The sequence below is a fragment of the Dermacentor andersoni genome, chromosome 1, assembly GCF_023375885.2.
Source record: "Dermacentor andersoni chromosome 1, qqDerAnde1_hic_scaffold, whole genome shotgun sequence".
Classification (NCBI taxonomy): domain Eukaryota; kingdom Metazoa; phylum Arthropoda; class Arachnida; order Ixodida; family Ixodidae; genus Dermacentor; species Dermacentor andersoni.
The window spans coordinates 272,467,199-272,539,287 of NC_092814.1; the positions used below are offsets into that span (position 1 = coordinate 272,467,199).

General features: G+C 44.1%; 3 protein-coding genes across 3 annotated transcripts; all 3 read right to left on the reverse strand.

Annotated features, from left to right (window-relative positions):
- Positions 1–1,477: 1,477 nt before the first annotated feature.
- On the reverse strand, positions 1,478–5,110 carry LOC140213519 (uncharacterized). The gene is made up of 3 exons (XM_072284775.1): positions 4,891–5,110; positions 2,903–3,359; positions 1,478–1,777 (listed from the first exon to the last, which is right to left on the reverse strand). The coding sequence occupies exons 1-2, from the start codon at positions 4,900–4,902 to the stop codon at positions 2,913–2,915; spliced, it is 459 nt and encodes a 152-aa protein (XP_072140876.1). The 5' UTR covers positions 4,903–5,110; the 3' UTR covers positions 1,478–1,777; positions 2,903–2,912.
- An 18,364-nt stretch (positions 5,111–23,474) lies between these two features.
- Positions 23,475–33,314, reverse strand: LOC126547877 (uncharacterized). The gene is made up of 4 exons (XM_050195903.2): positions 33,209–33,314; positions 31,055–31,314; positions 29,626–29,850; positions 23,475–23,897 (listed from the first exon to the last, which is right to left on the reverse strand). Exons 1-3 carry the CDS (start codon positions 33,218–33,220, stop codon positions 29,640–29,642), a joined length of 483 nt encoding a protein of 160 aa, XP_050051860.1. The 5' UTR covers positions 33,221–33,314; the 3' UTR covers positions 23,475–23,897; positions 29,626–29,639.
- Positions 33,315–45,465: 12,151 nt separating this feature from the next.
- On the reverse strand, positions 45,466–49,063 carry LOC126547879 (uncharacterized). The gene is made up of 3 exons (XM_050195905.2): positions 48,956–49,063; positions 46,243–46,648; positions 45,466–45,604 (listed from the first exon to the last, which is right to left on the reverse strand). Exons 1-2 carry the CDS (start codon positions 48,965–48,967, stop codon positions 46,271–46,273), a joined length of 390 nt encoding a protein of 129 aa, XP_050051862.1. The 5' UTR covers positions 48,968–49,063; the 3' UTR covers positions 45,466–45,604; positions 46,243–46,270.
- Between the last annotated feature and the right edge of the window lie 23,026 nt (positions 49,064–72,089).

Consider the following 72,089-nt stretch of genomic DNA (forward strand, 5'->3'; position numbering starts at 1 on the left):
GAACGCTTTGTTTACCTTTGCACACCTTGGCTTCAATGACTGTTCATATTCAGCAGCTTCTTTATCCGACTCGCACATCAATTAAAACCAATTTGCCAAGGTTGAAGTTTTCGCACAGTGAACTAGGTATCGGTTGTAAATTTCGCAAGGCCTGTTTTCAGAAACATTAAAATCAAGAATTACTAGCCATGACGAACAAGCTCTCCAGTACGTACGCACTCTACTGCAAATATGAGTGTTTTTTTTTAACGAACCTTTCGTTTCGAACTGTGGCTGCTGCTAGCTGGGATCGAACATGGGTCTCCCACCACAGCGGCTCGATGTTCTTACCATTAAGCTATACAACAGCAAGTATACTTCTACTGAGCCAATGCCGACTAGCTTTCCAAGAAAATAGCCGCGTGTCGCGTTGAGGAGCGCGGGTGCGTGAGAGCACATGCACGGCGTGCCAGTTTCCTTTATACCAAAGACGCAGGAATGAAATGGCCAAATTTAGAGCCAGTTGGTTAAACGCTTCACACAAATGCGCAGATGTGCGTTGAATGCACATAACTTTATTTCTCTATCTGTCCTGTTTATATCCCGGGATGTGAAAACATTTCCAGCAAACAACAACTCCAACCGCCATATCTAGGTGTTTCTATTAATTAAACGATGTTTTTTTTTATTCCTCGAATGTAATGACCTCTAGGGCCTTAGGGTACCTAAATAAATAAATGAATATCTCGCTTACTTTACTGACGTAAACAACCGCTAAAGCTCCGACGTGGCTCAGTGGTTAGGGGGTCAATACCCGCCGCGAAGGTGGTGGTGGTGGTAGAAACATTTTATTCAAGGATTTCCGATTCGAAAAGCGTGTGCATCGAGACTTGGGCGCGTACATTACCAGTTGGTCTAAAGGTCTAAGGCCTCCACCACACGGCGCCTCGCAGAGCCCTTGTGTTCTTCGGGACTTGTAAACTCCCACAAATCAAAGAAGCACTGCGAAAATTTCTGAAATACGACCGTGACAGAAATACTTAGACATGTAAATAAAAAAGATTTTCATTATCAGATTTAGTTGTTCAAGTACAATTTTATACTGCAGCGACTTCCTACGATGAACGGTAGTTACGTTGGGGTGCTTACATTCGTTTATAATGCGCCGTGTTAATGCGGTAACCATTACCTATACATGCAGGACGCGCAAAACGGACGGAGAACGCAAGGAAAAGACGACATTAGCGCTGCCTCTATTCTTGGATTCGCATCAACGAGCTTGATTATGGCGTTTGTTACATTACATATGCCGTCGGGACACTCAGTATGAATTACTTGTGGATACCAACTTGCAACTACGTACATGCGAGGCTACAATGAAACAATGGAACATAGCTGTAATATTGTAAATATAGTAAGCCTACTAACAATACCTCGAAAATCTGCAAGATAGTCGAAGATCGTTGCACAAGAGAAAGCACTCCGGAAACTCCGTTGATTGCGTAAATAAATAGTTCTTTTTATTGAATTGATTCATGACATCTTTGTATGGGGGCCGGGACAAGATACAGTTGTCGTACTGAAGGCCTCAGAAGGTGCCTCGTTAATGCCCATGAATGCTTTTTTTTTTCTTTTCAGTCGTGATTCATGTTGTTCTACGTGTCATTCGATGATCTGCCCAGCAGAATGGCTGATATTTCCTTCTGTACCAATTAAGGACATTCCGTTGCATTTTGGCCGGAATGTCCATAAACAGGCGAGAGTGAAGTGATGAAAGCAGAGAGCGATCGTGTGAGTTCTGAAAAGGAAGAAGAGATGCAATACGGTTAGTAATGAACAAATCGGAATGCCTGCTGGCCGTAAAATGTTGTTACCTATAATAACGGTTGCAAAATTGAGAATGAATGAATGCTTCGACGTTACTAACGAGCATTGAAATATTATTTTCTACTGCAATGCCGCAGAACGTACCCCAGACGCGGTGGATAAAACTTCCCTGCTGAATTACATTAATTATTTTCGTGTTTTTAGTACACAAAAAGGTAGTATTTTATTTAGATTAGGAAACAAGAACAAAGCATACCACCCTGGCATTCAGTTCTCTCTTTTTTGCATAGTATATATGGTATATCAATGGAAGGTACCTGAAGTTGTCAAGAAGACATAGTGTCAATATTTTTGCAATCATATATGAGACGCAGTATTGGCAATGCCGGCATTAAATTAGCACAGCCCAGTTTAACGTATGCGCATTACTGGTCACACGCTGATGAGAATATATTTTCAGCTTATTTCATTCAAGTGAACAGCATCAGCACAATTAAAGCAGAACAAACGCTGTAAGTAGTAATGCGATATGTATCTTTGCTGAAATTTATCTCGAGCTTGTACAGAGAAATGCACTGTCGTGAGATGCGTAATGCTCAGAGTAGGTGTTTGCTACTCTGGGAAATAAAATGTGCTTACATGAGTTTGTTTGGCGCCCGTCATTCCAGAACGTTCTCTGAGCACGGTCGCCAGTGTAGGTGCGATTATAAACGCTTTCAAATCAAGATCCGTTTTCCGAGAGAGCTGCATAGTTCTACACATTGCTGCATCCAGTTTGCAAAATAAACTATGAGCAGTGATAGAATCATAGTTTACTCTTTAGTTACGCTTCGGAGTCTGTCTGAACTTTCATTCGCAGAGCTCGGGGATATCGCTTACGCTCTACCGTTACCGCATTGCCGATCTGTCAGCTTCGTGCGTGCTAGCTAACCCACTCATGCTTCTTGCGTGCCACCATTGCTCGGCTTGCATGCCACGTGTGAAGCTGGGAAGTGGCAGAGGCCGGAGTGGCAACTATAGGGTGGTAAGTAGCCTTGAAGCTAAAATAATTATCTGCACTTCACTAAAACAAATGAGCCGCAACTTTCATTCACACCTTTGGTTTACTAGCCGAGGTAGCCTGCCTGGTATCCCAAACCGTAGCTATTGGCCCCAGCTCCATGGGCCTGGTTGTTGTAGGCGTTTCCGAAGCTGCCCTGCCCGTAGCGGCGGTTGGCGCCGGCGTTCTGGGCCACACCGAAGGCCTCGCGATCTCCGTAGGTCTGCACGTTGCCGTAGTCGCGGCGGTTGGTGCCTCCGTAATTGTAGTCAAAGCCACCCTGCCCATGAGTGTTTCCGTAGCCACCCAGGCCAAAGCTTCCACCGCGGTTGAAGCCAGAACCGTAGGCCCCAACGCCATATCCCGGGTAGAAGCCCGTGCGTCCCTCAACAGGCTTCTGGCCTTCAGGGGCGGGCTTGGCCTCTTCAGCAGGAACCTCAGCGGGTGGAGCAACTTCCTCGGCCGGGGCAGCCAGGGCTAGACCCAGGAGGGCCAAGAGGGCAGCGAAGGGCAGCTAAAAGACCAAGAGCATCAATTGTGAAATATACCTTCAATGAAAATCGTTTGCGTGGCTTCGAATTTGAACTGGAGTATCGGAAAATATATATCTCTGTTAGATCTTCACAACTAAGAAAGCGCCTGCCGCGGTAAATCAGTGGCTGGCGTTGAGCTGCTAAGCTCGCGGTCGCGGGTTCGACCGCAGCCGCAGCGCCGTTTTGCGATGGAGGCTGAATGAATAAACGCTTGTGTACATTGCATTAATTGGATGCACGTTAAACAACCCCAATTGGTGAAAATAATGCGGGATCTCTCTCCATGGTGTGCCCATTATTCAGATCGGGGTTTAGGCACATAAAACCTCAAACTTTAATTAATTCACAGCTACGACAGGGTCAAAGTACTTTGTTATGACTCGGCTGACAAGTGACAACTCCGAGGTCTTCTGCAGTATGATAGGTGTCTGCACGTTGGTAAAAATTGATGCCATTTGAGGCTCTAAATTGAAAACTAAAGGAACTCAAAAAATCCCACAATAAACGGGAATGTAGCTCTCCCATGACTCAATATTATACCTCGTAGTACGCAGCCGGACGCGAGCTTCTGCAGGAAGCACGCTGAACACTCTGTACCCAAGTTAAGAGGCTAGTCAGAGAAGAGTCCTTACCATCAGGACGACAAGTTTCGTAATGACGACAAAAATTCAGTTCAGCAGTGAAATTTCGACGAAGGCTTCTGTCAAGGCGACAGGTCGCGCCATTTTGAGAAAAGCCCACATCGTTCACGCAAACGGTAATTGTGCGACTTACACACATTCATATTCAAGTAATTTTAAGAATATTGCACTTGTTTAACTTTTAGTCTAGGAGACATTTATTCAGATTATTTTTTTTTCGTGTTTTAAAGATGAGTCATTCTATTAAGCGTTTCAAGTTCATCTCCTTAAGGTCTTGGGCGCGGCTTCCGCTATGTCACACATTTGCTAAAGGATATTCTTTACGCGTGGCATTAAAAAAATCCATCAAAATAAAGGTCTTTGTTCTAACTGCGAAATACTAAGGTAAAAAGACGAATGCTTAGAATTTCAAAAAGAGCAATTTCACATATCAGTAATCTGAAGCCCATTCAAACGAGTACACTCAAACTTATGTGATGTGTCTTCACAGCAATGAGTCAAGAATAGCCGACGTGCTCCAACTGTTCATGAACACAAAGTACTACGAAAGTTTTTCGCAGAATAAACAAGCCAAAATCGGCAAAACAAGATGGAATCTTCACTCCAACTGACAAATAGGCACCATTACCCAAAATCACTGGACGAATAAGTTACCAACGTCCAAAACACGCGGATTGACCACCTACCCTCTCCAGCTTTGCCTGCCAGACTTTGCCCTTACTCTCCTCGGCAACAAATCGAAACAAAGCGACAGACGCACGCTCGTATTATCGGTCGCATACTAAACAGTGTGTCAACCTCGACTCCTTTTCCCACAAGCATCAATCGCGCACTCGGGCACGCAGAGAACGAAGCCCCATTCGCTGCTTACCAGGCGGCTCATGTTGGTGGCGGTGTCAGCTGTCTGGAGAGCTCGGCAGCGGATTGTAGCCGGGCCGACTTCGAAAGCCGCTTTTTATAACGAGGCTCGAGGAGCGGGCGGTCGGCTCGTGGGGGCCGGAGACACGCTTGCAGCAGGCCGTGTTTCCCAGGCCGGAGAGCGGACCACGCACACGGCAACTCAAAGTGCCCGCGTCCGGTGCAACAACCCTCTCGGAAGCGAAATCGCCCGGGAAGGGGTGGAGAAGGCTGCGTGTCCTGAGCAAGGCGGGGGTAAGGGGGGGGGGCACCCGAAAGGTGTGCTGGGCTTGCTCAGAATGTCGGGAGGAGAGGAGTGTGCTGCTGGTCGGCCGACCGTGCAACCGGAGGCAACGGAGTCGTCAGCCGATTTCGCGGAACACCAGCCCCCTAGCTTGCGCGAGTCTCCCGCAGTGTGAAAGCGGACGACCCATGTGGCAGTCACTGAGTATTTGAGAGTGAGCGGAAGCAGAACGTCAGAATAAAAAAAAAAACGACGAAAAGAGACAGCGCCCGTGCGGTTAAGATGGCGCCAGCTGATATGGGGGTGCCCCCACGTGTTGCACCTGACTCCGACGACTCCGGGAGAGAGGGCCAAGAAGGGCGAGAGAAATAAACAAACTGCAGTATACCCTGTAGACGAGAGACCACGTGCATGAACTAAATACAACTGAACTGAGAGCTACAAAAAAAAAAAAAAGAAGCGTCGAGAGAGGTAACGTACCAGATTGGAGAGGAGGAAAGAAAAGCGCGCAGGTGACCTTCAAAGTGCTTCTTGCTGGTCTTTATTTTTCAGTTGGCCAAACTCTCGTGCGGGCCACCGCTCAGCTGCTTGCGGCGCCTGCAGTGATGCTCACTCATTTGGCCATGCGGGTGCGCGTAAGTCGTCGTGCGATTCGCACGCGGCACCGTTCCCCCTGTACATCGCGGGGTCAAGCTACAGACACAGCAGCTAATAGCTGAGGTCGTGGTTCATGTATTTCGCTCGGAGCGGCTCTGCTGCCAGACCGTTTTCAAGGTGAACGGTACAGGCGTCAACGGCCGAGCCGTAACGCCGAAAAATGGACAGGCAACTGGGCAGGGTCAGGACAAACAAGCCACTTAAAGAAAGTCTGTCCCACGCATAGGCCATTCATTCGAGTGCATTGGGAAATAATTAATTGACTGATCAGTACTATGGGCGGTAACCTACACACGTGTGACACAGGTGTCCATACACTCATAAACAAGCTAAATCTATGCAACAGAGAATGGGAATGCGATGAGTGCTTGAATCAGTCATTATTGTTGTTGACTTGTATACAGGTAACGATAATTTTGTTCTGAACTTCTTGTTTCCTCTTACAGTGAAGGAAACTGTTTAAGCTGTCATAAGATAAACGCAGAGAATTAAGTTACTCGTAGTTCTCGCAAGTATTGCTCTTCAAGGTCTCACTTGAAGTGATGTCAGCGCCTTCCACCGTCACCTGGAAAGATATGACCTAGGAAGTAAGCAAGACGGAAGAAGGCACCGCTTTTCAGTAGAAGCGGAAGGGTGTGCTTTCCTTTTCCAGTGAATCCGTACTGCTCCTAACAAAATGGCGCGAAGAGGAAGCACCTTACGGCTAATGTGTACGTGTGCTTCGTTTCTTATATGACGTAAGCATTTTCTCTACTAGAGAGGTCGGCAACGATCGTTGCTTGCCGTTCCTATTACGACATTAACCGGTCCTTTGTTCTCTAACATTTTATCGCCTCTATTGGGCAGCGATGTTTCGATAGCTAGAGCTCATGTTTAGAAATTTTCCCCGTCCTCAATATAACGTGAGATGTAGCAGTGTTCAGAGACACATTAGGCACACTCATTTACCTCACGGGCAGGGGCGATTATGTTATTCATTCCAAGTGTTGTTCGCCTTTCAAAGTTTTCCGTGGCCTTTGTACGACCCTCAACCCCCGTCCCTATCCCTTTATAAATTATATACCAGTAACAAGCCTTACGAACTTATAAAGCCAGAGGCTCGCAAAGCTAAAAAGAGAAAGAAAGGAAAGATGGCTACGAACATGGTTCGATTAAGAACAACACTGGAGTCATAAGATCTGGCGTTCGCCGGAAAACCTAGAAGTTTCAAGAAGCGCAAGGTACACACGTGGCAAGCAGGCTGTAGCTGCCCGAAGTTCCGTTTGGAGCATGCTGTGTGTGTGTGTGGGGGGGGGGGGGGGGGGGAGTGGGGGGCAGCGATTCGTACTGCGAGTGCACCTATGTGTAAGCCGATATTTTTATCAGATTGTGTAAGAGATGTTCTCGCAGATTTGTCACTGCATTTCCGATCTCAGAAGTACGAATTTTGCCATGCCACATCACCTGGGCCGGAAGGTTACATTACAACACTAATAATATGACAGGCTACCCTTTACATTATACAGCCTGGAAGACTGTATAACGGAGAAAAGGATGGCAGATGTTGATTATGTGGTTTTGAAGACACACCCTGAATTGTTACGAATGAGGCAAATAATTTCCAAATGATAACCTTTTTAACAATCACCCAATGTCAAATAATCGAGTGATACGTGACGAGGTAACATGCCTTAAACGAGCTTGCTAATTAAGACGGCCCATCATGAATGTGATTTATGTTTGAAATGAAAGGCTGAAAAATAGTAAAAATAACTTCCTTTAAAAGTGAATGACCACGGGAAGAAGGAGCAGGAGTCCGGCTGTGGGTTTGAGGCTGAAACTCTGACGGTCTTGCCTCCAGGAATACATAGGCTATCAAAGAATGTGAAGGCATTGTATTAGTCTCCTGATTTTATAAAGTTACATTTATTTATCCGTGAAAGAGCTAAACACCGCCGTCAATTAATTTGCGTGCGGAAGCTTAGTGCTGCACAGCTTTATCTTAATTAGGGCACAACCAGAACTCTATAGTGCGGGGATCATTTGCAGTCATTTGGTACCTCACCACACACAAAATTGACCAATGTGGTGATACTATTCCGCTGCAGACATAACACAGTAAGTTGCTGTTTTAATGCTAGGGTTTAACGCCATAAAGTAGCACCGAAGCTATTACAGGCGCCGCAATACAGCGCTGCCGATAAACTTGGCCAGATGCCCAAAGTTAATAGAAAAAGCGTAACCTTAGCGTTGCTTTTCTTCATGTCGTCTCTCTCTCTCTTTTTTTTGTATTTCGGGTTTATTGGAACGCGCCTGCAGCAGGGCTCCAGCCATCGACCTCTGGCTCAGTAGCAGAACGACATAGCCACTGAGCCAACGCAGCGCGTTCAGGCGGTTCATTAAATTCTCCCTCTCTCTCTCTCTTTATATATATATATGTATATATATATACATATAGGCGGCGGTCAGACCTGTAACGCAGCAGACGGTGCTAAAAATCTCTGGGTCCGGACAGGCCGCCAAAGGAAAATGACCCTGCACACCTTTAACAGCCGAACCCTGTCGAGTGAAGCTAGCTTAGCAGGACTCTTTGAGGAACTATCAGACGTTGTTTGGGATGTTATTGGCCTTAGTGAAATTAGAAGAACTGTTGAGGCTTATACATTGCTGAATAACGGACATGTCCTCTGCTATAGAGGTCTCCCGGATAAGCAGCAATACGGGGTGGGATTCCTAATCCATAAAGACATAACGGGCAACATTGACGAATTTTACAGCATCAACGAGAGGGTAGCAGTAGTCGTAATCAAAATCAATAAAAGATATAGATTAAAGGTGGTACAAACCTACGCTCCAACGTCCCGTCCCGACGATGAGGAAGTAGATCAGTTTTATGAAGATGTTGAATTAGCGATGAGAAAAGTGCAAACGCGCTATACAGTAGTAATGGGGGACTTCAATGCAAAAGTTGGGAAAAAGCAGGTGGGTGAACAGGCAATTGGCAACTACGGTGTCGATTCTAGAAACGCTAGAGGCGAGATGCTGGTAGAATTCGGAGAAAGGAATAAGATGAGAATAATGAACACTTTTTTTCAGGAAACCTAGCAACAGAAAATGGACCTGGAAAAGTCCTAATGGTGAAACAAGAAATGAAATTGATTTCGTACTTTCTGCCCATCCCAGCATAGTGCAGGGTGTTCAAGTAATAGGTAGGGTAAAATGTAGTGATCATAGGTTAGTGAGGGCCAGGATCCACCTGAATTTAAACAGAGAAAGAGCTGAATTGGTCAAGGATAAACACGTCAACTTAGAAGCAGTAACGGTAAAAGCAGACAAATTTAGGCTGGTACTTGCAAACAAATATGCAGCCTTAGAACAGAGAGATGATGATGATGACATAGAGGTAATGAATGAAACCGTAACGAGGCTGGCTTCAGAGGCAGCGAGTGAAGTGGGAGGCAAGGCAGCAAGGCAACCAGTAGGCAATCTCTCCCAATTAACACAGGACCTAATAAAGAAACAACAAAGAATGAAAGTGTCCAACTCAAGAGATAAGATAGAATTCGCGGAATTGTCAAAACTGATCAACAAGGCGAAAATAAGTGATATTCGAAACTATAACGTGGGAAAGACTGAAGAAGCCGTAAAAAATGGACGCAGCCTGAAATCAGTGAGAAGAAAACTTGGCATAGGACAAACCAAGATGTATGCGCTAAAAGATAAGCAGGGTAATATCATCAGCAATGTCGAAGATATAGTAAAAGCAGCGGAAGAATTCTATACTGACCTTTACAGTACCCAGACGACTCAGGAGCGCTCTATTGAAAACAATAATGAACAGTATACAGAAACTCCTCCTATAATTAGAGATGATGTCAGAAAGGTGTTGCAAGGCATGAAACGGGGGAAAGCGGCAGAAGAGGATTGAATAACAGTCGATTTAATCAAAGATGGAGGAGACATAATGCTAGGACAACTGGCGGCTCTCTATGCGAAGTGTCTATCGACTGCAAGGGTCACAGAAAACTGGAAGAATGCAAACATTATACTATCCCACAAAAAGGGCGACGTTAAAGAACTAAAAAATTATAGGCCCATTAGCTTACTCCCAGTATTATACAAAATATTTACCAAAATAATCTACAACAGGATAAGGCCAACACTGGAATTTAGTCAACCAAGGGAGCAGGCTGGCTTCAGGAAAAATTACTCTACAATGGATCACATCCATGTCATTAACCAGGTTATCGAGAAATCCTCAGAGTACAATAAACCTCTCTATATGGCTTTCATAGATTACTAAAAAGCATTTGATTCAGTAGAGATACCAGCAGTAATAGAGGCATTGCATAATCAAGTACAGACCGCTTACGTAAATACCCTAGAAAATATCCACAGAGATTCCACAGCCACCTTAATCCTACACAAGAAAAGTAGGAAGATACCTATAAAGAAAGGAGTCAGACAAGGAGACACAATCTCTCCAATGCTATTCACTGCGTGCTTAGAAGAAGTATTCAAGCTATTAAAGTGGGAAGGCTTAGGAGTAAAGGTCGACGGCGAATACCTCAACACCTTCGGTTTGCCGATGACATTGTTCTATTCAGCAGCAATACAGACGAGTTACAACAAATGATTGAGGACCTTAACATGGAAAATGCAAGAGTGGGACTGAATATTAATATGCAGAAGACAAAGATGATGATAAATAACCTGGCAAGGGAACAAGATTTCAAGATCGCAGGTCAGCTTCTAGAGTCTGTGGAGGAGTACGTTTACCTAGGTCAACTAATCACATGGAACTCTGACCATGAGAAGGAAATTCACAGAACAAAAATGGGTTGGATCGCATACGGCAGACATCGTGAGCTCCTGACTGGAAGCTTACCGTTATCATTGAAAAGCAAGTTATACAATCAGTGCATTTTCCCGGTGCTTACATGAGGTGCAGAAACTTGGAGGCTGACAAAGAAGGTTGAGAACAAGTTAGGGACCGCGCAAAGAACGATGGAACGAAGAATGCTAGGCATAACTTTAAGGGACAGAAAGAGATCAGTTTGGATCAGAGAGCAAACGGGCATAGACGATATTATAATAGACATTAAGAGAAAGAAATGGCGCTGGGCAGGTCATGTAATGCGCAGACTAGATAATAACCGGTGGACCATTAGGGTAACAGAACGGGTACCAAGAGAAGGGAAGCGCAGTAGAGGATGGCAGAAAACTAGATGGAGTAATGAAATTAGTAAATTTGCTGGTGTTATTTAGTGCTATTTGCTGGTGCTTTTTGGATATGTATATATATATATATATATATATATATATATATATATATATATATATATATATATATATATATATATGGCATCTGGAATGGTTGCTACAGGTATACGTATATATAACAAGTATTTGTCACGGACGCGATAGTATAGTGAACATGTGGCGAACACCAAATAAGGCGAGTGATTTTTAAATACAATTTGTAATAAGCCATATCCTTTGTTTTCTGCGTATAACGGATCCAGTAAGTCTGAGCGAAGGATATGGTCGAAGTATTACTAGAAAAGTACAGTCACTGGTTGCTTTTCCTTCATCATCATCATCAGCCTATTTTTATGTCCATTGCAGGACGAAGGCGTCTCCCAGCGTCCAATTACCCCTTATCAGGCTTACCAGCTTCTACAAACCAGGCTGCGAACACACACACGTGTATTGACTGTTTCTTTTTATTTTTTTACGGCAAGCGTGTTGCAATATCTGTTACTCTTTGCCGAGTAAAGGGCGATTTTTCCTCATTGAAGATGGTCTTACACCAAGGCAATACGTGGGAGGACTTTTCCTTGGGAAGATAAATGCGCTTGACTGCACTTTGAATAATCCAGTGATGCAATACTAAGTCTACGGCATGCTCAATGCAACAAAACGAAAATTTTATGCGCTAGCAGGACAGTAATGCGCTGTTTAAAAATATGGTTAGAAATTGACACTGCGTTTTGTTAGTAACTTCGTAAGAAACGTTTGACAGGTGCCTTAAGCCTTAGCTAATAATGTGCTTCTATGATTGTCTCTCGAATTCTTTTGCGCCCCGCTAGCGCCTATAGAGCATAGGAACGGATTTATGAATATAATCACCATATTATTGAGTCACGTAGCCATGGCACCATATTATTACTTAAATCGTGTTCACTACTCAAAATCTTCTTGAAACGCACCCGTTCCACAGTTATTTTCAAAACAGGTATCATATTACAGGGGGAAAGAATCCTGGTCTAAAGTATGACTCACTCAATAGCATCTTGTCTGTCATCACCGAGGGTACAAAATTACTTATATCAGTATGCGAGTTCCTCTTCTTTCTCTCGTGTCATTAGCAATTAACCAGTGATATTACTCTGATATAATTGTACGCAAAGGCTCCTAAAGTTTAAAGAAGAGTTTCTTTTATTGGGTCATTTCGTTTAGCCCGAAGTCCAATTAAGAAAGCGATCATTGACGACGGGCACATAGACGAGGAGCTAAATAAGCGGAAGCACTTGACTTCTTCCCTGATATTGAATTGAGTGTAATTGAATGAAACTCATTCTCCTTCAAGAACACATAAATGTAAGGAGCAGCTACAAAAAACACGAAGATCAGCAGCTTGACGGGGTGGCTGCCTCTTCAACGCGCGTACTTACATTGTGACCAGCCTTGCGACCAGCGCTCGAGTATGTCGCCTCTTTCGCCATATAGATAACGAATGTGTTGGCTTTGCGCCAGGTTTGCATCTATCTTGCAAACATGTAAACTGGTTCACTTCTCCGATATAGGCATCATCATAATTATTAAAGATAAACTGATAACGCCGTGCTTTTACAATTTCAGGAAAGCAAAACAGGAGCAAAGAAAAAAACAGGGACACCTGCTGCCAAGAAAAACATCTCCAGATGCAAGAAAAAATTTTTTTAATACAATACCGCTCAACATTTTACTATATATGTCTTGTTTGTATTGTGAAACATGCTATTTAATTGTTTGTAATTGTTTTTAAGTATTACTATCGCTGTCATGAAGTTGGCAAGAAAGCCACATCCCTCTATGTTTTAACTTTGTGGTCCGGGCCAAATTATTTTCAAAATTCGGTAGGAAAGTTTAGTAACGCGAGTATAGTTTGAGCCTTATAGTGCTGAGTGACTCAAGAATCGCGACGCACTCTAAGGAGAAGTCTTTTCCTCCAGAGAAAAACGAACAAAGAGCCTAGAGCTAAACGAGACAGTACTTGCTCCTGGCGCAGATATTGAATGGGGTGACATGAAAACTCAAAATATTAATTGAGTCCATGAAATATTTTTAACGCCCTAAGACATTCAGTGCGAACATAAACATAAAGTAAAATGCTAAGTTTGGTGCAATGCGTTTGCTCATACGACACCTTAAATCCATGAACGAATCAGCAATGGCAGCGAGTCTTACATATCAACGAGTTTGGCAAAACAAATGACTTGCCTGTTTTCGCACATTATGACACGAGTGGTGTGGGTTTACCGCTGTCTCCCATTATTCAGATCCAAAGTGTAAATCACAACATATGAGCGTTTTCTCAGCTTTTATTTATGGGATTCAAATTTTCGAATCGAGGCCGAGCATTCGAGAAATATAACCAGTGAACATAAAATATTGTCTTATTTCTAAACAAAGGAAATGTAAAGTTGGCTTGGAGTCCGTTTGCTTACAAAGGAGGCTTATGTGCATATTTTATTAGAGGTATGCAATGCCGCTCTCAAATAGACGACGTCCAGTCAACTGTAAATTAAATTAAAAACAAGTGTTTTCAGTTATGTGGCGCACCATGACAATGACCATAATAAAAACAAGAAAAGCCTGAGACCGGATGCACTAGAGTGCTGTGTTCCTCAAAGGAGGGAACCATTACGCTATGCCACCAAAAAAGAGAGGGAGGGAGAGAGAAGGGTGGATGCAAATAGGGTGATACTTGTCAAATAATAATTTTTTTTTTGCCTAAACTGAGACAACAAACTCGTACAAAGGCTAAAAACCAGGCCTATTTATTCAATAAATGGCCGAGGTAATGTGCCCCATCAGTTCGTTCAGGAACTGACGCGTCTACGCGATAAAGTGCGGCTCTGCTACAGCAGAATAATGACTAGCAGTCATCCCTTGTATCGGTCTCTCTCTATGAACGTTGTTATCCCTTATTTTTCAATATATAAGTTGTCGACGATTTCGAATACTTAATTGTTGAACCGAATACTAATTGAATAGCAAAGAGTATTCGATGCGTAATCAAAATTGTGAATGTTTGCATACCAAAAGTTGTAAGTTGTAGCCGTAGGTGGGGTTTAGCCTGGCGATCAAGGCCGGCAAATGCTCCGCCCGAGCGTCTCTGACAATATTACTGCGGCGTTTCACCACATGTCCATCAAACCAGTCTCTCTTAAGAATGTAATAAGAAGCCGTAAAGCTTCTTTGCGGGCTATAACTGATACTTCTGGGAACACAAGGTGTTGCAGGCACGTGTCTGAAATGTCCTTTCTTTTATTTAGGTTTTCCAAAAGAGCGCCCCTTTCATCTTGGTATTTCGGGCACACTCACTTTGATAGCCGTTGCCCAAGCCCATCCCATGGCGTTTCTTTCAATTCTGCAACTTTTGACATCATGAACCACAACAGTTCGAGCATCGACAGCAGTTTTCGGAACAGAACGGGAAATAGGGTAGTTGAGGTTGGTTCATGGTTACCGGCAGCTTGAACGACGAGGACATAAAAATAAACCACAAAGGATGCATGGGCGCTGAACTTCAACTGCAATTTATCCGTGACCAAAATGTAGTTGAAAATCAGCGCCCGTCCTGTGTGGTTCCTTTCTTTGTTGTCGTTGTTCGCGGTGCCCGTAACCATGAACGGTTTTCTGCATTTCTGCTCTGATGATGGCCTCGCAGTGGGCCATGATACGGTTAGAAATATTAGGTATAGTATGCCAACACGCGAATTAGTGACAAGCTTTTGAGATACGTCGCTCTCGTGTTCAACGAAGACCTATCATGGCATTCAAAGCTGCGTGTTGCAGGATTTCTAAAGTTTGCAATAAAGGCGTTCACATTACTGTTACGTTTTGTGCCGCCACATTATCACTATCCTAATTATTACGAAGCGTCTAACTCTTAGAACAACGGTGGGTAGTTGGTTGACAAGCTTCTCAGCCAAGTTTTTTTCTTTCTTTTTGTGACCTATAGGGATAGCAGTACCGGCACGTTTAAGTTGTTCCTTATGTAGTAACATAAGCCACAGTTTATGTGAGTTTTCTATCCATATTCATCAATAACACGGTCTTACTGTTTGACTCTTTGAAGACAAGGTCCATTTACACGAAACAACATAAGACTCTTGTTTGGTGACGAAATTGAATTTGCCTGCACCATGATGATGTCAACTAGAACAAGATTGCTTAGCTCGACTATGCGGGCCGTAAAGTTTTATGAAAAGCTGTATGACAGATTCTTGGAATGCTTTGCGGAGTTGTTGAATGAACGTGACGTCTGTCGTAATGCGACTTGCATTAGAGTTAAAAGGACGAACAAATAGTCGTGGCAACTGCATAACTTGAAGCCAGCCCTACGGGTTGGAGCCCCGTGTCTTCGTTTCTGTACGGCACCACTTTTTTAAAGCTTTCTGTGCCTACACCCCCCAACATTTTTTCCGCTATATAATGAAACCAAGCGTAATTCCTGGTCAGTTCCAATGTTAGTTGAAACCCGGAAAACTAACAAAAAAAGTAAATGGATGAAATATGCGGTATTACGTGCCAAAACCACGATTTGATTATGGAGCATGCCGTAGTGGGGGACTCCGCATCAATTTTGACCGCCAGGAATGTTTAAAGTGCCCCCAGTGCACGGGACACGGGCGCTTTCGCATTTCGCCCCCATCGAAATGCAGCAGCCGCGGCAGGGATTTGATTCCACGACCTCGTGCTTAGCAGCGCAACACCAAAGCCGCTAAGCCACGGCAGCGGCTGACAACACAATAGAGTAGCCGTTAAATTTTCATGAGGTAATGAGGAAGTAGTCAAAGATAACAACACGAAGCGGGACTATAGAATACCATGACGCTGGGTGCTTCCATCGGGCTTTTACATTTTCCTTTTATATCTGCGACAATGCCAGTGCATGCGGGACCGCAGCAACAGACGGCCTTACGCTGTTACCTTACCATCGCTGCTGGTAACCGTCTCGTGTCTGGCTGCCTTAGCCCATTTCACCGTTTCTTCAGCAATGTGCCTCTTTTAATGCGTAAGCATTCCTAGGCGACTGACTCAGCAAACCTGTCCGTCGGTCTGTCGGTCCATCCGTAACGCGTAACACGATTCGGTCTGTACAGAAAAAAAAAACGGAATAAATTCGAAATAATAAAATCGAAGAAAAACGTTAGCGGTGGTGAGTTTCGAGCCTACGACTCCGCCCTGAGAAGTCATGTGTTTCACCCACTGGGCAAAACACCCACTTTTTTCCTCCGTTATATGGGAGAAGAATTTTATACAAAACAAGAAAAACAAAGTGCTGGAGAAATTTAAGGTGACTGAAAAGATTCAAAAGCCAGGCAAGCATGCGCAGGCGTCCAATAAACGCATCCAGTCTGGTGGTGTCTCTTGTGCAGCGTACACAATACGAACGTAAGCAGCGGATTCCCGAAAAAATTGGCTGAGTGCTTCGCGGTGCTTCAGCGTGCCTGTCGTACATTCTACTGGACCAAAGGCAATGTAGACCAAGTAACATACATGGACATGTCATATGGTAGGTGATAGGGATACCTAAATGTAGGAATAGCATTGTGTATGGTGTGATACCTACATCTCTTTTCTTGTTTCTTTGGAGAATGTCCCAGAAGAACACGGCGTCCCTACAGTCTACAAAACAGGGATCAATCGTTTCAACATGCGGACACAAACGGCAGTTTATCTACCACGGCACGAAACGGACCCTTTTTTCCAACCAAGTTTTGACAGGAAAGGTTGTCGAATGTAGCATAAAGAAAAAAAGTTTTGATCACTCGACGGACACGCTTAAATTCATACAGGTAATAAGATTCCAGATATGGCGCATGATAATCGGGAAATGGAAACAATGTGTCTGTGAACGCAGCAGAAATTTCCTTGCGGAAGGCAGGTAACATATGATCCATACTAAAGCGGGCCTTTTGAAATTGAAAGCCTTCAACAACTTCCTTCAAGAAGCCCCAAGGAGCAGTTGGTGCATCTGTGATTGATGACGACACAACTATTTCTGAAAGGTAATTAATTCATCGAAGTTGCGACATCTCTCTTTAAAATGGACTGTTTCTATCAGGAAAGAAGAATAACTGGGAGCCAAAGTTGTTCAACAAAAAGGTGAACCAGGCCAAGACCCTCACTCTCAAGAGAAAGAAAAGGTATTCGCGCCGCAAGGCCTCAACACGTGGCCTCCATACATAGGTAGCACACACACGATGGAAAGCTTGCAACCTAAGCCGCGAGCAGTGTAATACCTGCAAGCAGGCCATAAGTCGAGCTGTTAGGAACACACTGCAAGCTTCAGCTCAGCTAAATATGGACTACTGCCACTCCTGCCAGTCGTTAAACTTACGTTGTACTTATGCAACTTCCGCTGAACAGTAAGGATTACTATTGCCATACTGAGAGAGGGATTCACCTAAGTACCTGAAGTGCTGCCTCCACTGAATACCTGCGACGTGAGTTGGCATCGTATACCACAGACCAAAACCTTGATGATGACAATGATACGACAGTGTGACGGCGACTAAATGACAACGACTGTGTGTCTTCGATGGCATTATGACGACGGCATGACATGAGTTGGATAACAAACCTGGAATGACGATGATGCAACGGCCATGACGGCATCATGACCAGGAACAGATAGTTAGTGGTCCTAACTGTTAGACAACTTGGATCACTGGGCTGGAGTAGAAGGTGTGACGAGGACAGCATGGCAAGAGTCAGATCACGAAGCTGGAATGATGCAGATTGAAAGACCACTACGGCATCACTATAGCGGTGGGACAGCGAATGCATGACGAATGTATGGCGACGATGGCATGACGACGACAGCATGACGAATGTCGGATGACAAAGCTGGAATGATGGCGATGCAGCGACCATGAACGAATCACAACCAAGAGCCCATATTTAGTGGCCCAAGATGTTAGGCAACTTGGGCTGCTAGGTCGGGGAAGACAGCGTCACGACGGTGCCATGACGAGAGTAAGATATCACGAAGCTCGAAAGACGACATTGTGACGACCACGACGACAGACAGACAGACAGACAGACAGACAGACAGACAGACAGACAGACAGACAGACAGACAGACAGACAGACACAGACAGACAGACAGATAGATAGATAGATAGATAGATAGATAGATAGATAGATAGATAGATAGATAGATAGATAGATAGATAGATAGATAGATAGATAGATAGATAGATAGATAAGCTCAAAACGGCTGAAGTTGGCAAGGAATGCTATTCACATTTCAAAAATGCAACCAACCGTTCCAGCTGCCCACGCTCGTGTTATATCCTATTGCGTTTCATGTGCCAGGTACTGTAAGTCAGAGCTTTTGAAATAAGGGGGAACTGCGAGCTCTAGTCGGGGTCACCTGTCGGCCACAGCATCTAGTTTGTTTTATTTAGATTTTTTGAGACGAAGGAATGATACGCGTACACAATTCTGGAGCAAAGTGTTACCTTCATGATTTTGGCTAAATCGTGTTCCTTAAGGTCTAATGTGCGTTTGGTAATTGTGGTTATCATGCGTAAGCCTGATTTGTGTGTGTGTGTGTGTGTGTGTGTGTGTGTGTGTGTGTGTGTGTGTGTGTGCGCGTGTGCGTGTGCGTGTGCGTGTGCGTGTGTGTGTGCGTGTGTGTGTGTGTGTGTGTGTGTGTGTGTGTGTGTGTGTGTGTGTGTGTGTGTGTGTGTGTGTGTGTGCGCGCGTGACGCACTTCACGCGATCTTCCCTTCCATCGCCTTGTAGCCAATAGAAAACAACAATTTTAATGACACGTGTGTGTGGGAGGAGGAAGTCGTCTAGATGTAGCTTTATAGAACCTTTTCTAAGCTCGGCGGTTCTGCGGTTTGAGTACTACGACGCACTCTGTCTTCTCCAGAGAGCAGTGCAGGTCCAGCATCTGTGCTAGTATGCCTATAATGTTTAGTCATTCCTGTAGAGTCGATTCTTGCTCCCCGCCGTTGCCACTGGTACACCCAAGGGTGATGTCATTCGTATGGCGCAGCTTTAGCACCTGGTTGAGATTAAGAAGAATTTTTTCATTGCCATAGTAAAAAGCATCCGTGAGGGGATCGCACCATCGCAATGTTCCTTCATCTACGGAAATCTATTGCATTCGTTCACCGTTAAGCCGCATGGGACTGATAGCTCTGTCAGTAAGGAAAGGAAACTATTCATATGTTAGGGCATCCGACATCCGGGGCTCATGTTAGCCAACTTTGCAGGATGACGTTGTGCTGGACCTTGTCAAAGTCGTATGTTGATGTCTACATCCACGATCGTTCGAAGTTGCACTGGACTATCTGTATTATAGGTTTCTTCATCAATCGTGGGGGCCACGTGCATCTTGAGCGCTGACGTGCTTTCGCAAGCCAAGAAGACTGCGAGATACTTAGTCTATTATTTAGAGATGTGATTCCAATCATGCTAAAACGCTCTTTTTCGTTCGTTTGCCCATGCAAGACGTCATGGAGATCAGGCGCATGATTTGTGCTCTATTAAGAAGCTTTCTCGGCTCGGCTATTATGCTTGCGTACGCCTGCTTTCATTCGGTGGTGTTTTACCTGTATCCTATACTCTCATTGAACATAGTAAAGAGTTGTTCCTGTTAATTACCTGGCAGATTCCACACGATACCATAGGCAATTTGTCAGGTCCTGGGGTAGTATTTCCCTGCAGTAATAGCAGGGTCGTTTTTAGCTCTATTGGAGTAAATTGTGAATCAATGCCCGTGTTCTGCGCATTTCGTTGAAATTCAGTTTAAATGGGATGTGGGTTAAAGGCTAGGTAGTGGGTATTTCGGATGCGGCAAAGTTAAATAAAGGAATTCAAGTTCCAAAACCACGACCTCATTATAAGGCACGCCATAGGGGGTTACTCTGGAATATTGTGACTGGATTTTCTTAACGTGTATCCAGTGCACAGGACATGAGCCTTTTTGCATTCCACCCCCATCGTAGTGTGGCCGTCGCGGCCGAGCTCGAACTGGCGACGTTGTTCTCCGCGGTGCCCCTTATAGACACTGAACTATGCCGCAGCGGGTCAAGTCGTCTATTGCACAGCCTGCTTATAACCGGTATCATTGTAAAGCGTGTTTTGGATTTGGTTTCCCTAGCTGTTAGTGCAAGAAAGCAATGCCACACCCTGCAGTGTATAGCTGTACATCCATTTCATGGCAGAATTCGGTCCAGTGTTATGCAGCTAAAGGATTAGCGTATTGTTGGGTTTCCTCGGTACTTTGGTATATTCTGCACTGCAATTCCTGATTGCATTTGTTGTTCTGCCAGCGCTGTACTAGGCATCGCCACTTCCTCCAGAGGCTGCAGCAACCAAGTGCCGTCTAACTGTCAAGCAAGTGTGCCGTGCCGCCTGTGGTAGCGAGTATCAACCAATATCTAATGGAGACGAGCTCAGCATCTCTGTCCTGTCATCGTTCTGCGCTAGGCTTGGACTCTCTCGGCTGGCCCTTTATAACTGTGATCAAGAAGAAATCCTTTTACATTTGAAATTACTGAGCTACTCCAAGTAAAAGCACCATAGATGTGAGGAAGCTATAGACTATCTAGTATTCCAAGGACCCCGTTTTGCATCATTCCCTCTACAGTAAGTTGACTCGACTAGTCACCAGACATTCGATAAAATCGCGAGCAGACGCCATCAAAATCCATGACATCAAAGCGAGCTTGTCCGAGAATGTCAAGGCGGCGTCGCAACCCACCTTTCCTTCTTGCGTTTTTTCTGCCGTACCACGCCTCTTCTTGTGGTACGAGTGAAGTTTTTCGTATTGTAGGAGAGTAAGCTAAAAATTCTGGAGAAATCATTTTATAGCGTAAGCTGTTATGGGCTCATTCCAATAGCCGTTTCGATTGGCGATGTTGTCCGCCGCCATCGGTGTCCATCGAAGCTATCGCCAGGAATGAGGGAAAAAATGCCCAGTTCCCGCAGGAGTAGAATCCGGGCACTCTTCAGGGGTTTAAGCTACTTTACCACTGCGTCATGCCAGCGCTTGCTAGCTGCCGCGAAAACATGCCCTATACATGCGTCCTAGCGCGTCAGGAGCCACGCGATTAAACACGCGATGTGAGACGCGCGCTGCGCAGCGTCTATACGTGCACACTCTGCATTGCAGTTGCATATTATTATACCAGATGGCACGTCATGTAGCAGTTGCGTAGGTTGCTGTACAAGGTAGATAAGTTTTGACGAAAAAAAAGAACAATAAGAAGATGTATACAAGACTGCAAGATTGAGAGAGAGAGAGAGAGAGAGAGAGAGAGGAAAGGGGAAAGGCAGGGAGGTTAACCAGAGAAAAAGATCCGGTTTGCTACCCTACGCTGGGGAGAGAGGGGAGGGGGAGATAAAGTGGTAACAAAAGCATGTAAAGCATATTTGACTAAATCAGGCAGGCTAGGTGACTATTTGTCACAGCTCCCCTTCAAACGCGAAGACACTAAATGACCATCATCATCAGCAGCAGCAGCATGTTTCAGCAGCGCTTGCTAGCTGCCTCGTAAACATGCCCTATATATATATATATATATATATATATATATATATATATATAGAGAGAGAGAGAGAGAGAGAGAGAGAGAGAGAGAGAGAGACGCGTTCTAGCACGCAAAGGTTCACGCGATATGAGATGCGCGCCCCGTAGCGTCGACACGTGCTCACTTTGCATTGCAGTTGCACATTATTGTGCCTTGTAGCACGCCATGTAGCAGTTGCATAGGTAGCAGTGCAAAGGAGATAGAGAAGTTTTGAGGAAGAAAAAGAAAATTAAGGAAGTGCATACAAAAAAGTGCCCTTCCACTCTGTGAAGAAAGACGATCAGTGAAGCTGTGTATGTGGGCCCCTTAATGGCGAACTATAAGTCCGCCGTGGGTCGACCCGGCATTTTACTATCTTCGTGATTTTTTTCTACATGCGGACACGACGATGCGGAAAGTAGCCCTTACCAGCTTCGCTATAACTGCTAGAATGAAAAACATGTATAGCGTACTTAATTAAATCAAGCAGGCCAAGGGACTATTTGTCACCTCCCTGCCTTAAAGGGGATGCCAATAAATCATCATCATTATCAGCAGCAGCCACAGCAGCAGCATCGTATCGTGCCACTTGTCACGCCATGTGAGACGGGTGGCGCATAACGTCGACAGGTGAAAATTCTCCATTGTAGTTTCCTTGTATGCCACCAGGTGTCACGAATGGTAACATCGTATCGGGTGAAGTGTCAAGGGATGTGAAATGTGCGCTGTGTAGTATCGATCCCTGCGTTTACTCTACGTACACGGTATGGCGCCTCCTCTCAATGTACGAACCATTGCTGCAGAAGCGAATCGCAAAGTTGCGTGCACGACTGCAACCAGGCAACGTCGGGCTCAGCAGACCGCTGTGCGGAGAGTAGCAGGAGCCGCATCTCGCCATCGACGGCGGGCGGACTGACAGTTCGTTCTCGTGAACACGACGCAAAGAGATTTCGCCGCTGAGACCCTCTAGTGCGTGCTGCCAAAAATGAAGGTCCTAGGGAGCCGCTCCTCTAGCTTATGCTGTGACTGTAATACGTGTGCCGCGCAGGCCTGTGCCTTATTTTTCGCTTCAGTATCCCTTCTCAACTTTACCCATCTACCTCACAAAAGTGTTTTAATGAGCCAAATTACAGGTAGCATCAGAAAATATGAAACGCTTACATTCGTGATTGAAATTAAAACTGAGCATAATATTGCTAAATGAACAAAATGTGCTATGTCAGTTCACGAGGATCACCATGTAGAGCCTGCAGAAGACTATTAGCCAATTATGGCCTTCGAGATTTGCAACGCTATGTTTCACAGCCGATAAAGTTTACTACTAATGCTAGGGGTAACTCTGGCGGTGTGAATGTACAGCTACCATGGCAATGATGGGTAGTACAAGGATTTGCCTAATACTCAGGCTTGCGACGTTATTTCTTGCACTTCGCCTTTTTAACATTTCAAGCAATCATACTTACTTTAAGCGAAACAAGGCCTTAAGTATCTGGGCCCACGCAAAATGATTGCGAATTGTTGCATTTATAACGCAATAGTTTGTTGAAAAGGGATCATCTCGCATATTCACAAAACCGTTTCTAGCCGTAAGAATGAAGATTAAGCAAATTATTGTACTAGAACCATCAATCTCCTGCAAGCTGGCTGAACCGCCATACTTGCCACTCCTCTAGACACGAGTGTCATGGTTCCCTCCAGTAGGATTTGTAGGAAGCTCTATGCTGCAGTCCCTCAATGCATCAACCTGCTGCGTTGAACCTACCCGTTTTGTATGTTATTCTATTCGTTATAGATCTCAATACCCAATGCGATCAACTTTGCTACATAGTAAATTATCGTTGTCACGAAATGAAGCCACGCATTGAGCGCTGAAGAAAATAAATATATTTATTAGAATAGCTGTATAGCGGTAGTGGTATGTATATATATATATATATATGTATATGTGTGTGTGTGTGTGTGTGTGTGTGTGTGTGTGTGTGTGTGTGTGTGTGTGTGTGTGTGTGTGTGTGTGTGTGTGTGTGTGTGTGTGTGTGTGTGTGTGTGTGTGTGTGTGTGTGTGTAGCAAAATATTGTTTCTCGGAAACAACTTTCAATGCGCCGTGTTTTATGAAAGCGCGCAGGGCTGTCTGTGCTTTCGACATCCCTCAAGTCATTTCTTTCTTCTCATTCACTCTTCCTTCGGCACATATTCATTCTTTGATTTCATTCAATGTAATAATCTCATGTGGGACCGTCCGGGTGACAGGTGTGAAGAGATGGTGACCTGCGGTCCGTGTACATCCAGCACGCCTGAAAATAAATGTTAGTGTTAGTTTAGTATACGAGTTACAGAAGCCAAGAAGGAAGTTGCATACCGAAGTAATACTATCACGTTTACTGCAGATACGACACATCTCCTGTACTCTCGTTTATTTAAAGTACGCACAGTCACCTTTGAGTTATTGTTTTGGATTTTAGCAGCAAAGTAATGCCATGATTCAGAGTGACAGTTTGTTCGGTATGTCTTGGTGCTGATCGACATGATGTTCTACAAAATTTGGAGGACGCTTCAACTTCGCCTTTAAGGGTCGAACGCGATAGCATTCAAATATCCCTGACTACCTCTCACGCTTCCCGGCCACTGCAGCTTATGTACCTTTAATGCTTACCGGGAAACGCTGGCGGCGAAGGATATATATGCACGAAGGCGAGCTTTCTGGTAGAAACGCGGCCTCTTGCACGGGCCGCTCCCGGAAGTAGTGCTCGGCGTCGCCCAAAAAGCGCATCATTTTCAGGTTTCTGTTATTGTTTCGCGCTTTTATTATTTCAGTCTGAGAAGATTTAACCTAAAAGGCATTTGCTGTCGGTATTTTGTTTCATGACATTCGTTTGTGCGCTCTCATTCTCAAAATTTCGAGCAATAACTTTTTCAAGAATGTAAGACAGGGTATGAGAAACTTTAGTGATAGAATGGTGTGGCATGCTGCACCATTTTATCTGCATATACTGCATCTGCAATATACTGCATACCTTATAGAAAGGTGTGGCATATAATATACCTAAATATAAACGGAAATGTTCGCTCCGTCGTCGGTCGCTGACGCCGACACCGGATTTTCTGCGACACGGAGCCCTTAAAGGGCTCCTCACCAGGTCTGGCTATTTTGAGCAGACAAGCGCCGAGCATACATTGCGCGATAACGATCGTGTCGGCACAGTATTACAACGCTACGCGCCGCGGAAAGATCTGAAATTTCAAACCGAACGCCGTTTGCCCTTCTCCTCGCGGCCGCCGCGCTCCACGCCGGAGGATGACGTACAAGTGTTAGTGCGGCTACGTACACGTGTTCGCGCTGTGACATCGCTCGTGGTGACACGTGACTTCGAGAATTATTCCAGACAACATCTGTTATTTGTGGCGAAATAGGCGAAATAAAACGTAGATAAAAAATAAAACACACAAACCAAATGTCTGCATGTTTTTGTTTTACTTCGCACCGCAGCAGAGAGACTTCCCTTTCGTCTGCTTCTTCCCACGTCGTGCAGTTGCGCGCGCAGACACCGAAACTATGTCATTTTCAACCGTGTTCCAGCGCGGGATCATGCTCTGTGATCCGCTTGTGTCTGCCTCAGTATTCGTGTAGCACAGACTTATACCGCTAGTCAGGTGCCCTCGTGCACAGCGCGTCAAATCGTGTGCTGCACGAAACGAGACAATCACAACAGCTAGCGCGTGACGCCGTCAGCGGAAGTGCGCCGCAGCGCAAAAAAGTAAGGAGAAAAAGAATGAAGGCGGGGCCCGTGACGTCTGCATCACCCGATCCTGGAGGTCCGGTGTGAGGAACGCAGGGAAGGAATTTCGCTTGCGGAGGCTAGACGGGACAAGTGGAGAGAGCGTCTATGCTTGAGGTGAAGCTGGCCTCCTGAAATCATGGGTTCGCGGCACTGAAATGTTTCTGTCTCGGCTATTAATTTGCCTATTTGAAATTTTTTTGCTGCAGAACGCTCCCTAGAGGACACGTAACAACTTCCAGCGTACAATCAAAATTTACTATGGGACCTGGTGGTGGTTAACGCAAGTTGCTCGCTCGTCGCAGTTCGCAAAAATGAAGTTCGACCGTATGTGACGATGAATACAGGATAGATCATTTATACTTTCTTACATTTCTGCTGCTCAGGCAGTACACGGTGCTAGTCATTGAAATGAAAAGAAAATACAGAAATCACATTATACACTGTAAACCAATTTGTACCCTTAGAAGTGTAAACTCAAATCCTTAAGGATTTTCAAGGTTGCAAATCAAACGCACCCTTACATCCATAAAAGGTTTAAAAATGGGAGTTGTTGATAGAAAGCACCCTTAGGGGTAAGAATCGATTTAAAGTGATATTCCTTTTAATGACGTAGCGCACATGTGTATGCGCGACTTGATTTTGCTGGTTCTGTCCAGTGGTGCTAAGGAAAAAAATATCCGACCTTGCTGTGCGGGTAAATTTAAAGACCCGAGTACTCAATATGGCGCCATTTCAGTTCAGCACACAGAGTATTGCTACATACGACTACTTTGGAGATGGCACTACCATGTTTGATGGGATGCTCGATGTGTTATAGGTTTACCACCTGCATGGTAATGTTGTCGTAAAACCTACCCTTTGTATATAGTACGCCTTCATGCACAGGAAGGGCTGACTAGTGGCCGTATTCAACATACCTGAGGTCATATAACCCTATAATAGGGCTGCAGTAGGTGTAAATAAATAAATAAATAAATAAATAAATAAATAAATAAATAAATAAATAAATAATCACGTGCTTTCTTTCTGTTCATTTTTTTTTCTGCGCGGCGCTCTCACGATTTGGCAGTCCTTTTGGCTATTGTTATCATGTGGATTATGCTCGCGCGCTCTGCTATTGAGCGCACGTACTAAAAAAAGAAATGGTGTTCCAGATGCAACGAGCTTGCTTCTTATTGTTATTCTCCCTGAGGATAATTGAAGAGCTGCGAGAAATCAGCGTAATGAAATACTCGCTTGCCCACTTCAATTTCAGAGCCGGACAAGCAGGCTGTTGCATATGCCGTAGTGATATCCTTGTCTGAAGAAACATATTTTGCCTCCATCTCACTTACTTTTTCAACAAATTTTATCCCTCGGGGACAGAACAAACTACTTATTTGCACAGCACCCGTAAAAATAACTCAGGCACGAGCATCAACGCGCGGTGAAATTATCTAACCTACAGCACCCTTGCCTTATTTGCAGAATGAGAGCGATGACTATTTTCCCTGTTTTAAATACGTCAGCACTTCTGTGCCTACCGAACGACGAAACCTGTCGGTCACCTAAGCTGCGCTTACGGTGCTTACGTGACGGAAAAGCAGAAAGACTACTTAAACAGATCCAGAAAAAAAGAGGGCACGCAAGCGTTGTCTAGCACTGACAAGAAAATGGTAGCGTGATCCCTTATATTCACCGGGTGTCACACCACCTGAGAAAAAAATTGCACAACGTGGCAATATTGGGTTGTATGCTCTGCGCCAAACAGGTTGAACAATCATTGCCGGAAAACGAGGCCAGAGCCTGGAGATAAAACAAGCTGTGATAAGAAACACGGAGAAAGGTAGGTAGGCTGCAGCATAGGTGTTATCTACCGTATCCCAATGACAAGCGAAGGAAGCTATGGTGGTCATACTGGTAGAGGCCGATAGGCTGCGCGAGCAAAGGAATAAAGTAAGCAAGGACCAACCCGATGGTTTCCTTGCACTTCAATGCAATAAGTGCGCCTGCCGGCCTCTCTTTAGTGAAACTGTTATTCTGGATAAGAACGCGAAATGACTAGGGTAATCATCGAATCATAATACATAGCCATGTATGGAGACGCATGCGTCAGCAAACTTTCCATCGCTTCATCAACAAAAGAGAATTTTCGCGCATGTCATAAATGCATACCACGGGCCTTCCGTTGGCGCGCATGTTTTTAAAGCGAAGCTTTCTTTGCCTGTTTTCCCGACTTTCCGGGTGCTGCTGCTGCCGCTGTGGTGTTGCTCGCGCGCGCCGCTGGCTTTCTTGCAACAACACCAGATGACGCTCGCCTGCGCGCCTCCCGGCAGGCGCCACCGCGGCAGTGTTTCAGAGTTTGTGCGCATGACACGTTGTGGGCTTGCTTTCCTAAGCGACAAAAATGCATTTGCTGGGCTGTGGAAGCCGCGCGCTGGGCTGTGATAGCCCAAACATCACAATCGTCCATAGCTTGAAGAGAGCGCTTGGAGGTGGCTTTTGAACATCGCGATGACCACGTATGCAGAACGAGCACGTAAACACGGGACCAAAGAATGTCTCCAAAGCGTGCGCTCAGCGTCGAGGACATTCAGGCCCAAAAGCAGTGTCGCGCGGAACGCCTCTAACAAACACGTCTCCCGGTGTGTTCTGTGGACTACGCAGGCAAGCAGCAGTGCAGCACGCAAGGTAACGTTTAATATCAACTCAGCACTCTCATATAGCACTATATGCTGAAGAAATTACACATTCGCCGCCAACATCACCGCCAATTATCGTCAATCAAAGCAAACAGCATACAAATTTTCGCTTACATAGATGCCCACAGTGCGTAGGATCCGCACATTTTTCTTTCTTTCTTTTTCGTTTTTTTATTTGCCTTTGCTTACATTTTCGGAACACGTGTCCAGTGACGCACCTATTGAAGGATGCATTTACTCCTCATTTCTGCAATAAATGTCTTGTTAAAAGTTAGCGCTGTGTGTGTGTATCTTTATTCCTTCCTTCCGTCGTAGATGCGCTACGCGAATGTCATTTAATATGACGCAACAACAAGCCCCATATACAACCTTGCGACACTGTTCTAGCCCGCCCTCAGCACAAATGGCGTTGGTGTTGCTATAGCTTGACGACATGCGGGCTTAGATGACACACTTCGAGAGATCTCTGGCGGCACATCGCGCTTACGTGCACTCTTTACTTTTGCTTTCATCCCTCTTTTTATCAGCTTTACTTTCATTTATCCACTTACCCGAGCGAAGGGTAGCCAGCAGGTCTATAAACTGGCTAACCTCCTTGTCTCTCCCTTATTCCTCTCCTTGTCTTGCATTGATGTGGTAATGTACAGCATCAAAGTTTTCTAAGTAGAAAACGCTATAAAATATCCGTCGAAGCATATTTTTTCCTTGCCTCTAGGCCTGCCATAGAACATACTAATAAGAATATGAATATGTGATTACTATAAGAAGGCTTTGAGCTTCAAATAGATGTAGTAGCGAGTTTGTAGTATTCACGCGTCAGTGCAAGCGGCACTTCTTTCTTCATCAATGTTCGCATTTTGTATTAACGTAGAACGTACCATGTATTTTCTTTCTTTCTTTCTTTCTTTCTTTCTTTCTTTCTTTCTTTCTTTTTGTCTTGAAGCCATCATGTGCCAGCGGCCAGAATGTATGCACATCATGACTGCTGACAACAAGGAACAAGTTGTATTTCTGGAATGATGCACCTCATTTGGAAAATGCAACAGAGAATGTGATGATATAAAAAAAAAATTATAAAGTTTTTGTCCCGTGCTCATCATTTTGACAAGACAATAAATGTTCTCCACGAAAGCCGTCATGATCAAGCTGGCTTTGTCGTAATGACAATTGCAAGGCTTACGACAAAGTCGGCTTTGTTGTGATGGCAGGAACACAGGCGGCACCGCAAAAGTTTCTGTCATGATGGCAGAAATTTCTGCCTTTGTGACACATGCACAAAAAAAAAACAAAAAAAAACAAAAAAAAAACATTCTGTTGCATTTGTTTCGCTGGGTTTTTATACCAAGCGCCTTTCCTTTTCCGGTACGTAGTGTGCCGAAAACATTTATGGGCAATAACTATATGTCATTCCTCTAGCGCTTCTTTTCTTCCTCATCACAGTGCCACCAAAGGCCCAAATATGTAATTTCATCGTAAATGGGTTTGGCGTCTTCAGCTAAGAAAATTAGTGATTTGTGGGAGACACTGAAACAAGAGTGATGCACCCATGGTGCAAAACGCACCTAGACAGATTGGCTCAGCCGGAGAATCCGGAGCTGTGCTGCTGGCCTCCGGATCCATGCTCCTGGTTCTTGTACTCGTTACCATGGCTGGACTGCCCCATGGCCCGGTGGGCGCCCGCGTTTTCGCTAAGGCCAAATGTCTCGCGGTCACCATACGTCTGCACGTTGCCATATTCACGTCTCTTCGAGCCACCAACATTGTAGTTGAAGCCACCTTGGCCATACCTGAGGACAAGAAAACAAATGATACTCTCTCTCTCTCTCTCTATCTATCTATCTATCTATCTATCTATCTATCTATCTATCTATCTATCTATCTATCTATCTATCTATCTATCTATCTATCTATCTATGTCTGTCTGTCTGTCTGTCTGTCTGTCTGTCTGTCTGTCTGTCTGTCTGTCTGTCTGTCTGTCTGTCTGTCTGTCTGTCTGTCTGTCTGTCTGTCTGTCTGTCTGTCTGTCTGTCTGTCTGTCTGTCTGTCTGTCTGTCTGTCTGTCTGTCTGTCTGTCTGTCTGTCTGTCTGTCTGTCTGTCTGTCTGTCTGTCTGTCTGTCTGTCTGTCTGTCTGTCTGTCTGTCTGTCTGTCTGTCTGTCTGTCTGTCTGTCTGTCTGTCTGTCTGTCTGTCTGTCTGTCTGTCTGTCTGTCTGTCTGTCTGTCTGTCTGTCTGTCTGTCTGTCTGTCTGTCTGTCTGTCTGTCTGTCTGTCTGTCTGTCTGTCTGTCTGTCTGTCTGTCTGTCTGTCTGTCTGTCTGTCTGTCTGTCTGTCTGTCTGTCTGTCTGTCTGTCTGTCTGTCTGTCTGTCTGTCTGTCTGTCTGTCTGTCTGTCTGTCTGTCTGTCTGTCTGTCTGTCTGTCTGTCTGTCTGTCTGTCTGTCTGTCTGTCTGTCTGTCTGTCTGTCTGTCTGTCTGTCTGTCTGTCTGTCTGTCTGTCTGTCTGTCTGTCTGTCTGTCTGTCTGTCTGTCTGTCTGTCTGTCTGTCTGTCTGTCTGTCTGTCTGTCTGTCTGTCTGTCTGTCTGTCTGTCTGTCTGTCTGTCTGTCTGTCTGTCTGTCTGTCTGTCTGTCTGTCTGTCTGTCTGTCTGTCTGTCTGTCTGTCTGTCTGTCTGTCTGTCTGTCTGTCTGTCTGTCTGTCTGTCTGTCTGTCTGTCTGTCTGTCTGTCTGTCTGTCTGTCTGTCTGTCTGTCTGTCTGTCTGTCTGTCTGTCTGTCTGTCTGTCTGTCTGTCTGTCTGTCTGTCTGTCTGTCTGTCTGTCTGTCTGTCTGTCTGTCTGTCTGTCTTCAGCACAGTTTGGGGTCAAACCTTGCTTTCAACTTTCTGAAAATGACCACGGAAATAGCTCAAATGGGCTGGGCCATCAATAGATATTAACAGCTCAACTAGTGTTATTCATCATCACTACAAAAAGAGCATGAAGAGCGCGTCTTCCTACCGGTCACCCTGAGCGCCCGTCTGGAAGCTGCCGCCCTGGTTGAAGGCACTGCCGTACTGGCCACCTCCCAGGCCAGGCCCGAAACCACCGCCAAAGCCTCCGGGACCACCGAAGCCGCCACCCTTTTTGAAGCCACGACCACGGTGGGGTAAACGACCATGTCTGGTCCTGCCTTCGATTTCTTCTTCTTTCTTTTCCTCTGCAGGGGCAGGAGCTGCGAAGGCCACTGCCAGGGCAGCCACGAGCAAGACGAAGGCGAACTAAACGCAGTAAAGAGAGGACAATGTTGACCTTATGAGTAATAGTTATAAGTAACAGAGTTATGAGGGTGCGTGTGATTCCAGTGAGTAAGAGAATACGTGAAGAAAGCAAATAGACAAGACGCACATATGCAAAACGGTCCCTTTAGAAATAGTCCAGAATTCTCGGCTCGCAAGCGCACATGTTCCAAATTAGCATCAAATTTGTTAAATAGTATTTCACTTCAGGTCTCTTCAATCAGCAGCTCCATTCTTCAGATTGTCCAAAATAAACAATTCCATTGCGCCTGGCAAGTGGGTGAAACCGTTTATCGAGAGGAGACGATTTATCCCGGCCGTGCGTCTCTGGCTAAACAGTCTGGGCTGCTTTTGACTAAACAGGTTGCGGCCCAAAGTTACTTCAGCCATGGTTAGATTTAACCTAAAGCACAGTTTCGGGTAGTACGGCATGCGTGTCTTGCTGCCTTCAATATCGTCGAGATCATGCGTTCACACACTGTCTTATTTTCCGTCTTCATTTAGCTATTCCAATCCCATGATCTGTCACAATATAGTTTCCTTCTCGAGTAGCGACGAAGAGCACACAGAATGACCGTTTCCCGATTGCACTTGCTTTATGTTGTATCAGTCGTCGTACGACTGCGAATCGTTGAAAGCACGTTCACATAATGGGACAATCGTTCATGCGCACTGACGCAAGTGGCGGCACAAAAAGCGGTCCCTCGCCTGAGGGATACCACTAGTATCCGCCTTCCATATCCCCCGCCTCCTTCAGCCTCAAACCGGTTTCGTTAGACATCCATTGTGACGGTATGTCCAGCAGAAGTGTCACACTGTTGCTGCACAATAAAACTAGTAACACTAGGACTTATCGACAGGTGATGAGACAAATGTCGGAATCATCTAGCGTGTTTCGGTTACCGGTTCTCTTTGAAACAAGACTTGCGCAGCTACACACTGACGCCTTCGACCCTGTGCGTTTTATTGCGTCAACCACACATTGAAAATTACTCTAAGGTATACGCACCTGGCATTTCGGACCTGCGCATTTGAGAGCCGAATTTCTGTTTATGATCGGAGGATGGGTAAGGCTTAATCCCGTATAGACTTATGAACAAAAACATTTGGCATATATCGAGATCTGTCGATTCTCATCGAGCTAAACGCAGACCGTATCTTACATCTATCCGGCCGTATTAACTGCGGTATTAAAAAAAAGAATTAAAAAAGAAACAAGAAAAAGAAATGATCCTCTGGGTCATGTTCCAATAGCATTCATCGAATTTCTTTATATCTACGGAGTTCTCAACTTCCCAGCTAAAACCAGTCTGACTACTTGAAAAGAATTACAGCTGTTTCCTTCTGATAGTTATTATGTAAAAAAAAAAAAAAAATACAGGATTAGCTTCTACAGACAAGTGATCTACTTCAGGGATGTACAAGAAGGAAGGAGCCATTACTTAATAAAACTGGCATTTTTGCAGAGCAACTTAAGATCACGGTTTCCTTTTTTTTTTTTTTTTGTAATATTCAAAACACGGAAAAACAGCATTTCACAATGCTCTCCACCGCGACTTGGCAAAGGAGAAATCGGAAAGCACACAGAAGCGAAGCATGTTATCTTACTATAAAGCAGTCTTTTCCTTTTCTTTTTCTTTTTTTCTTTTTTTTTTTTTTTTGTTCAGCCACCTTCGGAGATAACGAATATGTAAAACATCACCCACTCCTAATTTCACGCTGTTATGCAAGGCGCGCATACGAACAGAAGCCTTCGTAGCGCTAATTTCAACTTGTATTTTTTCAATCATTCTTGCATTAAAAAGACGCTTCAGAAACAGCCTGATTACATCCGGTGTGCTATAAGTGAACGTCAGGCAAATAGCGGTATACTCACAGTGCGACGCATGTTGGGAACTAAAAGGGGGACACAGACACAGATGAAACTGGAGGCAGCTTGCAGACTGCTAGCGGAGGTCTTGGCAACTGGAGGCGGAAAAAAACGTTGCTTTTATAATCGTCTCACTCTGCGACATCAAGAGAGTGCGGGAATTCCCCTCTTCCCGCTGCTAAGCGGCAACGGTGCCGGCGTACAACAACCTTCTCTCATGGATGTACGCCAGGCGCGTGGCAAGGTGGATGTTGCGTAAGGACTGCGTACTCTTGCGTGCAGCAGCTTTTTTTCTTGTACACTCCTGCGATGGAAATGAATGCGCACTCCGCGGAGACACGCACGTGCAGGTAACCACGGTACCAAGTTGTCCGCACAACGAGATGGAGAAGTGAAGGAAGCAGAAGTAAACCTATTTTGCCCAAGGAAGAGATAGAGAGACATAGAAACAACGGCGGAGAAAGGACCTTCAGACAAATGAGAGAAACGCGACGATGATTCCGAGATTGCAGGTCGAGATGCGTCCATTCGAATATGTAGCCTAGGTGTCGCATTGTGTAACTCATGTCACCTGGAACAAAACTCAAGACGAAGATGCCTGAAAGAAATATACTATTTCGTGGTTGGTCTTTTTCTGGAAGTTTCGTATTGCTATTACTTAGGTCACACAGTCTGAGCGTCTCGGAAGCAAGCGAGAGTAAAAAAAAAAGAAAAACCAGGTCCCGCAGTGTTCTCAAAACTTCTATAACGTAACAGCCTTCCTTCACTGGCCAGCCTTCTTGCACTCGCCACTTACGATAGGCATCATCCTGTTAATGAGACCATCGCCGCAGATTTTTGCAGCCACAGACGCCACAAGCATAACTAAGCGAGAACTATTTTCTGTTTTCTGCGCCCAACTGAAGAAAAGCGGTAAGAATAACACAAAAAGAAAGAAAGAAAAGAAATGAGGTCAGGCAACACAATTAAGTGTGGGTCAATCACCTGCAGTTGAATGGTCTTAGCTACCACGAATATTTATTAGACTCATTTCAACCTGTATCAGAGCGAAAAAACGCATGGTAACCATAAGAACGAAGTCGTGATAAAGCAAATACTGTACACTTCTTTTGAATAGGGTCTTCTTAATGAACTTCAGAGAGATTTGACGTATCTGGGATCTGAGTATCTTGTAACCGCTTCTAGAAGGACACGGTAGGTTAAGGTGACTTGCAGATGTCGTATGAACATGGCAATGGTATTAAATGATGCCTCGTCATGCCGACAATACGTAGCAATAGTTAGCAACTGAGGATAAACAAAAAACGACTATATAAGTAGCCGTAGACAGGGTTCGATGCGAGACTCTGTGTCAGCCTCTGCCGTGGGGTCGCCGAGTGCTATCGAACTTAATTGCAGCGCCCTCCGCCAGATAGCGTGAAGCCCCCGAGCTCGAGGGGTTCAGAAAATTTGTTGATCAGAATTCTTCGTGTTTTTTCTTTTCTTTTTTCTTTTTTAACATAGGTACTACATTAGGCGATATAATGAGAAGAGCTTCGTGGCGCATCCCACTGCCCCGTTCCTAAGGGGGCACTCATAGCATCCGTCCACCCATCCCAGCAATGGTCGAAAGAAATGGTCATTGACGAGGAAGGGTAAAGCAACATAGGGAGTGACCACATAGGGAGTGAACAAATATGCCATTTTAAAAATGGAATACTTATTTATTTATTTATTTATTTATTCAAGTACCCTCAAGGCCCGGGCAGGCATTACATAGGGGGCGAACAACAGTAAGCACAAAGCAACGCAGCACTACAATGTGTACAGAAGTCGTTGGCCATTAAAAGCATGTTGAAAAGAAAAACTCAGTATACAAAGACAGCAAAAAAGCATCAAGGAGCATTCAATTTTTACAGAGAGTACCGTTATATATATATAAAGAAGGGGTGGGAGGGGAAGGATGAAGGTTACAGGTCAAAGTGACGTTTCAGGCTGGTTACGAACGCTTCGTAATCAATGGCGGATGCAGTGGTGTCAGGCAGAAGATTACATCGGCGGATGGCGAGGACGAGAGGCGAATGAAAGAAGAGATTAGTGCCAGCAAAAATGGGTTCGGCTTTCAGTTGGTGGTCAATGCGTGGGAATATGCGATGCGGTGGCGTGATACCGGACATAGCAAAGGAAGAGCGGCTGTGATTTAATTTGTGGAAAAAGGACAGAATGGAAAGCATTCTACGTCTTTCAAGAAGAGGTAACTTGAGAGCGTTCTTTATTTCAGTCACACTTTCCGTACGCGAGTAATTCTTTTATATGAATAGAGCGGCTTTATTTTGAAGAGACTCCAATTTTGTTATTAAGTATGCTTGGTACGGGCTCCAAATGAAAGAGGCGTAATCCAACTGCGAGCTCACTAATGTGGTGATTGCCAAGGTGCGGGCATGTGGTGTATGCTAATATCTGCGTGTCTGCATTAGCTAAACGCAGATTTCGTCTGAGAAATCCGAGTGTTTTAGAAGCCTTGTTAATAACCGTATCTATGTGAATGTTCCACGAAAGGTCAGATGCTAAATGGATCTCTAAATATTTTATGACAGGTACCGATTCTGCGGTCATGCTGTTTAGAGTGAAGTGGCAAGGTTCGGGGTCAGATATTGTGGTAAATCTCACTACTTTTGTTTTTGAGATGTTAATTTCCATTTTCCATTGCTTGCACCAATTGTTAATCTTGTGCAAGTCCGATTGTAACTGAAGTGAATCAGAAGGTTCATTAATTTGTCTGTATATCACGCAATCATATCTGCAAACAATCTGACCGTAGAACTCAGGTTATTGCTTATGTCATTAATATAAACTAAAAATAAGATAGGTCCGAGTACAGACCCTTGTGGTACTCCAGATTTAACGTGGGAGAGGGTTGGTGAATGGCCACTACCAAGACTGATTGGTAGTGATTGGCCAAAAAGTTTTTAATCCGAAAAATAACCTTCGAAATTATGTTCACATTGTCAAGATTTTTTTTTTTTATTAGATGTTTGTGCGGAACGTTATCGAATGCTTTGACGAAATGTACAAATACGGCGTCTATTTTAGAGCGATCATCAACAGCGCAGTGAAGGTCAGTAATTAATTTGAACAGGGGTTCAATATTAAGGCGTCCAATATTCGGGGGTCCAATATTCGGCGATTATGGCGACGCCGGCGTGATATATCCGACATCGCCGGCTGCTGTGTGGGGCGCTGAAATTGCCAGACTATAATTTGCCACTGAGGTATCCGTAACGGCAATGTGTTGCCGTGTTGAAAGACAGCTGTCGACGCTGAAAACAGGAAATGCAAGCGCACCGAGCATGCGCGCGATCGACGGGCCAATTGGAGTGCCAAGGCGCGTTAAGCACGCGCCCACGTCAAGCACGCGCCCATCGGCCCACGTATGGGGATTGCTTAACGCTGCTTTACCTCTGCCGCGGCTCGGCCCCGCATTGCACAATCTTCGGGATCGGCCCACGTATGGGGAGTGCTTAACGCCTGATTCACCTCTGCAGCCGCTCGGGCCGGTATTGCACTATCTTCGGGATCGGCCTACGTGTGGGGAGCTTTTTTTGCTTACCACGCCAACAACGACACGAAAATTTCCTTGGACGGTAGAGGTACACAATTTCGCTGTAAAACAGGCTTATTGCGAATATTTACATGCTTGTTAACAGGCATATTTAAACGCAATTTTGTACTGTTCCCAAATGTAGGTCCGATCGACTGAGTGGCTTATAAATAAGAAGCAGCTGCTTTCGGTTCTGTTATCTAGAGCTGCAAAAAAAATTCAGAGCCATTACCCTCTGCTAAGGTGGATGACAAGCGGAGCTGTATATATGGTGATAAATATGCTAATAATAAATATGTTGATTGAAAATAAAAGACACATACCACAAGGAATGTAGCTTGTTCACGATTTTTTTTGTTGCTTTATTAAATTGCATACTCAAGGCTTTTTTATATGTAACACTCTTTTCTTTTTTGCTTTTTTGGATTGATTATTTGGTCTCCAAGATGACTATCGCCTTATGATCGCTATGACATACGGCCAGTAGCTCTGCGGCGACACTGGGAAGTTTCTTGGCCAATGTTAGGTTTATACACGACCGATGATGCGTCGTGGGCGCACTGATGTTTGTGTAACATAGAATGCCGAACCTTTCCAACAGAAATGCCACGAACAACTTTCCGTCTGGCCGAGACACATCTATGGTGAAATCACCCACAATTCGGATGCTATTGGAGTCGGTGGGGGCAATTCAACTAAAGGTGCATACGCTTGGCGTTTGCGGCGCGATCTTCGTCCGTATTACGTGCCGCCCGCCGTCGCCGCGCACATATTACCGCTTCTGTTCACGACGGTGTTCTTCGTAGGCGCGCTGTTCTTTCGCAGTTCTCATCGCACGCGGCTTACCCATTGCACGGGTGGAACGGAATTGAGATAAGGTTACGCGGTTTGCCTATAGAGCCTGTGACGTCAAACCGCAATTCATACTAAACAGTGTCTACTCCGGTTTTACTTTTTTTATTATGATATTTTTATTACAATACGTTGTGACACTTCAAGCGAATAAATGCAGCTGGGGCATACCCAGTGGTACGCTTTTGCTTTATGCTTTAGCTCTTTGAGCGCTGGGTTGGCCGCCATCTTTTTCGCGTACGCATACAAACTGACAGAACCTACGTATAACAGCTCCGCTGTAAAAAAGGGCACAGTACTTCAGCAAATCTCTGTATACTGTTCGTTTGGTTTAATAAGAAGAGTGTGATACTACAACATGGCACGTACTTTTCAAAGGTATGGAAATATTGTGCGAATGGCTAAATTATAGATTGCCTTGTCAAAATCGTGAGAACAAGTACGCATATAGCCTGCCTAAGAGCAGGCATTCATAATGAATGACCGATAATATTGGAGCATAATAAAGTTATTCGCCACATGCTTTTGCTCAGGAACTGGTACCTCAGCTCACAAACGGCAGCTTTCTTGCACCCAAATCATTCGGAACACTCCTCGCTTCCATCGCTCTTTCTCTTTTGAGACCCCTAAAAATGTTGTTATCCCTTACATATTCGGGTAAAAACGAATCTTCGACAAAGTGTAATAGTGAATTCTCGAAAGGAATACGAGCCGAATGGAGAGGATTACTCTATTGGTATTCGAAATTTCAAATGTTCGCACATTCCTAATTATACTTTATACATCTAACGGCGATGCGTACAATTCTGTTTATTTTTTTTCTATGCTGCGTGAAAGCTCATGAAATGTTCGTTTTCATCCACCACGAATGTAACAGCTTTATTCCCACGCAAGTTTTATGCTTACGCACTACACCGCTCACAAGCTATGCCGAAATGCAAATGATGCCTGTCGATGAAATAATGGGGATGGCAGGTTCTATGCAACGAGGTGTACGACACACATCTGGCTACATTTAAGCGTTCCGCACTATACAGGTGTCGCAGTAGCGCATAACCATTGCGGAGTAATGACCAGAATGACCCCTCAAGTAGTGGCCCATGGCAAAGAGCCAAATTAAAAGAAATCAAGTAAAACAAACAATACGTTTAATACAGAGCGCTATTAAGAGGTTGGTGTGTTTTAGAGACACCAATGAGTCGGCATGAAATGTTCGTGTTCTATGTGAAAATTTCTGTTTTATTATTATTATTAATATTATGACATACGGAGCTCTGCTTATGGCACTATTCTTTCGGTCAAAACGCAACACCGAAGTTCTATCAGGACGTTTGTTAGAACTTGCGTTTGACGCGCATACAAACTTCGTATGACAAATACATCCGCCGAGATACCGATCCACCAGCAGCAGCGGCAGCAACCACTCCAAAGTCAGGAGGGTATCAAAATAAAGTAAAAAATTCGCTTTAAAATATGTTATGTTGTAAGACAGAAAAAACGTCGAACTGTGATAAATTACACCAGCCGGATTTAATGCAAAACCAACATCGAACATTCAAACTATCAGTAAGCTGAATGAGCTTGAGAAGCGAAAACCCGGTCGGAAACATCCCTAAGCAGTGAGCTACTAGGATCAGTGTAACCGAGAGGCTTAGTATTAGTAACAGCCACATGAAGTCAACAGACAATGGAGCGAAGGAGACTACGGGGGAAGCTAACCGGCATTCTTTAATAATTAGGACTGTGGCTTAAATTTTTGGTCAGCTTCAGAACTTAAGAGAAGAGATGGCAGTTGAGAGCGGTAGACAACTTGCCGCCGCTCTTTATTAAGAAGATTAAACTTTTCGCGAATTTAACTCATAATCCTAGTTATATCTGCATTTCAGTTTTCGCCAGCATGCTTAGCTTCTTTTATGTGCACCTTGGCTTCATTGTCGAGCCGCTTTATACAGTTGTTACTAAAAATGAAGCCCCTCGATTCCGCTGTTTCTTCCCGCCCAAGGTTAGGGATATTCCATAATTGATTTTAGAGTTGTAATACATATGCGGTTATGGGGACCACTGTGAAAGATATTGTTATACTCATTATTTCCTTTTTTGAGGGGTACCTGGACGCGCTGGATGTTGGACAAGTTGTGTGAATTGCGTAAAGCGTTAAGCCCAAAGTATACATTAAAGACTCCTGACAAAGGGATGTTACTGCAACAAAACAACAATGAAAAATTGTGTTGCTGAACACGCGAACGCGAGCACATTTATACAGGCCGTCAACCAACAGGGCACTCCCAAGGAATGCACGCTTTCAAATGTGGCAGCGTACTTGACGTACACACGCTACCATTAGGCTCTTGGGAAAATACAAGGACCCGAGGAAGTTATCGCGAATGACAAACATTACACTTGAACGTTGCCACGTATGCGCTCAAAATGCTCTGTATAGCAGCGCCCTCATTACGGGTTAAAGACCAGCTGGTTTTTGTTTCTTTTATTTCTTGTGCGTAAACGGTAGCCAACGACCAAAGGAGTGGCAACATTCCATTAGCTTCGTTTCCAGGAATTGCACAAATCGGCCTGCGCTTGCAATACGCGGAACACGCGGGAAGAAAGCAGGTGCTGTGAAGGCGGGAATGCTGGCACATCGTATAACCACGCCCTACAGAGAAGGCAACAGATTTATCCTTTGTTTCGATGATTGTGGGGCAAGCACATCGTTTATGACGTTTATGACGTTTATGAAGTCGAAGAGGTGTACTTCTTGCGCTCACTGCTTGATGTCCTTGTCATAGTGAATGTTGACAGGGAAGCCCTAGTTCTACGAGCTGGAGCTTTCCGTGCGTGCAGTTTGAAGAAGCATCTTGGAGTCGTGCCCGAGTGCACCGCATGCAGTAGCAAGGCTGTATATATCTGGATGAAGAAACATCTCCGCTTTCATTTCCATTTATTTACCATTTCTTTCATTCAATGATGTCCTTTCTGTCATTGTTCGTTGGCTCCTGATAATATGACGAGATATGTACAGGGCGTACCAACTATCATGCACCAAGATATTAAAATATGCAAATGCCACGTAGCTGGGCAGAAACAAAGTAATGTTTGCCACCGCTTGGAGATACTGAGATTATTTTTAGCATTCCGCCTAATTGCATACTTAGTCTGAATTATTTATTCAACTTCCAAAATATTATAATTAGATAAGAAGTGTCAGTGATAAAATTGTACAGCTACGTGAAAAACTCCCGATACACATTTCTGTTGCTCAATACGCGCTACATAAAAGTGTTTTTTCCGAGCGCGAAAGAAGCCCTCGAATACACGCAATATTGCCGCGCGACTGGCCGCTCGAGGCACTTGGCGCGTGTTCACGGGCTTCTTTTCAGTAACACTTTTGTGTAACACTTTTCTGTAGCACGTATCGAGCAACAGAAAGCTGTATCGAGAGTTTTTCATGTAGCTGTACGATTTTCTCATTGACACTTTTCATCTAATTATAACATTTGGAAAGTTTACTAATTAAGTAAGACTAATTATGTTATTAGGGGGAATGAAAAAAATGGTTTGGGTATCTCCTGGCAACGGCAAACATCATTACCTTCGTTCTGTCCAGCTACGTGACAGTTGCATATTTTTAAATCTTGGTGCATGACAGTTGGGACACCCTGTACGTGAAGTTGCTGTATTGATGTTCAGAAATGTGAGGCATTGCGTCATGAAAAGAGGTCTGGTACGCCAGAAAACGTGGTAAACGTAAACGGTGGAAAGTGGCGCCAGCTTTTCAGTCTCCAATGAAATCTCTTTCTCCTCACGAGTGGTGGCGAGGATAGGCTATAACCTATTAATTATTTGTAATACGAAAATAAGTTGAAGTCCGAAAACGTAATGAAATTAAGCTTGGTAGATTTTGTAGCCGTCTCTGAAGGTAAATGAACGCAACCTTGGCAGCTCCGAAAAAAAATATAAATGGCAGAAAAAAATAACAAATTTGTTGCACGCAGCATTCGCTTAGATTACAGCCGGCGTACACATTGACCATAAGCAGCCTTGTCTGCGTGGTTTGCCTGGCAGTGGCAGAAAATATACATTTTCGACACTAAAATGACACACACAGTAGGAAGACACATTGACGATGGCATGGGCGGCAAATATGTCTTCCAGTAAAAACCAACTATACCACGAAGCAGGGCTTTTTGTAGTGCTGGAAGTGTTTACAATATCACATGCAAAAGCAACGTTGTATAGTTACAAAGAGGGTTGTTGACATGCTGTTAGTTAAATAAGATGCCCGGAATAAGCTTTCGTAGCAAAATATAGCAGCCAACCCTTCCTGTTTTTGTATTCAAATCAACACTGATAAATGTTAGTTAACAATAATATATATACATTTTGAGTTTACGCGATACTTGGTGTTGCTGCCGTAGCAGCATACATACACTGTTATCCACTCATGTAACCAGCCGCGGTTCTAAAAATTGTTTTATATCGGGATATATACTGCTTTGGGCTGATAAGCACGAGCTGATAAGCACGAGGTCGTGGGATCGAATCCCGGCCACGGCAGCCGCATTGCGATGGGAGCGAAGTGCGAAAACACCCGTGTACTTAGATTTAGGTGCACGTTAAAGAACCCCAGGTGTTCCAAATTTCCTCAGCCCCCACCCCCCCCCCCACCCCCACGACGTACCTCATAATCTGATTGTGGTTTTGGCACGTCAAACCTCGTAACTTAATTAATTTTTTATTCACTGATGTAAAAGCCCTGTAGAGGGCTAACAGTATTAGTAAATAAATAAGTAAAAAAAAACACTTCGGCAATGTCTCTGTTTCGTTGGGAGAAAAAAATTAGGCAGAATAATTTGGTTTTCAATTGCTATTTTCTCTATATATAATCAGTTCGTCGCACTTATTATAGGCTTAAAGTAGCAATTCTAAAATTGTTCTATATCGGGATATATACTGCTCTGGTGTTTACTTTCAGTGTCAATTAAATTGCTGCTTTGACACTCTTCTAATATGTCCGCTCATTTCCTATGGCATAGCTTTATACAACAGACACTCGGAAACGAAATAAAAAGCCGTCCGTCTTGCATAGCAACACCCGCCCCCCCCTCTCCCCTTAATTTTCTTACTCAATACATCACTCGAAACATATGAAAACTGCATTGGTACAGTGAATTTGTAATTTTTGCAGCTGCCATTGGCAGAATTTCTGGCACGAATGATGAGAGCTGTAGCGTGAGCTGGAGACACGTGTTGAAACGCCGTTCTTCGCGAATATATAATCACTCAAGCAACAATCTGAAAATGAGTCAAAAAGAAAGCTGTGTGCGTAAAGCTGCACATCATGCTTGTTATGGCACTCCGCAACTGCGTTTTACGGCCTAAGCTTACTTTAAACAGCATCCAAAACACAGATCACTGGAGTCATGGGAAACGTAAAAGGTTATGCTGAAAAGAACAATTTGTAATGACATTACAGCGTAAATTTATTCGAAAAATCAACATATTATGAGGCAATCATCTTATTATGATGATATGTCCAGATCAGGATCGGGGAGACTCTGAACAGTGCTCACAATGTAGATAAATGGTTTAGGAACGTGGCTTTCATTTATTTCTAACGGCGTGTCTCATAAGAACATTGTAATCATTCTGAAGTCACAGGGCCAAACCATGAAATCTTCCTTACCTCAGTAAGAAAGCCTTCATTGCGGTGAGGCTACCTTATGTCACTCTGAAAGCTTCCTTACCGAGGGGCCCTCAGCGAAGGCTTCCTTGGTGCTTCCTCACCATAAGGTAGCTCCAAAGCTACCTTCATGCGTCCTTACGCCGCTTCTGGCCCTGAACGAGCGCTTCACCTCACTGCTTAACCACGTGACGTTTGCTTGCACATGCGCGCTGTCGCCCACCTGTGGAGAAGCGCGAGCACGGTACGTCTTGCCAGGCATGTTCGTTTCAGTCACACGTGCGGCATGAAAGCGTTGCTAGGCTTTGCTAGGCGTTGCACGACGCCGGCGTGCCAGCGTTGATGGAGCACATCAAGTTTTGCACTGTAATGTGCTACTTTTTTTTAACTTTAGTAAACAAAACTAGAAGAAAGCGTCCACGCTTCTCTATTCAATTTAAAGATTGTGCGACGATACAACATTTTTTATAGAATAATGTTGTTCGCAAAGATTTTAAGAGATAATCTTGAACCCAGGCATGCGGCAACCGCACCTTACGTGTGGACGGGTGAAGGGAGCTTTCAGAGCGCGCTTGCTTCCTCCATCGGTTCTTCGCTGTAAGGAGGCCTCACGTAAGGTTAGGAAGCGCTCGAAGGAAAGGAACGTTTGCTTGTTTGGGCCACAGTCTTCATATCACATATAGTAACAAAACATAACAGGAGGGGGCCTGTAAGCATTTTCGAGTGATGAAACCCTCGTTGGCACGATCGCGGAGCGGTCGGCAGTTTCGCAAGTGCGCAGACGTGTGCGTTCACTAGTTTGATTAAGCCACCGAGCTGTCTTTTTTTCCTCGTTATTTATTGACCGAATTGCTTCTCCGACTTGTACAACCCAGGTATCAACGTCATTGCGTCATTGCGGCAACTTCGAAACTTGCAAACCTGGCAGTGTTAGTGAAGGGTGCGCCATGTATAGTGGCTGAAAACGGGCGAACTGGACAAAACGTCTACAGCCGTAAAACTATGGGCTGGTAGTTCTGCCTCTGTGACGGGTGCATTAAAATTTATGGATTCAATATCTTTGATCGCTCAAACATAGGAAAGCTTTATAGGTTGGGAGTCAAACAAGCGGTATGAGGAACTAAAAAACTGTTATTTCCAGTCATTCGCAGTGTGAGAATCATCATGACACAGCAGCGGTACGGAGAGGGTGACAAAAAAAATGTTTTCCTCTTTTTTTCATCTGTTATATGTCAAATAATACGTAAAGCAATCTTCAAGCCTTGATATCACAGAATGAATCACTAGAGACGGTATACTTGCATTAGTGACTTCACGAAATTGATTTTAAATTACTTAAAATATAACCATTCGCTCAAATATTTAAACTACGAGCTTAATGTATGAAATTAAGTTGCATTTTGTTGTTGCTTTTCTCCAGATGTACATCTGCAACTACTACTTGCTTGCATCGCATTTTGTTCATCTAATTCAACCAGCTCCGCGCGGCATTCTCTCTAGAACAGTAAGTGCGAGGTTATTCTCGCTGTGGCGCCAACTACGTAGGCTTGTACTCGAGGTATAAAAGCATATCCGACGTGTTTACATTGTAACTTCGGGTCTAAAAATGTTAATATAACTGGAATGTTTGCTTGCTTGCGTCCTGGGTTGGTGCAGTAAGGAAAGATGAATAGTTTCGGCATTTCACGTGCTTGGTTAATGTTTGAAATTTTATTGAAGGCCTAAGCCAACGAGATGAAAACTTGTTGCCTTCAGGCTAAAGATTCCGGTTCACCTAATTCGCTCACCGTCCTAACACCCTCTTATCGCTTCAGTTATTGTGGGCATAAAACACAAGGTCTCACTTCACTAAATGAAAGTTTACCTATGTCTAAGAAAAATAGTCTCAGCTAAATTACATCCGAAACTTTATTCTTACGCCGTATACCTAGGATGAGTTAGAGTGGTGTTACTATCGCCTCATTCTTTTTTCGGCCTACTTGCCGCAACAATCTTTTGTTTCCTGGAATTAAACTGAAAGGATTTTGCAAAATGTTACGCATGCTACAAAGAGTCTCACTCTTGATTGAGATCACCTCTGAGCCGTCGTGCTAAAATAAGTTACGAATGCGCAATTTCTTGTGAATGCCAAATAATACACCATGAAACAAATTTCTTCTTTTAATAAATATGTTTATTCACTGCGATGTCTTCGTACTGGCTCCTAGTGCAGATTTCTGACTTAGATCGAAGATTTTTCAGTGTTGCGTTCTTTCTAGTCGAAAGCGCCGGTCCGTTCGTGCCATTCATTCTGAAATTAGAAAGAGAGCGTTATCTAGAGGTCACGAGTAAAAATACAACACTGTATCGCATACTTAAAGGTGAGAATTTATACTGCATAAAGCATTGTTAATCATAGTGTCGTCGCATTACTAGCGCACCTACTGGTCCTTTCTTCAGTGGGGCACAGCATTGAAATATTTTTTCTTTTATTTTACCCGACAATCTACCGTTCGTGTGAGGGGCACCATGGCTTGTACAATGAAGGTCAATTTTATGGAGCCCAAGCTCACGTACGTTGCTGCCTATGTACATGATGTCCTACGCACGTACGTTGCCAGGTAGTCTGCGGAGCATTGCACCAGACGAGAAAAGCACCGACCGTTTTGAAGTTTCTTAATGATAGAGAACTGCCTTAACGACGCTACTAAAGGAAGGTGCTTATGGTCTGATTTTACATGGAATCGCAGTTGTGCGCGCGCATTTGTCATCACGCTAGTTCGTTAAGCCAGCATGTCGGCATGACCTTCTAGCATCAAATTTTGTACTAATATACCAGAGCTTTCACAAAAAGTATGAATAATGAACGAAAGCAAAAACAGTCGACAGGTTCAATTAGCTTATCAAGTACAACATCTGATTTTAAAGCAATGGAGCCAAAATGCTAACCTTTGGTGAGTGAAGATTAGTTGACAGTTCAGCCGAGGTAGCTGCCGCCGGAAGAGTGGCGCTGTCCGCCAGAGCCGAAGGCGTTGTTGTGGTGGCGGTTGCCGTAGCTACCCTGGCCGAACTGGCGGTTGTGGCCGGCGTTCTGGTTCAGGCCGAAGGACTCGCGGTCTCCGTAGGTGGCTGCGTTGCCGTAGTCGCGGCGGTTAGAGCCGCCGACGTTGTAGCCGAAGCCTCCCTGTCCGTAACGGTTGCCCTGGCTGCCGACACCGAAGCTACCGCCGCGGTTGAAGCCGCTGCCGTAGGCGCCGCCGCCATATCCGATGCGGCCTTCAACGTCATCCTTCTTCTCCTCAGCGGGAGCGGCGACAGCCAGTCCCAAAAGAGCCAACGTGGCGGCAAAGGCGAACTGCACACGCACGCGCGAAAGTTAGCAAGCAAGAGTCATGGGAACGTCAAGCTCCCAACAGCAACAACAAAAAAGAAAGAAAAATCAACAATCCGCCAACAAGGCCCACAATCTGCATTAAAGGCTTAACACCTCACTGACGAAGCACAATATAATATATATAATTTAAATGAAAAGGGGTATGTTAGATGTAATCTTTCCTTGTGGGCTCTGAAGAGGGGAAGCCAGAGTGCAATATCAGTCGGCAGAGCAAGGGCCAAAAATATCCTGCGTGTATCGAGCGCGAAAGTAGGATTACATTCGGAAAGTCGATTAATTCGCATTGCGTCAACGAAGATTTTCTTAATTTTTTCTTCTTGTTCCCTAAAGTTGCATTGAGATGTCATCCACAGTGAGCCTTCCTTAACAAAATTTAGGCTCTAACTATCCAACAGACGCATTTTCTATTCCTCAAATACTAAGGATAAGGGGGGGGGGGAGGGGGGAAAGGTTCGAAAGACATTTGCACAGCTTCAGATCAGTTATCTCTTCTTATGACTCTTTTCCGCGTCTTTTTCTTTTGCTGTTATACTCTGTGCTACCGCAGGTGTTCTCGCCTAGGTGGTAATTACACCCAGTCGAAAGAATGCCATTTACAATATCGATCAGTGCTCTGTCAAACATCTTTCTAAATAAAGTAAGCCAGATGCTGTTTTCAATACTCTTTATAATGTTGGTTTTCATGTTCTGATCTTGGCCTTCATTCAGGCAGACAAAAAAAATTATCTACAAAATAATGGTTGCCTGACATGTTTTCCTGCGTAAGTTAAGAGGAAGCTTTAGCTCGGGCTCAACTCCGACGCGGCCTATTCAAATACATGTAAAAATGCAAAAACGTTTTTCTGAGATAACCCCTGGACCGATTTTAATGAAATTTGTTGCATTTGAGAGAGAAAGTTAAATTCTAGTGACTGTTGGAAGCGGAATTTTGATTTAGGGCTTGAAATTTGTCAAAAGGATTTTCGAAAATTCAGACGTTTGAAAAAAATACAAGCACGAAGTTTACAAGCTAATAGCTCTGCATCAAGAACAGATATCGCGATTCTGTAAACGGCATCCGTTAGACCATTCAAAGCGGACAAATTTGATATGTCAGTTTACATCTTACGTGAATTTGTTACGTTGTTTACAAAGGTTCTGCAAAAGTTGTAGTTACACTTTACTCCATTTTTTGAGGCTCATGTGTAACATATCAATTTTGTCCGCTTTAGATGTGCTATCAGGTACAATTCACAGAATTGCGATATCATTTTTTCTTGCTGAGTTACGGAGTTGTAAACTTGATAGTTTCGTTTTCTGAAAATTTGCGATTTTTGCCAAATTTTTATAAAGATTGGACGACCTAAATCGAAAATTCGAAACAAACAGTCACTAGATTTTAAGCTTTTCTTTTAAATGCAGCAAACCCCGTCAAATTTGGTGCAGTGGTTGCCGAGAAAAACTAATTCTCCTTTTACATGTATTTAGATAGGAGCACCCGAGCTAAAGCTTCCTCTTAATCGCGCCTAGCAACTCGAAGAGCACGAATCGGTCCCGTACTTTTTATTTGTCTCAGTCAGGATAATATCACCCTTATCCGCCACACAGCACCCATTAAAAACGCTGCCTTCACTTGTAAAAATACAATTCCTCTAGCTCCATTTTATTAAGTTACTACCACTCTCCGGACCATGCGACTGATTCTAGTTATAATGTAGGCGGGACGCCTGTCATGCGCATTACCCAAAAATCATTGGTTTGAGGGAAATTGTCGTGTATCATTGTACAAGAGTCCTCCTGGCTTTCTCCTAGATTACCAAAATTAATATCAGTACAAAAAGGCACTGCACAAAGACCTAGGAAATAACCGTTTTTAAGAATTAGCGACCGGCGAACTTGCTGCCAAACGCACAAGCCGATTGCACTGTAATACAAATTTGAAAACACTCGCACTTGCTCATGTGCAAACTCTGGTTATAGAAAACACAGAGCTATTGCATAGATACAAAAGTCAATAGCGCATGAGTTTTGTATCAGTGCAAACCTCTGCCATTAAGTTGGAATAACTGAATATTGAGCTGAATATTTTTTCCCGTATCGAGGAAATATCTGTTAAGAGATTCAGAGAAGAGAAGATTCAGAAAAAAGAGAAGAGAAGAAAAAACACTTTCAAAACAAAAAGCCATTGTTCTTTTTTACAACAGAATAGCACGCATCAATCAGTTACTCGTCGCGGCACACAAGAAGTAAGTAGGGTATGAACGTCCATGAAAGCGAAAATCCACTTACAATGGTCTTCATGATTTTCGGATAGAAAATGATATGGGGCTGCTGGGCTACCTCGCTGCGATCAAATGACTCGATGGCTCTTCTCCTTCAACCTGTTGCTCTTTTTATAACAGTGGACAAGCCGAAGACAGGATGTGTACGCGAGCGTGGAAGTTGGGAAAGAGGGGGGGATTTTTCCGCACCCTCGCGTCGCCCGGTCTGTCAGCGCGATACCACGGCGTCCGCTTGGCAGGTGCAATAACCCTCTGCTCTTCCAGTGGGTTTCGAGAAAAAAAAGCAGGATAAAAAAATGAAATTAGGGATGGGACGTCCCGCAAACGGCGGTAATGGCAATCGCGTTCTGTGGCGATGCCACAAATTTTCGGAGAGGCACAAAAGAAGCGGCGAGTGAGTTTCCAGCCGAGTACACGTGCGGGCAGAGCGAATGGCATCGCTCTGCGAGATTACGGCGGGTAAGCAAACGCGGACGTTTCAAGCATAATGAATCGTATGCCTTCGTTGCGCAACCTCACAAGGTAAGAATAAAGAAAGAAATGTAAAAAAAGCTACTGGCGCAAAATACAAAACAAGTATTTAGCGAAGCACGAACGCGAACGCGCCTTACGCGCAGGGGAGAAGGGCTAAGGGCGAGAGAGAGAGGGAGAGGGCGATAGCCATGGACTCGGAGACGTGCGAGACACCCGGCCTTGGAAACGTGCCACTTGAGCAGATCTAGGAAGCCGGCCGGACGGCAGGTGAGACAGCTTGAAAACCAGCTAGCTGGCGTCACCAAGGTGGTGCGAGCTGGAGGGCAAAAACACTTCTCAGTAGAATACAAGAAAGAAAGTACACTTGTGTTCTTTTTCTCGCCGCTCTTAATATGCATCACAACCGGTTACCGATAGATATTTCCAAGAAGACAAAAACACGAAGCACACGTGCGATGTTCTTGATCGAAATACCGCGCCAGCCCTATAAATGTTAAACCTTGGTCAATGTCTACGCCACACGCAATGAAGTTCTGCGGTTTACTATTTATCTTATATACGAGGCCATCTTTCATTCATTTCTGGCACGGCTTTTGTCGCGATTGCGCAAAGCGCTTCAACGCTCGCTGGATGACGTGCTCGATCGAGGCTTACTCACGGCGGCGTTTTCCGCTGTTTCTCGAAGGGGCAACATCAGAGGCGAAACCGGCCTCGTAGAACGGTCACACTTGTTTGCGTCTCCGCTGTTTGCGTTTGTGCCATTAGTTTCACTCGCATTGTATACCTACGCCGAACTTTTACTACGGTCGTTTGAGTCACTTTTTCTTCACCGTTCGTTCCTTAGCTGCCGCGCCAATGCTTTGTACGTCAGAGCTTCGCCTACAAGTTTCATTTACTGCTGCTATTACTGCTGCTATTACTGTGCTATTGAATTGGGGGGGGGGGGGACACTTATAGATGGTAGCAGAAAGTAAAAGACCGCTTCCCCACCTTTGTTTTTATTGTTGTAAGTGCTAAACATTAATGAATTAAATTCTCGAGTTTTACGTGCGAAAACCACTGTATGATTATGAGACACGCTGTCGTGGGGGACCCCAGATTAATTTTGACCACTTCGGGTTCTTTGACGTGCACCTAAATCTAAGTACACCAGCGTTTTCACATTCTTCCCCCCCCCCCCCCCCCCCCCGAACGTGGCCTCCCGGTCGGGGAGTCGAAACCGCGACCGTGTGCTTAGCAGAGCAACGCCATAGCAAGACCGTGGCGGGTTTATTATACGTATGTTTCTGTGCGCGTATACGAGAGGTTGGCATCATGCGTGATGCCGCTTACTTGGTCTCGTTTAGGCAAATAGTAGATGTCAAAGCATGGCAAGCTCAGAAAAATAAAGTGTAAGGGACAATGTTAGTTTTATTTCACTGTTGTTTTTATAAGATGTCATTACTAGCTGCAGCAAGTAAGCACATTGTACGTCACAACATGCACATATAGTGCGTGGGCTATGTATGGGAACGTTTTAACCTACACTGCTCTTACTTGAACTTTCGGTGAACAGTGCACGAGCGTAATGTGACTGTTGCTTTTTAAAATCTTATATGCAAAATCAAATCTTATCAGCATTTAAAGGCTGCACCCGTTCACATTAGTGATAACCCTCAGTGATAACAAGTGGTGAAGGACACCTGAAATTCACGTAAGTTAGATCACATACGTGAACGGGTGGGTAGACATTGTACCGCAATATCAAATGTTTCAGCAAACTGAGTAATCAATAAAAATGACTAAGAAGATAGCAGTAACGAGCTTTAATTTTTAACAGTATGTTATTTGCGACGGATGATGTCAGGAACGCAACAAACTTCTGCAAATAAACGACACTTAGTGTTGAATTTCGGTGTAGGGTTTATGGCCGTCAAAACAGTGCACCACAGAGGAGTACGTGAGCATACTTAATGCTTACTTTGAAGAAAGTGGCCCAATTCAGCATTGTTTACATAGCACCTTTCGTTAATGCGGGTGGTCCTATTCGTGTGCATATGTGTACATACGTGTGCATTACGTCGGTTTATTATATCTTTGTACACTTGCGTACTCTGTTTCAACTATAACTTTTCTCGGAATACTTGTACCCTTGTGTCGCTACCTTTTATAGCGAAACTGTGTATGGCTACAGTTCCGTGCGTTTTTGTTCTCCGTGAACAAAAACTATCATCATCAATGACTTATGCCCCCGTAAGCATTCATGCTCCCGCAAATGAGGAAAGAATGCAATGGCTCATAGCTCCGTAAGGCAGAGGCTACAAGCACTCAGCAAAGTGAAGCGAACAGTGCTGAAATTCTTTCTAATTACGCATACAACATACAGAACAGCATGTCGAAAACTGTTAACATCAATGGCTCAGACACCGTGAGCAATGGCTGTTACCCTCGTAAGCAAGCAAAAAATGCGATGACTAATAGTCCCGTAATGTTCATGGCTACTCACTTTGCGTGAATTAGCTCCGAGGACACTACCCCTGAGGTCGTTGTCGGTGATTTCAACGTGGATGTGTCGGCACCGAAAAGTTAGCGGTTCACGCGTTCCGTGTTGCAGACGTATCCCTTGCGATGCCACACCGATACGGCTCAACCGAACGCTCATTGGCGCAGGTGCATCGATTTTACATTAAGAAAAAGAATGTGATTGCAGTTGCGAGGGAAATAATGACCACCGATCAAGACAATAAATGTGTGTGCGTACCTTTCGTCACGATGACCACCCATCAAGACAATAAATGAGTTCGTACCTTTGTTCTAAATTACGTGTCACCTCCGTGTCGCGTGCTAAACAGCTCCGCTGGTCAACAACTTTCACAGATGGAATGGCTAATTACTTTTTTGTTTGTTTTTCTCTTTCGGTTCATAAAATTACGGGGTTTTACGTGCCAAAACCACTTTCTGATTGTGAGGCACGCCGTAGTTGAGGACTCCGGAAATTTGGACCAGCTGGGGTTCTTTAACGTGCACCTAAATCTAAGTACACGGGTGTTTTCACATTTCGCCCTCATCGAAATGCGGCCGCCGTGGCCGGGATTCAATCCCGTGACCTCGTGCTTAGCAGCCGAACACCTCTTTCGGTTATCAAGGAGTGCAACAATGTATACGCATTTCCTTAATATTAGTTGATAGTAACTCAGTGAAAAAAGTGCAGCCGTAGGCAGCACACGCTGTAAAAAACTCCTTTTTAATGCAAAAGCATAATAGCATGTCCCATGAGGCAGAAAATTCGACGTGATCAAGCGATGGTGCCAAAATTCATCATAATCAGTGGCGTCATCGGCGTCTTGTATGACGTCAATAGTAATACAGAAGATAGTAAAAGGTATAACACCGTTAATTAGTAGTAATTATGTGTAATTAATGGGCATTGAAGTGAATTAGAGTGAAGTATAAACTGAAAAAAAGTTAAAACAAGTTAGAGTAAGGTGACTTAAGGTGGAGTAAAGTGAATTCAGGGGATGTAAAGTGAACTAAGGTAATAAAAGTGCATCAAAGTGGATTAAGGTGGATTAGCTTGGTACAAATTTGAGCAAGGTGGAATAAGGAGGATTAAAGTTAATAAAGGTGGATTAAGCACTATACAATTTAGAACAATGTGCATTAAGGTGGATTAAAGTGGAATAAAGTTGACTAAATTCGATTAAGGGGAATAAAGGCTTATAGAAATTAGAGCAAGGGGGATTAAGGTGGACTAAGGTAGAGTGGTGAAGGACACCTGACACTGTATGACATCGCGTATTATGGACGTAACCTATTAACTAGAGAAGTCATAACGCTTTCGCATTTAAATCATGTCAGGATACTTAAATGACTTTCAATATTTATTTTCGCCTCACCAAAACAGTTTCTTAAATAACTTTTATTTAACAGCCTCGGCATACCTGTTTCAACTACACAATTTAAGCCTATACAACAGCGTAAAGTTCTTTAAGCATGTTACGTTAATTAGAACCCTCATAAAAGTACTAGTTCCTGAACTTGTTGATTCCCAAATTCTGTTACGAAATCAGTGGGTTTTCCACTTGGTTTTGTGCCGCAGTGCGTGAGGAGGATATTGTCGAAATGAAATTCAGTACGAGGCCCACGTGCTTGCGCTTTCTCGACAATACTGCCACTCTCCGTATACTTGCTAAATAGCAAAAAAACCTTAGCCCTCCCTCGAGTAGGCTCCGCAGTGATGATGCTGGGGGAATGGGAGAGAACAAAGACAAAGAGAGGGCACAGTTTCGCGTACAGACAAAGCTCGGCGCGTCAGCGTTTTGACACTCTGTCTCCGTCGCAGTTGGGAAAGAGCCTGCGGCCACTGCAGTTCGGAAACGAACCCACGACCTCGTGTTCAGCAGCAAAATACCCAAGTCGCTGAGCTATTGCCAGTATAGAGTTGCAAGAAGTAATGCTATGAAACGCACTTTCCCTAATAGATATGTGAGCAGAGAGTGCCATGTGTGTTTGTGGAGTCCAAACCCGTTAAACCGCCTCCCCCAACCTCCCCCCCCCCAAAAAAAAAAACACATAATTTGGATTTTCGTGTACTTATAACTTATGTGCCTAAACCGGCGGTTACGTTAGCGTCATAGGCGTTTCTATCGTGACTGTTAAATTTCTGCTAAAGCGATGCGTAGCGTCTAGTGCTGTGGTCTGTTCGTGATGGCGATAACAATCTGCGCCAGCCCAGTTAGAAAGAACCACGACACACGCTCTCAATTTGTCGCCTAAGGACAACTAAACTAAGCTGCAAATGTTGGGGCCACCTGGAAAAAGGAAGAGAGAAGGTGAAAGCGAGAGAGACGGGGATGTTAACCAGAGGTAGTTCGGATCGGCTATACCCTGAACGGAGGGAAGGGGTACGGGGATAAAAGAAGGACGAGAGCGTAAGTGTAGAGAACGGGAAAGCCGAGCACCAAACAAATTAAACCGTGTACGCTATCCAACGATTACATACTGCTTTATTAAAGTCCACAATGTAGGCCCATAGACAGCTGAAACTTGACTACGGCAAATATGGCCTTTTGTGGGGAGTTCCTTTTTCAGCACCGGCCTAGTAATTTTTGTTCCGACAGTGTATGGTTGTCCAGTCTATCCAGCACTCTGCGCGTCACTTGCCTCTCGGCACTATGGCGTGGGCTGACACAGACAAGGTATGTGACTTTCTCGTCATAGCTGCATGTTATCGCACCTGGGAAGGCCATTATAATGCCGTCGGCTATTCTAATGCGAAACGTATAGGAGTTGGTATAGGAGTTGGCAAATACAACGCCGAGCCACAAACGAATTCAGCATGGCCTACATGGTCGCTGATCTACGTTCACCATTTGGGTCATACTCATGGGCAGCCGAGTCAATTGGCGGGCAGTTCGGTGACAGCTTGTTTGAGAGCATATTTGAAAGAAAGAAAAAAGAAATATTGCTGCAGCCCGTCAGTGAGGGCCACTTCGGCTTTCTAATATTTTTTAGGCCTTCTCTTAGGCGTGGTTGAGAGAACTACAAAAAAAATAGCATGCTGCAAGCGTATGAAGCAGCTGTTTTCTTGTACTCTGAAGAAAACCTAGTATTTTTAGAAAATATTTTCCTCCTCGATTTATTTCTTGGGCTTAGTAAAGCATTTGTCTGTTAAACATTGCGTCTGGCTACGATTTAGGGATGAATGTGGCGCGTACGCATCGATTCAGTTTGTCGAACTTTGTCCCTGTAACATGAAAGCGGATGTCTCTGGACAACAGTCTCTTCAGCACTGCAGGAGTTTAAGAAGGGTTCGTGTCAAGGATGAAAATTATGCCCATGCAATATACTGCTCACCTAAAAGAAAGACCTTAAGTAGCGCAATCACCTGAGATAACAATAAATGTTGACGACACTAATATATTGCTTACATCTTCTGAAAAATGAATTGACAGAAGCAGTCTTTTACCCATCAGGAACAACATGTGTAATGGTTAAGGCCACAAACAGAACATTCCTTCGAGCGAGGGAATTAATAACTCATTTCTTGTGTTTAATGAGTGATTTATTGCGATGGCACTGGAAATGCCATCATAATAACAACAGATAGATTCAATGAGCAAGGAATGACAACATGAGGTTATAAGAAAAATAGAACAAGCGATCTGGAAATAAAGCACATGTCGTAAACATGTTTAAACAATGAGAGTCAATATAGAAAAGAAAACAGCACACAAGTCAATCTATAACACACACATGTCACGGCCTAACAATAGCACACTATATGTAAGGACAGACAAAATGTTAATTATAGATACACTGTAATTTCAGTAAAGAGGGTTATTAAAACGTACAGAGTTGATCACTGTAATGTTTTCTTATCCCATGGCCCAAGCAACTTTTCTTATGCTAAAATTATTGTTATGGAGGGTCATCAACGTTGGCTACAAAACACATTTTCACTATTGAAACTTAGAACCATATTAATAGAACGTGTTCTGCATTCTCCAATAAATGGTCGCACGTGCAACGAGGTACAGGTGAACGACGCATACTGTGCTGAAAGCTACCTGTATATACGCCACTTCTAGCCTGACATGAGGAATGAGAGAGTCAATGCCTCGGCCAGCAACATATGAGATCGAAAACTGCCGAGGATGGTCAAGCCTGTACAAAAGACTGCTCATATAATTGGCGTCAGATCAGTAAAATTGTGTTGCAGACTTGCATTGTTTTGTTATAATGTTAGCATCGGCCCTCATGAATTTAGTTTGCGTGACAGTAGCGGAATGATGTGCTTCTCTAGACATTTTGTTCGCTTCAGTGCTTACTGCAATAGTGATATGTCGAGGAATTCATTGCAGCTTTGTGTGATGACCAGTGACGCAGCTGTAGCTATATTAAAGGAAATCTGGTAAATCATTATTTCGTTTGGATGACTCACGCAGAGGCGCCGCAAGCCGCTGTTCCCATGTCCACGTCAATTTCGCGCTGCCTGCAACCATGGATCGAATTTCAACTGAACTAGGTAGAAATGAAAAGCAATCAAGGAAAATTGTAAACCATTTTCTTCAGCGAAAACGCTCAGGTGCTCTACTCACTTCTAAAGTTAATCATGACAAACAGGTGGAACCTTGCAAAATACTGCCGACCAATTGTCAGTTTCACAAATGGCACAACTGTAAGGCATTTTGGTATTGAAAAGATGCGTGGCTACGGAATATTAGAAGCTACGGGTAATAGTAATATAATTTGGTTGTTGTGTTTACTTTGTTCTAACTCTTTACAAAATTACTTAACATAAGGAAAATCAATGATCACGGATTTGGTAGACAACATATGTATTACAACTAAGATCAAGACGTGCTGGATACATGAGCCTCACAAATAGCAAGCTTACTGTAATAAATTGAAGGGCTCTGTGCACGTGCGCGTGTGTGTGTGCTTGTTTTGTACGCAGCAAGGTGAACCAGTATAATATTTGCAGGAATCGGCGTCTATACTGGTTCTCCCAATCCAGGCCTTCAAACACGCATATAAATGGGGAATGCGGAATTCATTGATGTTATCGAATGCTTTCTGACCACAATAACGAGTGCAGCAATATAACATAACCGGAAAAATTATCAGCCTACAATATATATTTCTGCATTTATTGCTGCCTAACTAGAGAATATAAGTAAACAAGACAGAAGTTCTCGGGAAGATGGAGGCTTGAAACGAGAAACGGGGCTAGAACAAGAGAGAGAGAGAGAGAGAAAAGTGAAGAAAAGACAGGGAGGTTAGCCAGTGTAAGTGCCGGCTGGCTACCCTGTGCTGGAGAAAGGGCCTACGGGAATAAAAGGTGAAAGAAGAAACAAATAAAACAAATAAAGTGAGAAGAATTCACACTATAACGCGATGCTACGCGCTACAACTTTCAAAGTCGGTCGCACAATTCACAAGCCCTTAAGATCTTAAGCAGGGCCCTTAAAGCCTTGAGAGCCGAAACCTGTCCGAACCAGTGTCCTAGAACTTTTTCCTCTATGAAGGGGGGATCGTTCAGATTTTCGAGCGCGGTCGCGAGCTCTTTTCTTGACACATTGTAACGGGAACAGTCACAGAGGAAGTTCTTGATCGTCTCCTCGCAGCCACAGTTGTCGCAAGCAGGACTGTCGGCCATTCCGATGTGGAAGTAATAGGCGTTCGTGAGTGCCACGTCGAGCCACAGTCGGCACAGAAGTGTTGCTTCCGCTCGTGGTAGCCCTGGTGGAAGACGGAGTTTAAGACTTGGACCAAATATGTGGAGATGTGCGTTGGCGAATTCACTGGTGTTCCACAGTGTGCGTAAGCTCGCGTGCGAGGGACAGAAGCCTTGCAGCTGTATCTGTTCTCTGAAGTGGTATTGGCATAATATGGGCATTGTCGTGGGCCAATCGGGCAGCGTCATCCGCACTATGATTACCCGAAATTCCGCAGTGACCCGGTATTCACTGGTAGATGATGCTGTGCCCCTTGTCGATTGTGTGATGGTGAAGTAATCGAATGTCTGCGACTAATTGTACGTTAGGTCGGTGGTTGGAAGGGGACAGCAGACGCCGGAGAGCTTCCTTTGAGTCACAAAAGATTGACCATGACTGTGATGATTTGTGATCAATAAACTCCAGAGCAGTACGGATTGCTACGAGTTCTGCAGCCGTCGATGATGTTTCGAAGATGAAATTTCGCGTGAATTACCACTGCTCAGCTGAACTTTTGGAGGAGACAGAAGGATCTGTGCAAACGTGGATGCGTTCTGTGTGCTTCTCATGCAGGAATGAAAGCACGGTTTTTTTGAGGGCGAAAGATGGCATCTCCGTTTTCTTTTTGATGCCGGGAACTAGAAGAAGGGCTTGGAGTGGATTCAGACACCACAGCGCTATACAGATGGTCACGCTGCAAGCATGAAGTTCGACGGTAAAGTTCCATGGTTGGCGGCAGTAATCCTGCTAAACGCTGAACGAGGTCCAGCGGCAGGAAGGGACGCGAGACGATACGATCGAAGTCGGGCGAAGTGCCTTATGCGCATCCTTAAAGCGCCGACTTGAATATACGTATTGATAGGGTAGTCATACGCGATGGCTATTGTTGTTGCCGTGGATGCAGATCTGGAAAGGCCAATACACATTCGCAGAGCTTGAGCTTGCACAGACTGGAAAGCACGGAGGTTGGCCTTACCAGTCCCACCCAGTACAGGTAAGCTATAGTGCAGAAGACCCAGGAACAGTGCATTATAGAGTTGGATCATCGCCTTCACAGGAGCACCGCATGACTTTGCCGCAAGAAATATTAGGGCATGGGTTGTCATGGTGAGCTTCTATTTTAGGTAGGAAACATGAGGTCTCCAGGAGGGGTCTCGATCTATTATCACTCCTAGAAAGCGGTGCGTCTTCTCGTAGGTGATAGGCTGTTCATTAATTCTGAAAACGTACGGTCTTATTTCTTTGCGCAGGAAGGCGACCGTAGCGAATTCCTCGGAGGACACCTCCAGACCTCGTGCTCGAAGATAACCTGATGTTAGTGTAGCCACTTTTGGGAGTCTGGCACGCGCCTGGGGACGCGTCCCTCGTGATGACCAAATGCATATATCGTCTTGCATATGCATATACCAATATATGCATTGTGGTACCTTGTGGTACCCCACGGTAGGCGTTGTGTTGTGATGACACACCAACCTCTGTTTGTCCTTCAAGTAGCTGAATATCCATCGAATATCCATATATATATATATATATATATATATATATATATATATATATATATATATATATATATATATATATATATATATATATATATATATTTTGGCATCCGTTAAGTCGTTAAGTCGAGCCGAGAACGATTTTTAAGATCTGAGGGAAAAAAATGGAAATGACACTACTAAGCATTCCGGCTCATTAAACCTTGGCTGATAAAGGCGAGAAAAAAGATGAAAAAAAAAAAAACCATAATCACGTGGCCACTGCGCACGCGTGGCTACCCATCCGCGACCATGCCACCTTCCGGCCAGATATGGCGTTTTCCCGACAAAAATAACGCTTGCCTTCGGGAAGAACAGCTGTGAACAAAAAAAAAAAAAAAGAAGTGTAGCGGCGTGTAGATATGAAGGTTGGCACAGCCGCACCTTTACAGGACATCCGATACGTTCTGTGTCGCTCTCCCGTATCGCACTTGCAACACGCACATCCTGAAAACGCCGCGATCAATGTTCATGTTCGTTTCCTTTTCACGAAGTACAGTAGCGTGACCTTGGGGAAAGTCAGGTACACAATTCCGCTCTGTCGCAACTTTATAAAACGATGTCACTACGCTTTTCATAATACTCGTGCGAATAATGCTTAAGTGCATCCGGCCGCCCGATTGCTCGTACTGCAATGCTGATCAAACGTGCCGACAAAACCCTTCAAACGCTTAGCGAAAACATGCTCCAATAGCAGATAATAGGGTGTTATGAATTTTTTTTCTTATGTAAGCTTCATTATATTATGTACGATTCCCTGTGATCGCTTGTTCTGAAAATTCACGGGCACTTTTTATTGTTCCTAAACTAAGGACATTTTTTTTTTGTCGTTGGTAGGTGAGGTTTTCTGTTTTTTTACGTAAGATTGTATCTTTTATTTGCAGCTTGAGATATGTAAATGTACACGTCTTTCGGTAGTATAATCATTCTTCTGTGATCTCATTATTTTGGGTGGTGCGCTGTGGCCCGCTTTTACACATCTTATTGGTCTAAGTCTGCTGTAGCAATGAGCACTTCAAAGATAGATGTCCACATGGCATCATCATGAAGCCTATGAAAATATGGCACGCATAATCTGGACAATTATCTTAATATTGGCGACAAGCATCATAATGTAATGTGTGGCGTGATGAATATAATAATAAAGCGTGCGTAACGCGTGCTTCTGTTACCTTAAGCTCACTTTAGGCGCTTACTAAAGTTATTGCAGTGAGAACGGATAGATATTCACGCAGTTGTGCTCGGGACAAACAATAATATATAACTAAAACGAACTCCCCCCACCAACTTTGAGCACGTACTACTAGATTCTATGCTCATATTTCGGAGGCGTCAACGATCACTACTGTAGCAAGCACCGTTGTATGCACCGCAAATAATGTTCCGTAAGAAGATGAGGTTGTCTGCTGTGATAGCATGCTCCTGTCGCAATAAATAAGTTCAGAGGCGGAGTAATCAGTTAAGTCTGCTAATTTTTTGGCAAAAAGTGAAGATATTCTTAAAACTAGCTGTAATAAGCAGCACAAAATGTCCAGCGGCAGCAAAGCATGGAAATTTTTGAAAAGAAGCATTTGCCTAAAAAAAAAGAAAGATTGATTGCATTGAATATGTATGGTATGTACTTGAAATATCATTGTACACTTCGAAAGCTGGCTAACTGTGTTCCTAACGTTGGTGAGATTAAAATAACTGGTCGACCGCCGTATTCTGGGCAATGACAGAGCACGGGCGTACCAAGTGCTTGACAGCGGTGTTGGGCGACGAGTTATAGAAACTGTGACTTGCCAGTTACCAAAGTACCTGGCGGGTTGTAGCCAGCCCAAGTATACATTGCTCGTCGATTCAAGTGTGCTGACGCTTAATGCTCGCCATTGTGTGTACAGTATGTACGCGTTTTATTCGCCCATTTCTTCGTGTCATTTCTTTACGTCCATTACACTATCTAATGCTGTGAAAAAGCCGGAGACGAGAGTTGCCACTGATTACGATATCGTCAAATAATGTAATCAGTCATACAAATCATCGAGGAATATGGAGAAAACAAGAAGGGCAAATCCTCTTACATTAAGCGAAACAATTCCTATTGGTCGACACAAACGCTATTACCACTGACTTTGCCACTGCAGTACCGGGAGAGAAGCGCGTGCTTAAAAGCGTGAAAGATTCTTAACTCCCCTGCGGAAAAAAAAATATTGGAGACCAACCGAAAAAAATACTGTTCGAAACCGACGCGACTACCTACTTCAAAGTATGTTTCCAACTGCTTCTTCCAAGACCGTTTCCATGACTGGACTGTTTGTTGCGACATTTAGAGGGCTGCCGCCGTTATGGCATATTAGTTGTGCACTACTTTAACGTTGGGAGCAGTGTAAACTCCGCAAACAAAAAATATAGGGATGTTCTTGCAAAGGAATAACCGGAATATTTCATGACAACACCCTAACAGATGGGATTCAGCTTCAGTTTGCTAATGCCTAAAATAATGCATGCGAAAGTAAATAAATAAATAAATAAATAAATAAATAAAGGGAGCTGAGGAGTGGAGTGCGCGGGAATTTGCCCTGGCAGCTGCACTCGTCTTGCATCCAGTGATATACGCCCAGAATTTTTACGAATTTCTGCTTAGCAGCAGGAATTGGCAAAAATTAAAGTGCGACTTGTAAAAGGAGCAGCAAGGTGCGAGATGGCTCGTCTGCCATGATCTCGTGAAACAAGCAGTGCGTAATCTTTTTTTTTTTCATATTAAAATGGTGTATTTTTTTATTTGATATGAAATTAACGGAGAAGTTGGCGCCGTTATTGCTGCCGGCTACTCTTTTTCTCAGAGCAAGGAAAGCTAAAAGCACAAAAAAGTGGTATGCATTGGCGACAGTCAAACAGCACGAAGTTCTACCCACAGAAGAAAGTAAAAGGACACTGAGACATGAGAGTTTGGTAAACAAGTGAAAGTGTACAAGAGTTTGAATACAGCCACATCAGTTCAGTTCATATCTACACAACAAGACACATATAGGAACATATAAGAATGTCAGACGTGAGCTCCACACAGCATCTATACAACCCGTCATAGGCGGAATGTTTTAGTTTTGCCGTAGGGGAGGGGGGAAACTTCGCAGGTGGCTCAGGCCCCGAAGCCCCACCGTAGTCGGCGCCTATGCAACCCATGGTATTGAAAGAAAACGTAATAGTAGCGTCAAACACGAAGCGTTTATAAGAACCTATTATGCTTGTTTGTTCAAAAAAAAATCCTCGACGATACACCCTAATAAGAATTTCGAGAGCAGCTGTTTAGGTGTTTTAAAGTCGCGATATGTTGTGGCAAAGAATTTGATTCTAAAGGACAATATGCTCTCGGCGGCGGCGCTAAGCCTCTGTTCGTGCAGCTCGTTTAGCAGCAGCGGCAGATGAAGCGGCAGACGAAGCGCTTTGTTTCCGCACGGGCCGCATGCCCGGTCGTGCCGGCACTCCGATTTCCTCCTTACTCTTTTCGCCATACCCTCCTCCGCTTTCCGCCTGCTGGGACCGCTGCACCATCCTCACCGCTTTCCTCCTCGCCCCTTTAGCCCCCCCCCCCCCCCCAACTGCGCTCCGCGTGCGCTTTCATCTTTCGCTGTGCTCGTTCGCTTGGTTACGCCGACGCCGAGGCCGACGCCGACGCTCGCCGCAGTAACGGGTGCCTAAGAGCTGCGTTCTAAAGGATTTGCTAAGCTACTCGTACTCTTTTCTGTATCTCTAGTGTTGGCTTTGGACCAAGTATTTCTTTCATAGTGAAAGGCCTACGGTCTAGTAACATTAAATCAGCCATTAGCCTCCGTTTTGTTGTATCGTGCCGTGGGCCCTCGAGATTAGGTGTTGCACGTCTTCCTCAGCGTGGCCACAATGGCACAGTGGACTATCAACTCGGTGAACCTTGTGGAAAAAAGTGACTCGTGAATGCTGTCCCAAGCCGCAGACAGTGCAATAAAGTTACAAATTTCTATTACTGCTCAACTTTGGCAGAATGGACAACATAATGTTATGATCTATAACAAATAAATCTGAGCACTTTGATTTCTGATCAAACCATGAGCTTGTGCGCAGGATATCGTTCTCAGCAGCAGGCCGGTTTCGCTATGGGTAAGAGGAAGATTTATTCTATTTTCATTGCAGTCCGGCTGTCTCGCGCTTATGTCCGCTGCAGTGTTTCCAGAAAAATTATCAAACATATCAGGAACGTATGTCTCCTGCGTATGACACCCTTCACTGACAATTCTATCTTGGGCGCTGTCGGCATTCAAGGAAGGTAACTGAGATCCATTCTGCATATGTTAAAACTCGTTATAACGTTTCGTGATCCTGAATAACCTTATGGATTTCACTTTTGTTCCTTTCCTCAGGGGAGTTGTTTGTGTCCTTCATGTTGCGTTAGGATGCGGTAGGTGTGTCTACAAGCTTTAACTGCTCTCATAACTGGGCGAGGCATTCAGCATGAGTTTCTAGATGAATGAAAGCGCGAAAAGAGCTATCGGCCATGTCCTCTTTAAAGGCGGGGGAAAGCGTGTGACCGAGAGCGGTGGTGGAAGGGCTATAAGAGCAATGCAATTATTGTAACACAAGCTCGGCACTGCTTATGGGCAGTAGCGTAGCCAGGGAGCGACATACCGGGCACGTGTTCTCCCCCCCCCCCCCCCCCTCCAAGAAAAATAAAAATGCGGCATACGCGAATATGCCACTTCTGGGTAGTGAAGCGGAGCAAGTTAGATGTTCGCGGGTTCGCGACGCCTGCTCCTTTTCTGGTGCGCTTGCGCCATCTCGTGAGCTTTTTTGAAAATGCACAGAGGAAATGGCAATGAAACAGCGTCGGTGGCATCCGGCGCACACAAGAATGTTCTAGCATGCCCGCTCCCACTTATTTAGTCGCTGTGTCTTCAGTCTGTGCTACATTTGGCGCGTGTGATTTTATGGCACAGCATTATCGATGAGCAGTCATTGATTCGCGCCTATGTTAAACGTAACGTCAGAGAACTCGGGCCATCGCAAACATACAGGTCGCGAGCGTTGCACTTCTCATGTACCAATTAAACTCGACGCTTCATCAGCACTCCCTTTGTTTGTTTGTTTGTTTTTGTCATACATAAACATTTACGTAGAGGACATCACTCCGTTTTGCTCAGATACCACTTCTCCCACAGTAAGCTTCGGCACTTACTTAAACGTTGGTACTTGACATATATCTGTCTGTTGGGCCAAGTGGTAAAACTGTCAGAAAAAAATATTGAAACACCAGCCAAAGACTGAGTAAAATAAAGACGGTGACTAAAGTAACTCTCTGTTTCGGGATCAACTCGGTCCTTTCTTCAAGGGTGACTTCTTTGGAGCAGGAACGTCACATTTTGTTAATTGTCGATTGGATTCTGATTGTGAAAAGCATCTGGGGGGAAATTCACAAACGAAGGATCGCAGCGTGGAGATTCTTGCCAGTGTCGTAATCCAATGAATGTGCAATATTTTGCGGTTACTAACTTCCAGCACGATAAATATCCTCTGGTGGTCAAAATTAATCCGGAGCGCCCCACTACGGCGTGCCTCGTAATGAAATCGTGGTTCGGCACGTAAAATCCCAGAATTAAGCGGTTACTGACTTCCAACTTTTGCAAAGCGCCTGACAAGTGGCTGCAGTATTGAATGCAACCTGTTCTTTCCTTCGCAAAAAAAAAAAAATAATAATAATAATAAATAAGCGAGAGATCAACGTGTTAATGTTCCTCTAGGTTATTTAATAGATGTGTTATTCATTTTATTTTGTTGCAAATTTATTGTATACATGCTTAAGCAGTACAATGCACTTTAGACACTTTTCGGAACCCAACAATGAAGGGTTCCGAACCACTCTAACAGCATGAAAAAAAAATTAGTGGGAAGTATACGAAAGTACAATAGTTTTAACAGTTATTCACAAGAATAACTAAGACTATGAATAAACATAAATATGTAAAGGAGCGAGACATTAAATAAAAAATGCTAACTGACATTGTGGTTTCTGTAATAGACATGGTTTTAAGAAAGAAACTAAAGAAATGTTACGGATAGAATGCTTTATATCTTTTAGGAATGAGAGTCACAGCAAGCTTTGCATTGTTAGTAAGGCTGTTTCAAATTGTAGTTATGGTGAATACAAAAGTTTCGCGACCCTAATTAGTGTTTGCTTTCAGTAGCAAAAAACGATGACGTGAAGTGCACTCGTTATTCCGAGGTGACTGAGTAAGGGAAGCTGCCATTTGGTTAAGATAACATTATGAAACATCGTTCCAGCGCACAAATGAACACGGACGAGAAGAGGACAACACGAACGCCGGTGTTCTGTGTTCCTTCTCTTCTCGTCCGTGTTCAATTGTGCGCTGGAACGATGTTTCATAATGCCAATAACAACCAACTAGCCCAGTTATCCATACTTAGGTTAAGATAACCAATAGTTGTTCTGGGAAAACACGGGGAAAGCGGGAGATGGAAATTCAAGACGATTAGCACAACGAGAACAAGGTAAAAGCAGGAGCCAACGTTTCGACAAGTGGACTTGTCATTTTCAAGGCGACATATCCTTTCCTCGGCACAGTATATATAAGTAGGGTTCTTCCGATGGGGAGACGGGTTAAAGCGGATGGGCGAGGCAACGACCGACGCTGTGTTAGCGGCGAGGGGGTAGAATTGAAAAGAAAGGTGTGCTATTCAACGTTGGTGGAGGAATGTCAGGTAGTGCCGTGGTGTCAGCCGTTGACGTGTCACTGTTGGTTCCTTTTTTCGTCGAAGGGGCCTGAACGACGGTGTGGTGGAGCTACGCACTATCTGCTTCGCTGTAGGTCAGTGAACTATCGTCTCTCTGCAAGAGAGAATAAAAGAAGCGGCTTGAATGTTCCTTCTGTAAGAAACAATATATCAGTGAAACGGGACAATCAATGAACGTCAGGTTAAAAGGACATCGCGCGGACACAGCTAAAGAGCTTCTCAAAGCCGCCGCCGAGAATTTCAACCAACCAAGTCATAACATTGATGAACCTAAACTCTACATCCTACAGTCAAATTTCATTTGCGTGCGAGACAGAAAATACGGAGAAGCATACCTCATCCATAAGTTCAAGACATTGCAACCAATAGGCATAAACGTTCCGAAGGGAGCTTTAGAATCTATTCGCTATGCTAAATTTCAATTTGTAGGCAACAACACTTAGTTATTTTTCATTGGGTTGCTTCGTTTTGTTGTTTTTCTTCTTCTCTTTCCTCCGTTTCTTTCGCTCTTTCGTTTATATTTTTATTCCATTTTATTATTTTTCCACGAGCACCATCTTCTGCCACTCCTTTTATTCTATCTTGCAGAGAGAGACGATAGTTCAGTGACCTCCAGTAGAGCAGATAATCCCCCCCCCCATTTCCCCCATCCGTCCGAACCCCTTCCACTAAAAAAAAAAAAGGACCAACAGTGATACGTCAACCGGCTGCCACAGACGCTACGTGACGTTTCTCCAGCGACATGGAATAGCACACCTTTCTTTTAAATTCTACACCCTCGCCGCTAATGCAGCCTCGGTCGTTGCCTTGCCCACCCGCTTTACCCCGATTCCTCTTTAAAAGAATTCTACCTATATATACTGTGCCAAGGAAAACATTGGTTACCTTGAAAAAGACAAGTCTACTTGTCGAAATGTTGGCTCTCGCTTTTGCCTTGTTCTCATTTTGCTCATCTTCAGTTATTCTGTATGTTATGGAAGCAACGTTATAGGTAATGGCATTGTGCACATTTATTGTACTGACGTGTTTAAGCGAATCCTCGCTCTCATACCTACATTATTCAGCGCTATTCGAAGCACCCTTTTTTGGAGAGTTAGAGCAGATGTGAGAAGGGGTTTGTATGCGCAGTTCCAGACTGTCTTCGTAGGACTAAATGAGGCGGCGGTAGTTGTGCGCCAGCGTTGAAAATTTTAAGGTTCCCCATTAACTATGCGAATTAAGCAACTTTCATAGCCTTTCTGATAACAACTTAGTGTCATCTTTGTACATGATCGCAGTAGCATTAAACAGCTGAGACGGTAAATCATCCAGATAGGAAAACAAAAGGTATTGGTCCATGAATGGAACCTTCAGCGACATCATTATTATTTAATTTAACACGCCATTATGATGTGCGAACATGAGCGATTTGTGCTGTCTTTTTTTTCTTCGTTGAGATAACTGGTAGTAAACGCTAAAGGTGTACCAATAATTGCGTATCGACCTAGTTTTCATTTAGGGATACCATGGTTTAGAGTGAAACACCTTCGCGAAGTCGATTGACACCCCTGCTACTATTAAACCGCGTGAGGGGGCGGGATAGAAAGTGCATTGGGTGCACGTTAAAGAATGGCAGGGGGTCAAAATTTTTCCGGAGTCGCCCACTACGGAGTGCCTCATAATCATATCGTGATTTTAACAAGTAAAACCACATATTTTTTAGATTGTACTGTTAAACCAAGCTCTATCGATTTACCAATGGCGTCAAGAAAAACCGATATTGCTGTTGACATCGAATATTCTTTCCGGAAGCCGAAATTGACTAAGGGAAAGTAATTTTACAACTTTTTAGGCATGAAAAAATTAATTTGGGGGAATTCTACTGAAGAATATGAGCACTGAGATAGGTCGATAATTTGCTAGTTTTCTTTTCCTTTTGATTTACACAACTGTCTTACTTTAGCAACATTTATTTGTGTAGGGAGTGTACCAATTAAAAATATCTTGTCTATTATGCGAGCTAGCACTGGTGAAATGATGTAGTTAACAAGTTTAGCGGAATAAGCTAATATATTGTCGCCACAAGCGATGTTTCGCAATCCAGATATGACACAAGCTTCCTCAAACTGATCTCTGGGATACAGATGAAATAAATGAGGTTTCAGAGCGTGGTGCATAGGATGCAACGTACTCTGTTTCTGTTGTTCTCGCGTGTGAAGAAAAATTATTGCTAAAAGCGTCATTCATATCATCTCGTGCTTCGTACGAAACTGCTTTCTAAATTATCTTTTCGGGTACCGCTCATTCCATTACTCTGCCAAGGTATACAAGATGGCAGTCATTTCTGGAATCATTTCTATTGTGAGCAATTTGTTTGTTAAATTACGCTTTGTTTTGCAGCGAAACGGATTCCATCCAAAGCGTAAAAGTATCTAGTGTATCTATTTCTCAATAAATGGTTAAATGGCTGTTTCTTTTAAATATATTTTACACTTTTAAAGTGTGTACGTTATACATGGGTCTCGGTAAACATTATGCTTGGAAGTCAGAAATAAGAAAGGTTAATGCGGTAGCTACAGCCCGGGAAAATATTTCAACAAAATTATTGTAGCTCTCATTCGTGCAGCGTGGCTTCAGCACAGGTGTCACATCAATAGCCCGCGCACTATTAACAAATACGTCCGAGTTCAATGAAGTTTGACTTTATGCCTCAGCTTAAAGCAGTTAGAAAAAAAAATCATCAAGGAAATGATCCGTAATGTATACATTTAAAGCAAATGAGGAACTATACGAAGAGAACTATACGGTGTGCCGAAAATCGACGCAGAGAAGAAGAAGCCAAGAGCTTGGATCTAATTTACAGCCATGGTGAGGGACTACAAGCAAGCTTTTCAGTACGTCCAGCCTCTCCGAGCGTTTAGCCACCATCCGCCACGCCAGCGTGACTCCTGCCAGCACGAGTTCGGCCGGCGTGAATTTCACCAGCGTGAGTCCGACCAGCGCGGGTTCGACCGGCAGGCGTTCTTCCAGCGTGAGGGTGCCCGTTGTGTCTCCGGCCCACCTTGACATGATCTCTTCTCTCTCGAGTGCAACCCAGTCCTCCAATCTGGCGAGGATGGTTGTGGAACGTAGGAGGTCCGTGCTGCAAATCTGAGCCACTTCTTTCCGCTGTACATTTCTTGACGTTGAAGATGTCAAGAAGAAATGCAAAAGCGACTAACATGACCAATATCTGAAAGAGCAAAAAAAAAGTGAAAGACACCGTAGTAAAAAAAAAAGTCATTCCGACGGCACGTTAGCGGGGATTCTGGCGTGGCTTATTATATCGCGCGAACCTTGAATAATTAAGCCACTGAAGTGCTGATAATACTACAAAACTTCAAGACATGCCCCAGTGACTGAGAATTGCGAAGCCAAGACAAACAGAAACAGCAAAGGAAGAAAGAAAAAGAATCGGAGGAAAGAAACATTCACGCAACTCAAGAACACCCTCCAAATGCCAGAAAGAATAGCACATCTGCAACAAATGAGCGTTCAATTCCAGCACAGGCTCCAGCCCTGCTGCACAGTCAGAGCACGCAAATATAGCTCAGTGAAACAAAAAAACAGTAGTGAACCTCATACACATCATAGAATAAAACCACATTGCTTCTGATACCACATGTGAGCCCGTGACGGTACACTAAATAAAACGTGCACGTTAACTTCAGCACGCAACAAAGTCAGATTGTGAACGCGTGCAATACTAATATGAATGCTTAAGAATGTATTTATTAGCGTACCACGGGCAGTGGCAGAAACAGCAAAATTTTTCTAGCCCATCTATTGACAAGCAAAGACGTGAAGCCGGATTCGCCTTCGATCACTTTGGAGAATAATTCTCTGCAACGACACTCCAACCCTGCGCGACGCTTATTCTTATATGAGAGAAAGAGAGAAAGCAAGCTGAAGAAAGGCAGGAAAGTGCAACTAAACAAACGTCCAGTTGGCTATCCTAAACGGGAGGTAAGGGAAAAGGGAGTAGGAAAGAGCGGGAAAGGGGCCGCAGGATACACAAGTGTACTATAGATGGGCCTCAAAAAAAAAAAAAAAGCAGTAGGGCACACATTGAGCGGCAGCAACGGACCACAATACATTAATTTTCGTCCCAGAAAATGTTCAGGAGTCCAACCAGTTTAGTGCTGGCTGTGCTTAGAGAGATGCGCTGGACTTTGTTCTGAGCACAAGTGCAGAACAGGTGTTGGACAGTTTCTTCAGATCCACAAGAGTAGCACGTTGGTGTATCATTCATTCCAATACAGGTAGGAGTAAACTTTCGTAGGTATCACTATCAACGATAGGCAGCTTGTGAATGTAGTCGAGAACTCTACGACGCAAGAATTAACACTGACCAGGAGTACGACATTGCTTTCTTTACATTTACTTCCGCTAGCTTTGATAATAAGCATACCCTAAGCAAACCTGATATCCCCGAAAGTGATCTATCGGAAACGGCACTATATGCGAGCACAGACATACTCAGCTAAAGGTTATTAAGAAGAAGCACGTAACTAGACAGTCCAAGAAACGTTTGTCGTGTCTCTTTTCTTACTTTAGTAAGACGACAAAAAATAAATATGATGACACGGAAAATATATGCGCCCATCAGCTCACTTCGGCACTTACGCCACTTCCAAAGAATTGAAAGGTAGGCAGTTTATTTTTCTGTGTCTGCACGGCGACGGGGGCGTTGAGCATCTGCTCATTGAGTGCTCAGGTGCTTTGAGCATAGAAGACAGCAAGAGCAAGAGCTTCGAGAAATTCATCCGCGTCGACCTTTCCCATTCGTCGAACTACTCGACCCATGAAGATATAAAAATCACAGCGGAAAGCATAGAGCACACTGAAACAATTCATCGAGGGGACAGGCATACTAAATATGTACTACATGCCACACATGCATGTTTCAAGCCTCATTTTAGTTTAAGTACTCTGGAAATTCAGAACGTGCTCTAGCTGTGACACCGTAGGAAACGAAGCGTTACGTAAGCATAACCCGTTTTCAACATTAGTGCATAAGCGCCCTTGTTGATTTATATGTCGGTCACGTTCATGTGTTTATCTTGTGTGGTGTATCCACTTTCGGCTGTCCTGTCTATATGCGCGTATTTCTGTATTTTACCTATCTCTAAGCTTTCTAATCTTGGTTAGCACCATGACATGTTCGGGGTTTAGTGTAGAGTTTGGTGCAAATTATTATTGACTTTTGTATCTCTATGCACAATTGCATGTCGGCACTATATTACATGGGCCTGTTTCACACGCACACTCTCTCTCTCTCTCTCTCTCCCTCTCCCTGTGTGTGCGCTTTATTTTCTGCTCTTGTGACATTTAGTCCGTTCTTTCATTAATATTTACTTCAACTATGGTCATGTGAAAAAAAATATACATCACCATTGCACTTACACCTTTGAGTCCTATCTTATGACACAACAATAATTGTCATCGGTCTTGTCGGCATTTCCTTTCTTTAACACTGCGAGCCCCATACTTCCAAGTAACGAACGGCATGCGCGTTATCAGCATGGCAGATCATTCTCGGCAGGAAAGTAGTGATGCCAGCGTTTTCAAGAAAGGAAACGCAAGCAAGGCAGATGACGATAATTGTTGTGTGGCAAATATACACCCTAAAGGATGTACACCCGTGAGTAAATGTATACGGACCACGGATTGCGGGATAAAGCCGATATTTTACTCTACCTGTGAATGCAACTTGAAATTGAGGACTGCAGCCCAAACATTGCATGGCGAACCTTCCCAGTGCACTCGTCAATTTCAGTTTATGCATGTTAATTACAGAGAAATTTTGTCTTTTCGGAAACCCTGTGTTCCGTACACTTTTGTCCGGACATTTGTCTAAGAGTGTACAAGGTAAGGTAATCTATTTCTGTTATTTTTCTTTCGATAGAAAATATTCTTTTGCTGTTCAATAATGCACTTACTGAAGAACTCTTGTACCTAAACTGTTCAGTAGAGGAACTCGCTTTTTGTCACTGCAGTCACAATTATATATTATTTTTCGGGCAGTCCCTACAGTTGCACAGCACCAGAATTAAAGCCCGTGTTCAGCTAGACAGGCTGAAATTGTCGTATGTTTTCTTAATGTAAAGTCCTCTCACCTTTCTGAGTAAAGCCATGACTCGAACGCCGA

Excerpts from the sequence above, each read along its gene's own strand:
- LOC126547877 (XM_050195903.2), bottom strand. Across the intron at positions 29,851-31,054 it reads ACGGGCGCTCAGGGTGACCG|GTATGGCCAAGGTGGCTTCA; the intron begins GTAGGAAGACGC and ends TCTTGTCCTCAG.